Source organism: Myotis yumanensis, unplaced genomic scaffold, assembly GCF_028538775.1.
Source record: "Myotis yumanensis isolate MYYU_CA2020_CCGP unplaced genomic scaffold, mMyoYum1.0.hap1 SCAF_9, whole genome shotgun sequence".
Taxonomy (NCBI): domain Eukaryota; kingdom Metazoa; phylum Chordata; class Mammalia; order Chiroptera; family Vespertilionidae; genus Myotis; species Myotis yumanensis.
Window position 1 is genome coordinate 63807575 of NW_027223760.1, and position 67791 is coordinate 63875365.

The 67791-nt window shown below is 56.0% G+C and overlaps 5 protein-coding genes and 1 long non-coding RNA gene across 7 annotated transcripts; 1 reads left to right on the plus strand and 5 right to left on the minus strand.

Annotated features, from left to right (window-relative positions):
- Window positions 1-5126: 5126 nt before the first annotated feature.
- On the minus strand, window positions 5127-8098 carry HOXA7 (homeobox A7). The gene is made up of 2 exons (XM_070425170.1): window positions 7582-8098; window positions 5127-6608 (listed from the first exon to the last, which is right to left on the minus strand). The coding sequence occupies exons 1-2, from the start codon at window positions 7958-7960 to the stop codon at window positions 6289-6291; spliced, it is 699 nt and encodes a 232-aa protein (XP_070281271.1). The 5' UTR covers window positions 7961-8098; the 3' UTR covers window positions 5127-6288.
- A 5607-nt stretch (window positions 8099-13705) lies between these two features.
- Window positions 13706-17680, minus strand: HOXA9 (homeobox A9). Its single transcript, XM_070424480.1, has 2 exons — window positions 16185-17680; window positions 13706-15117 (listed from the first exon to the last, which is right to left on the minus strand). The coding sequence occupies exons 1-2, from the start codon at window positions 16759-16761 to the stop codon at window positions 14879-14881; spliced, it is 816 nt and encodes a 271-aa protein (XP_070280581.1). The 5' UTR covers window positions 16762-17680; the 3' UTR covers window positions 13706-14878.
- A 2811-nt stretch (window positions 17681-20491) lies between these two features.
- Window positions 20492-40396, plus strand: LOC139016440 (uncharacterized). 2 transcript variants are annotated; one of them, XR_011472674.1, is made up of 4 exons: window positions 20492-20992; window positions 22496-23322; window positions 39673-39990; window positions 40080-40396. It is a non-coding gene; the product is annotated as an uncharacterized lncRNA (long non-coding RNA). The 2 variants fall into 2 exon arrangements; XR_011472675.1 differs by lacking the exons at window positions 20492-20992; window positions 22496-23322 and adding an exon at window positions 36054-36223.
- Window positions 21853-25733, minus strand: HOXA10 (homeobox A10). Its single transcript, XM_070424478.1, has 2 exons — window positions 24644-25733; window positions 21853-23444 (listed from the first exon to the last, which is right to left on the minus strand). Exons 1-2 carry the CDS (start codon window positions 25593-25595, stop codon window positions 23170-23172), a joined length of 1227 nt encoding a protein of 408 aa, XP_070280579.1. The 5' UTR covers window positions 25596-25733; the 3' UTR covers window positions 21853-23169.
- On the minus strand, window positions 32415-36317 carry HOXA11 (homeobox A11). Its single transcript, XM_070424479.1, has 2 exons — window positions 35563-36317; window positions 32415-34194 (listed from the first exon to the last, which is right to left on the minus strand). The coding sequence occupies exons 1-2, from the start codon at window positions 36284-36286 to the stop codon at window positions 33962-33964; spliced, it is 957 nt and encodes a 318-aa protein (XP_070280580.1). The 5' UTR covers window positions 36287-36317; the 3' UTR covers window positions 32415-33961.
- Window positions 40397-49333: 8937 nt separating the features above from the next.
- Window positions 49334-51193, minus strand: HOXA13 (homeobox A13). The gene is made up of 2 exons (XM_070425171.1): window positions 50278-51193; window positions 49334-49578 (listed from the first exon to the last, which is right to left on the minus strand). Exons 1-2 carry the CDS (start codon window positions 51191-51193, stop codon window positions 49334-49336), a joined length of 1161 nt encoding a protein of 386 aa, XP_070281272.1.
- Window positions 51194-67791: the final 16598 nt, after the last annotated feature.

Below are 67791 nucleotides of genomic sequence, written 5' to 3' on the forward strand. Positions count from 1 at the left end.
GGTTACTACCCCAAAGGGACCTGCGGAGCAGCGGCCTGGAGACTGAGCTCTGCCGCTAGCCGCCCGCGGGACCCGCTCCCCTCGCGCAGAGCCCAGGGAATCGCCCTAAACCACCTGGACTGCTCCGAATTGAGACAGGCCCAGATGTGGAATCTCTGTCCTCATTCCAGAGGTTCGGGTGACCAGGGTCCCTGGCCCAGTCGCTCGTAGAGGGCAGCTCGCCTAGGCCCGAGGCTGCGGGATAATGGATGTGCTTGGTATCTGGGGCGCCCACGCTGTCCTGGGGTGTGTCCTCTTTCCTGGGCTGGTCTGGGGCCTGCCCGGGACAGTCGCTCCGGAACGGGGACAAGCTGTCTCGAGAGCTCAAGGAAATCGCCGGAATTGCTTTCACAGCAGCCCCAGGCCTGGCCTTCCCCAGACAGGACGAGAAAAGCCTGTCCGAGCTGCGCTCGCTTGCCTGAGAGGTGCCTTGGAGAAAGTTGACTTTTACAACGCATGGATCAGACTCATTTTGTGAAATGGGATTGTTTCCAATGGCATTTTTTACGACTGTATTTTTGGGGCTTGTAAAACCCCCTTGAATTAGCTTTAAAATCCTCAATTCTGTGGAGATTGAAGAAACACTATTTATATGATTTGGTTGAATTCCCAGAGGGTGATTATAAGCTCTGTAAAACTCTGGCAAATGCAGAGAATGGGGTTCATACTTGGGGGTGGTGATGCCCCTTAGGAATCTGGGAACGATTTTCTTAATCTCTTCCTTGCTTTTTAATTTCCCCCCCCCCCCTGCCCTTACTTCCCCCAAAGGGAAAAAATTGGGGGGAAAAATACTAGGCTCAGGTTAGTTAGGTGCACAGAGCCTAGCGTGCACCCCTGAAAGCGGCTGTTGCCCACCTCTGGGGGCTGTGCCCAGACGCCTTCTGGTTGTGCGTGCCCCAGTCCATCCAAGCTGGGAAAGTTTCTCCTTTGCATATATAAACAAGGGCCTGGCAGGACAGGATAGAAATTTACATTTCCCTTGCATTTCTTCATGGAAAGGATTAGACAGACGAAAATAAAAACTCAAGAGTCAAGAATTTTTAAGGGAATTCTTTTTTAAAGCTATTTTCCAAGAAAATCATGTTTGAATTATTGTTTCTTAAATAAGACCACCAGAGGACAGTGATTTCAAGCAAGATATTATATAAGATAAATATAAAAAAACACCATTTGGAGATGTTGATAAGTGATTACGTTTATAATTCTGCTTCATTCCTCCAGGTTCCACGCAATGTTGGGGGCTGGTGGCAGTTTACTACTCTTATTATTTGTTATGGTTTGACCTGGATTCTCAATCTAATAATGCTCCCAGCCAACAAGAGAATTTGATTTCTCAGCTAAGAGCCAAAAAACAAAACAAAACAACATTATATTTCTAGTTTCTATAGGCACTAAAATGAACAAATATATTAAATTAAAATCTCCACACGTTAGCCAAGGCTGGTACATATCATGTTGGCAGCTGCCCAAATCTATTTCTCCAACCAGTGACTATATATATATATATATATATATAGAGAGAGAGAGAGAGAGAGAGAGAGAGAGACTCAGGCAAGAATAGGAGCCCCGGACCGTGGAGGGAGCCTTTACTGGGATGGTGAGAATGGCCACCAGGGCTCTCTTCTCGGTCAAAGCCACACAGAAAGTCCACTTACCTTTCAGCTGCTCTTCAAGGGGGACGGGATGGCGAGCAGGGCCCCACAATCCGCCCTTTCCCTGGGCTGCCCACTGAGCTCCTTGACCTCGGCCAGCCGGGAGGACGGCCTGGCCTGCCGGTGTGGGGGGACCTTGAAGGCCACCTCCTCCACCCTGATCTCTAGCCCAGACTAGAGCCCACAGCACACAGGTGCGGCCTGTGCTTGTCAGGGGCTCTCGCCTGGACCCAAAGCCCGCCTTCCATGCCATAGCCAGTCCTCCTCGGGGTCAGCCTGGCCCGCAGGCCTCAGGCTACCAGTGGTCTCTGTGATTTCAGAATCCCAAAGCGCTGAGCTCCCCAAACCAGCGTGCGCCCCCAGGGCGCCTTAGGACGCGCAGTTTGGACAGAAGCAGCCATGACGTGCCAGGCGGCCTGTGCAACCAGTCTCCATGGTGCTGGGGGGAGGGGGACCCGAGTCTAGTCGGGCGTCCAGCTCCTGTCAGGTGGCCAAGACGGGGGAGGTTCCCGGCCAGTCAGGCCCTGGGAGACCGCCCCTTAAGTCCTCCCTCGCCCCCCTCTCCACGGCCTGCTTGGGAATCTCTGAGGGGCCCGAGCAGTCCTCGCGCCAGGCTGCACGACGCGGGGCTGCGGCTGCGTCGGTCCCGGCGACGGCCACAGCGTGGCAGCAGCGAGCCGCCCGGGCTCGGGCGCAATAAATAATGGGCCCGCGGCAGCCGCAGTCAGGCCGCCCGCGGCCCTGCGATGCAAATGCGCCGCTTTATCCTCCCCGAGTGCACCCTGAGTGCACCCGCAGTGCCCGCGGGCGCCCCGGGCCTCCACGGCCCCTTCTCCATTATCTAACGCACACCAAGGTAGTCTCTTCAGATGGGAAAACATCAACAGCCTAAACCAAACACAAAAAGAACTCGAGCCCAGAGCCTCAGGGCGGTTTCTGGTTGCTGTCCCAGGAAGCTCTCGGGGCAAATCCGACCACAAGGCACCCAGTCCCAACCGTGATCGGGTCTGTGCCACCGCGCGACGTACAGCGAACCCCGCGGCTCCCTCCGCGCCTCCACCCGGGAGGCTCCACAGTCCCCTCCCCGCTTCCCGAGGGTGGGCCGGTGGTCGCCGGCTCCGCGGCGCCGAGGTCGGTGGGTGGGGGTCCCCCTATCGCCCAGACTCGGTTTGCCTCCTTCTTTCAACCTTCGCTGCGGCCCCTGCCCCTCGCAATAACATCACTCCACCGAAACTTCCCGCCAAGCAGCACCCAGACATTAACCCCATCCTCTCCTCCAACACAGAGTCCCACCCGCGCACCTCTTCCCTCTCCCTGCGCTCCTGACACCTCTCTCCTCGGAAAACCGCGTGGAGGGAAGCAGTCGCTCAGCAGAGGACTCTGGCCGAATTAGTAAGTTGTTTGCTTATCCTCCACCCCCCTCATTCCACCTTTCTCTCCACAAACCAAATCCCAGGGAATAGAAGGCGCTGTGCTCATCTAAAACGCCAGTCCATACGGGCACTTGGCCCTCGTCTCGTCCCACCTTTCCAGGTCGGGAACTGTCCCCAGTTGTTGGGGATCAACCGAACCAATTGGGTCATGAATGAAAAAAGAAAAAAAAATCTAAACCCGAGAGGCGGGGGTGGGGGGAGGGAGCGCAGGGTGCAGGACCACCTCCTCTGGGGCTAGGCCAGGTCGCTGGGGCAGGGGAGGGAGCTGGGGCTTGTGCGTCCGTGCCAGGGCGCGGTGCCACTGGCGAAAGGCGGGCATCCGCTGCCACCGGGAGCCAGGAGAGGAGGGAGTGCGAGCGTGTGTGTGTGTGTGTGTGTGTGTGTGTGTGTACGGATGTGAACCGGTGAGGGTGGGTGACGGGTAGTATGCCCCTCTCCAAAGCCACCCTGGGTGCCCTCGCCCAGGCCGCCTGCGCTGGGTGCCATCTCACCACCTCTGCTCCTGTCTCCCCACATGTCTCACCTTCAGATGGCGGCTCCCAGAAGCTCCTGCCCCTCTGACAGCTGTCGCTGGGGCAGCCCGAGGAGACGAATCGTCCTCTTTCCTGGAGCCAGAGGACGCAGGAAATTAGCCAGGTTGCGAGTTGCAAAGAGGCCGCCGCGGCGCCGGGAGCAGGGCGCACCCCACCTCCAGCCGGAACGGCCGGGCCGGGCCCGCCCGGGGCCTCGCCTCGCTCGCCATCGCCGGACAAAGCGCAGCCGAGCCGGCTGGAAGGCAGAGCTCCGAAGCAGGCAGGACGGAGCGGAGCACAAGAATGCGGCTCTATTCTCGCAAGGGAAATTATAAAAAAGTTCATGTTCACGGTTCCCATCCACATGACCGACAACGGCCAATGGAAGGGCCGAACAACTCATAAAGTTGTATTGCAAAGTTGTAAATTTTCATAAACAACAACGGATTTATGACCCTTTCCCCATCTCTAAGAGGAGGCAGCTCTTACACCGGCGCCATCTTACCACCGAAGCCGCCCCGACTTGGGGCCGCAGGTTTTACAGACACAGTTGAGCCAGGTTTTATTCAAAGAGCAATAAGAAGGGGGGCCCAGCCCAGGCAGGAGCCTGGAGTCGAGGTCCTCGCCCACCCCCCAGCTCACGCTGTTCTCTGCGGTCCCCACCGCCCCTCGCCCCTTCCCCAGCCCCTCATCCTTCCCCGCACCCAGGCGCCCCCGCCCAGGCTAGCAGTGGGGTCTGCGGGCCCTGCCCCTGCCCCTTCTCAGCCGCACTGCTGGGCTCCGAGCAACCCTCGCTTAGCCTGAATGCCGGGTGGGGGACCGCGTCAGAGGCCCTGAATTTCACCTCCTAGCCAGGCGCCAGGTTCAGGGCTCATGGAAAATTCTCGGGATCAGTCGCAGGGTGATACCCCTTTGCAAGCCCACCCCGCAGCCTTAGAGGAAAGAGCGGATTTTGGATTTTGGATTCGCTCTTGGAATTTATGGAGGTTTTTAGGAAGGTTCATAGAATAGAATGTACCTATCGAAGATTCCGTTTTCAGGGTATCTGGAAGATGTTTGTGGGCACACACACAAACCAGACAAAAATCTTCACCCAGAGAAATCACATATACAACTGCGGACACACAGAAACGCATACACTCAGTTATGGACACGGAAATACACGCAATTATTTACACACAGAATCACGTTCACTCAATTACAGACACAGAAATACATATAATTGTGGTCATAAAAATACACACACACATACACAGAAATAGATATACAAAAAGAGCTACACACATACCTATGCAAACCCAGACAAAAAGGAACTCGACACACATACACACCAATTCACGGACGTCCAACACTTGGACCCTATTTGTCCTTCCACTTTTGCTTCCCTAAAGCCCCTTTGGACACGCACAGAATCAGGGCTTGCTCTCTGGCCATAATGACCCTCTTCCCCAGCCTCCCTCCCCAGATAAAGGAGTCCACATTTCTTTGTCATCAAGCATCTTTATTTTTCTGTTACATAAAACACGGTGAGCTGGGCAAGACGGAAAGCATACCTTCCTGTTCCTGGAACCCGAGGCTAGAGCTGAGAGGGACGAGGGGGACGCAGGACAACACGGAGATGAAGGGCACTGGGGAGGGCATTGGCTCTCCCCACCTGCTAGAGTTAGCTCAAGACAACACACCATGCTACATGGTCACCCCATTAACACATCCTTCCCAAGTCAAAACATTGCCTTACAAATGAGCTCCAAGACCATATAAATGACAAAAAAAATCTTATTCAAATATACAATATTTGCTACTGTAGGAAAAGTCAGGGTGTACATATTCAACACGGCTGGGCAGTGGGACACAGGGGCGGGGAGGCGGGGAGCATCTCTGCAGTCCTACTAAGCAGCAGCTAACTCAGAAATCTGCAGCTAGCTTGGGAATGCTCCCCTCCAGAAGTGGGGGGTGACGGGCCTGAACTTGGAATATCCAGGCCAGAAAAGAGGGATTCTAGGTTGTAGCACTTAGAATGCTTTGGAATAAATATATTATTTTTCAATTTAAATAGAAGCCAATGCCCTGGTCCCCGGACCCCAGCACCTTCTCAGCATAGTCTCAGGGACCCCAAAGGCTGCCAGCCACAAGCAGCAGGGGCCTGGCCTGGGAGGGGCCGGCACTAGGTAGCAGGCGAGCCAGCGAGCACAAAATAGGTAGTTTGGGACAAGTAGGTAGTATTGAGAGTCAGGTCCTTGGCCTATAGGGAGGTGCCGGGTGTCTGCCAGTGTTGGGACACTCTGGGCTTCCTGGGAGTGGAGGTCCGCTGGGCTGGGCCCATAGGTAGTTTGGGGTGCCTCTCTCTGAGGCCTGTGCTAGGTAGTATTTTAGCCATGCCAGCGCAGAGCCAGCCGGCCTAGGGATGAAGGGGGGTGTCTGCTGGGGGGCCTCCGAGGCAGAGGGTACCCCCAAGGGGACCCAGTCTAGGCGGCAGCTGTCCAAAAAAGTTGGGAATTGGAGTGGATAATGGGGTAGATGGGGTACAGGTTGGGGACTGGGTTTTTTTTTTTACATTTTCTTTTTATTTTTCAACTTTTGTAAATAAAATCGAAGAGTCTCTAAAGACGCTTTCCGGACTGTCTGGTGCAGCCCAGGGCCCTGCTCGGCCCCTCACTCCTCCTCCTCTTCATCCTCTTCTTCCTCCTCATCCTCGTCCTCTGCCTTGTCTGCTACGGTGGCGGTGGCTGTTGCTTCGGGCACGGGCCCCTCGGGGGCTGCAGCAGCCGCCGGACCTTCGTCCTTATGCTCTTTCTTCCACTTCATGCGGCGGTTCTGGAACCAGATCTTGATCTGGCGCTCGGTGAGGCAGAGCGCGTGGGCGATCTCAATGCGGCGGCGCCGGGTCAGGTAGCGGTTGAAGTGGAACTCCTTCTCCAGCTCCAGCGTCTGGTAGCGCGTGTAGGTCTGGCGGCCCCGCTTCCTATCAGGCCCTGCAAGCAGACGTGTGGACACACGGACACATGGACAGACAAGCGGATGGGACCATAGTCAGGACAGTGCCTTCATCAGGCCACTGACGCAGAGCTCGGCCCTTCCTTCTGCCGGACCCAGGGCGCGCTCCCCTCTGCCTGCGCCCCGCTCTGAGCTGGGGGAGGAGCGAGACGGAGAGGGGAAGACCCCAACCGCCGCACCAGACGCGCAGGCAGCTCCCTGAAGAGGGAAGGCGCAGAATCCCCAATTTACAACCGCGCTTTCCAGCCGGCTAGGCTTCCACAATGTCCTGCTTCCCCCTGACAAAGGGAAATTGTAAATATAGAGTGTGGGCAAGTGGGAGACGCCCCGCTTTGGCCATTCAAAGACCAATGGGGCCGCTTCCCTGACTGGCTAGGCCAGTAGGCGACCCTAGGCAGCCCACACTCCAGGGGCCCCCTTCGTCCCTAGCAGCCCGCGCCCCCATCCCGGGACCTTCCTAGGTCACTCCGACCCTCTGTCCCCGCTCCAGCCCTCCAGCCCAGCCTTTAGATGGCCCCTGGCACGGGGGCTTGCGAGGGGCCCTGAAGGGTTCGGCTCTCCCAGGTTTTGAGAAAGAAAAACCAGGCTGAAAGGAAAAGGAGGAGGGAGGGAGAGAAGGGCAAGGGAGGGAGAAAGAGAGAGAATCGCGAGCAAACAAACTGAACGTTAAAATTCCAAGGCAAATGGAGTTAAATAAATTTACGAGGATTGAACCCATTAATTGGGCCATAAAAAGTTTTATGAGCCTCATTTACATACAATGCTACGGGTTCTCCACGCTATGGCGCCTCGACTCTAATTAGAACCAGAAAGGCAGCGCCGCCAGAAGTCAGGGGGCCTCCCGCCCGCTCGCTCGCAGCCGCCAGGCTCCCAGCCCCGCTCGCTCCAGCCCCGCGCTCCCGGCTCCCAGCCGCCCGGCCGCCCGGCCGCTCGCCCAGCGGCTGCGCCTACCTGAAGACCGCATCCAGGGGTAGATGCGGAAATTGGCCTCGGCCGGACCGTGCAGCGCGCCCTCATCCACCTTGTCGCAGGCGCCTTTGGCGAGGTCACTGCAGAGCCCGGGGATGTTTTGGTCGTAGGAGGCGCAGGGCAGGTTGCCGTAGGCGTCGGCGCCCAGGCCGTAGCCGGACGCGAAGGGGCTCTGGTACAGGGGGCTGTTGACATTGTACAAGCCCGGCACGGTGGACGCGAAGGCGCCGGCGCCCGCCCCGTAGCCGCTTCTCTGCGAGTTGGGCGCAAAGGAGCAAGAAGTAGGCTCGGCATTTTGGAACAGAGAAGCCCCCGCCGTATATTTGCTAAAAAGCGCGTTCACATAATACGAAGAACTCATAATTTTGACCTGTGATTTGTTGTCCGGCAGCTTTCAGTGTCGGTTTTACGAGGTAGCGTGATATATGATAACATTACACCCCCAGATTTACACCAAACCCCATTTTCTTTTGGACGGAGCTCGCCGCAGCACGTGACCGCCCACATGACCGCCTCCGCCAATCTCCGCAGCCCTCACAGGTGGTCTTGCTCCGCGGGGCCCGCGGCCGCCTAGAATGGAAGGGGAAAGGGCTCCAACGAGTAGCCCACGCATGTGCCCGCGCGTGGCCGGCCGGGCGCGTCCTGCGGGGAAAGGACCCCCGGCTCCGCGGGGCCCTTCTGACCGCCGCCAACCTGGACGCCTGGCTTGCAGAGGCTGCGCGGGGCCGACAGGGCGCGACCGAACCCTGGACCAAGCCTGCGGGTCCTCTCTGCCCACTGACCCCGCCCAAGGAGGGTGTCTGCACCCCGCGCACCCCAAAGTGGCCCCGTGGGCAAGTCTCTGCGCTGGGTGAATCGGCTCTTTGCCCGCGTCTCCTCCCGCCCAGGTCCCGCGGGCAACGGGCTGACTTAGAAATCGGATTCAGACGGGGCCGGCGCAGCGTCGTTTCCAACGGCAGCGAGAAGGCCACTGCAGACTGGAACCATGTGGTTCGAATAAAGTCAAGGTCTCCGGGCTTCCTTTTCTTAATCAGGGCGCACTGTTTATCCGCCCTAAAGGAAGCGCGAAGTATTTACCTGTTAATGAGCCTCATTCGCCAACAGATTTACTAACGTGGGATTCCCTTCCCTCCTCCTGGACACTGCTGGCCCCTCGGGCTCTGTGCTTTCGCTTTGGGCACCTGCCTGGCCTCTGGCAGCCCCAGAAACGGATGGGCATTCTTTTGTCCCCCCACCCAGCAACCCTGGATTCTCCCTGGCGGCACCAAGTCTCCCCCAGCTTGGAGGAGCCCCAGGCCCTCCGGCTCTCCGGGTACCACTTGTATCCTGAGGTTTCTGGGAGCCTTCCCTGTGGCCACCTCTGCGCTTCTACGGCTCCTCATGGGCCTGAGTGGCTGGGAGCAATAGATGCTGTAGAGCCAGTTTGGGGAGGAGAGAGGGAGGCCCAGGCACCTGGGGACTGCAGCCCACGCTGGGTCTCCTTTTCTTTTGGAAACCCCCGCCTTCCCTAAGGCCACCCAGCTCTGGCTGCTTCACCTTTCCCAAGATCAGCTCACCAAGAGTGGAGAGCACAGTAGTCACACTCCCTCCCATCCAGGCCCCCTATGCGTGGAGCTTACCTTCCTCAGCCTCCAACCCCTGGGCAGGGTTGGAACAGCCAAAGTCCCTGCCGTTCACCGCTCCTTTGAGGGTGACGGGGTGAAGCCTTCCCCCTAAACGCCTCGTAAACTGCCCAGGCCGAGCTGGAAGCCTGGCCGGCAGGTCAGGACGCCTTTTACTGCTCAGCTCTATTGCACACCATAAACCCGACCTCACAATGGAATTGCCCCGGAAATTCTCCTCTAGATTATAGAGTTTGGTTCTTCTTGCACAAAGCGCTTCCCATCACTTTCTGAGGGTCCAGGCCGCCCCAGTTCACCACACCCTCTCAGGGGGTCCCGGGAGCACAAAAGGAAGTGGAGGGCTCAGACCCTGATGCGAAGGAGCCCCAGCTCTGGCCTAGTGGATGACCCGGTGCGGGTGGGGAGGTGGGGGCTGTAGGTGCAGGTGGGGTCAGGGTGGTGTTCCCTGGAGGTACAGGGACCATGGGGGGCGATATCCGGGGTACCCTCCATGGCAGAACAGGATGCTAGCTGTCTTGCTTGGGGAAAGGAGAGGATACGTCAGGAAGGGAAGAAAACACAAATATTCCAAATAGTATCCATTTCTGGCAGGAAATAAAACCTCAGAAAGTTCAAGGAAGATGAAACAAACACGAAGGGGACTAGGAGATCAAAGAGGAGGAATTAGACTGCTTTAGACCAATAAATTGTTCCTCGAGTGACACAGCAAGATGCAAGGAGAAAGACCCCGGCCACAGAAGGCTGTCTGTCTAGACTCGAGTGGCTAAAGCAGCAATGGCGTTTCAAGTAGAACCTGCCCAGAGGGGGCTGACCCAACAGAGAGCGGGGAGCGATTTCGGGGAGTGCAGGCAGGAACGCAGTCCTGGCCAAGAGCTCTGAAAGTCCCCACCACAGGCTCTTCTCTGCCTGCGTTTATCTCGGTCTCGGGCAAGTCCAAACGGTCCCGGCAGGACACGCTGCCTTTCTGCCTGGGCCAGGCAGGATCCGGATACTTTCCCGGCAAGGCCCCGGCCTCTCTGGACCCATGTCAGCCAACGGGGCCAAGTCCCGCGGGTGCTGGAACCTCCCTTTCGTTTCTAGCTTCTCCCTCCCCTCCAGCCTCCAGTGGCAGCCTTTTAAAACGAAAAGACCAGGCAGAGCCGGGCTTGCCAAAAGGCCTGTGTACCCGCGTGTTCCTGAGCCATTGGTTTCCTACATAGTTGGCTGAAAAGACACCATTGCCCTGGGTTATTCGTGATCATAGTCACAGAAATACTTCCTGACGCGGCCGAAACAGGCACATGAAGATGGGGTTCTCCCTGCCCCGCTGTCCTTAGATAAAGATGCGGGCTTCGGCCGCCTTGGGGCTGGTCCCTGTGTGCCGAACAATCTGTGTTTCCCCTGACTTCTTGCTATCGGATTGTCCTCAACATTTAAATCCAGCCAAGAATGTAAACGCAGCTCTCGGGCAGCGAGTGGAGCCTGCCAGAACTCTGCGGCTTCTCTAAAGAAACTGCGGCTGCGGTTTCTATCCGCGCCCTGCGAGCGACCCGGGCATCGGCTCTCCGTCCAGTAAGCAGCCCCCAGTCGTGGCAGGGGGACAGGTCCATCCCGGAGGAGTGCCCAGGAGCTGGGGCTGCCAGGGGATCTCGTCCAGGCGGCTTCCGGGGAAGCGGGTCCTGGGCAGGGCAGCCAAGCTGGGAGAGCCACTTCCCAGCCACCGGCAGGCCAAGGCCAAGAGAGGTCCCTTCCGCCTGGCAAAGCAGGAGGCCTCTGAGATACCCCGGCCTGCACCTACCTGGGCTCCGGGGCCTGGGGAGAGAAGCAGTGGCCACCGACCTGCTCCTTTGCCATTTATCTGTAGCGACATGAACCGACCTTTCCAGCTGCTGTGCGGTGCCCGGCCACGGACAGCGCTTGGGAAGTTATAAAACCCTCCTCGCCATCAGCTGCTGCGAGACACCGGGTTATATAATGAAATGTAATGAAGGCGTGTGTCTGTAATGCCAACGTGTGTGTATAGACAGAGAAAGGGAAGGAGAGAGAGCACGCGGGAGAGGGAGGAACACCCCGGAGAGATGTCAGCCAAAATCCAGTCCCCCGTTTTATAGCGTGCACAGCCGGCAATGCAGGCTGTAAACATTTTGTGGGCTTGGCAGAGACTCTTACAATCCAAATAAACGCGCCGGTGCCGTGTTCACAGGCTGGGGGTGCTTCTTCGGAGAGTCCTGTTTGCTTTTGCGTTTTCTCTGGGAAACCATGTTGCACCCGAGGCTGCTCCTAGCTCTCCGGGTGCCTCCTGGAAGGCTCCGGAGGGGCAGGTTCTCCCCGAGGGTGGGGGACGGGATGGGCCTGATGGGGTCCCCTCCCTCCTCCTGGCTCCTGAGCAGAGGATGCCAGAGCAGCCTCAGTATCTCCACTGTCCAGGAAATTCAGCGGCGAGAGAAAGCAGGAGCGGCTTTCGCGACGTGAGCGCCTATTCTGGAGCTAGGGTGTTATTTTAATTCTTTTAAACATCACCTTTATTTTAGAATAACCAAAGCAGTGCCTGGTCTGTCCCCAACGATGCCCATTTCTAGGCAACTCGGCCGCCCGACCTACACTAGACGGACCAAGAATGTCTGTACCCCCCATTTCCAGCCGCTTAATTTTATTGTCACGAATTCAAGGCAGCCAAGTCCCCGGGTTCTGGCTCACCCGTGGGTGCTGACTCCTCGGGACCTTTGCCAGGGCGCAGCCTCTAGGGGGTCTCCCGGGCCCCAGGACCTTTGGCCCGGTTGCGCCCTCTGCACACCCTCTGGGGGGGTCACCAGGTCCAGGGGGGCGGTAGGCCGTTAGTCCCGGTGTCTGTCCGCCGGTCAGCCGGGTTCTCCGAGCGCGCGCTGCACCCAGGCGTGTCCGGGGCTGGAGACCGTGACCCCAGGAGGGTCCGTGCGCCGGGAGCTGCAGTCCTGCCGGGCTGGGCCCCCGCGGTGGAGGGGGCCAGAGGGGGCCGGTCCGCGAGCCCCCGCCGCGCCGCTCGCTCGTTTCCCAGTGAGGCATCCTCCCTGGTGGGAGCAGGACGGGAAAATACACCGCCGCTGTGCACTCAGATCTGGGGCTCCGGTTCCAGAAAGGCTCGAGTCAAGTCGACATCTTAGGAACTTCCCAGGGTGGCGGCGGCGGGAGATGGCGGCGTGGGCGCCTCTTGCGTGGAGTCACACTGCCATCTGCTGGCCGTCCTGCAGCACTGCAGCCCTCGCCGCCGCGCCTGAACTTCGTCGGCACCGCCGCGGGCCGGGCGCCCCACTCCCGGAGCCCGCGAGGCCGGGTCCCGGGGGAAGGGGGGGTCGGGGGGTCTGCGTGGGTCCGGAATCTGCGCTGCCGAGAGGGCAGTGCCCATAAAAGAGAGCTGTTTCCGCAACCGCTTTATCGGCGGCAGACAGAGCAAACAAATGAAAGGGCTTTGGTGGAAAATCTTAATTGGGGCTGGACAGTTGTAAACTCATTAAGGGCCGAATTCCAGACGGTTCGCAGACCCGGCCTTTATGGCGCACCCTGCGTGCCCATTCTTTGAAGTCCCTTCTGTCTGCAACAACACAGGGCGTCCAACCTGGTGGCGGGGTGGGGGTGGGGTGGGGGTGTGAGGGGCGCCCCATCCCCTGGCGCGGCGCCCTGGTTCCCCTTTTACGTGTCCGAATCCAGATACCTTTGCAGAAGTCGCGGGGGATGTAGGGGGGCGGGGAGCAAGAAAAGAAAAGGGGGAGATGAGGCCGAACCCTCCGGTCACATCTAGAAGGCGCTCGGGCTCCGAGGCTGTGCCGTTCCCCCGCAGCCCTTTACACCCCATAAACAGTAACAGCCCTCATTTTCTTTTATGGCGCTCCGGCTCCTCGCTTGCCTGGGCCCTGCCTCTGCCAGGACTTGTGCTCGGGGAGGGGCGCCCGGATCAGGGCCCAGCACCCCCGGGCCTCCTGCCCGACAGGAGGTGGGGGTGCAGGGGCGCAGGCCTTCGTCTCCCGAGAGCTTTCGAGCTCCCAAACATCTGTTCCCGAAGCCACGTTGTTGGGGCGATCAGGCTCCCGTTTCCCTCCTCGGAGACTCTTTAGAAAGCAGGCCCTCAGCTCATGGTCCCGCTGCCCCCACGCCCCCCCACCCCCACCAGGGAAGGCCCAGCAGTCTCCGTTTGGGCAATTCTTGGGGCGCCAAGATGGAAGAGTGGTGCTGGCCAGCGATACCCCAGATGCCAGCCCAGTTCCTCAGAGACCTCCTGGCCTTCTGGCAAATGGACACAAAGTGGGGGACCCGGCCTCGCCGCCCCATGTTCCCCGGCTTTCCTCCTCCTTCCTCCTTTATTCCGCTGTTGGGGCTGCTGAGCAGCCCGTGGCTCTGCCGTAGGTTCCAGCTCCCCAAAGCCCCGCAGAACAAAATGGAGGTTCTGTCCTCTTCCACCCACAGGGCCCCACCCAGAGACTATCAAGGCCCCCCTGCCCCAGGAGAAGATGCAAAGAGCTGACCCGCAAAAATAAAATAAAATAATCAATATATTTTATTTGGCAAAAAGTTAAATATCTCAACACAACAATTTGGTCAGTAGGCCTCGAGGTAACTATTGCAAAATATACAGTGTATGTTCAGCCCCCAACGGAAACCCCAGATTTGTCAAGAATACAAATCTACCGTAGTCCACTGGCAGTTTCACAATGCATAATTTATTATCAATAAAATTAGCTCCATTACAGTATCACTTTCCCCATTAAAATTAAACATAAACCATAGGTAGTCACCTTCTGCACATACGTATAGCTCCGAATTTCCTCCCTGTTTGTCTGGTGCAAACACAGTACTCAAGCTGGTCTGATTGCTTTTTCTTTCATATGTGGATTATATACACCGGACCGGACAGGTCTATAGAGCATGTAGAAACTAAAATGCCTGGATTTCAAAAGTGGAGAAAACCATGAATCTATGCATCCCAGAGAACCCTTTCTTAAAAAAAAAAAAATTATTTCACTGAGAAATCCTTACAGCTAATTTACAATCAAAGGCTAACAGCCTAGTTATACAGAAGACGTATTCCACTACAGAGCTATACTCTATGCAATTGTCTCCCCCTCATAAACAACCTGAGTTCAAATTGAATTCTATCTATCTTTCACAATCACAACGGGTGCGTCACCCAGCACAGAAGTTTGAGTCACAAAAACATAATTACCACAATAAAACACAGTGTTCAAGTATCGGGCAGATCGCTCTGCCGAACAAAGAGAAAATTAAATTAACTACACAGACTAAAATCTATACAGCCCGCAGTCAACAGTTGTGCATTATAAAAAGGTAGTTTTTTTTTTTGTTTGTTTGTTTTAAGTCAGGAACAGGTAGATTTTATAAAATATATACAAGGTAGCGTACACACAGCCATCAGCGCTAATGCCCCCTTCTTCTTTTTATTTATTTATTTGTTTGTCTTAACAGAAAATGGAAAACTTACAATACCTCCTCCACGAAAGCGGCAGGCCAAGGAGCCAGCCTGAGAAAGGTTTGCGAGGGGGAGAGATGAGGCCTGGAGTTTGGGCGCTTTGTGCGAGGGGGGGGGGGGTGCTGGAGGCTTGGGTGGTATGGGGGTGGGAGAAGGGGACAGGCAGTCCTTTCTCTTGCCCTCTCGTTCCATCTGCTTTCCGAAATGAACTCAAGTAGCATCACTCGTCCTTTGCTCGGTCCTTGTTGATTTTCTTCATTTTCATCCTGCGGTTCTGGAACCAGATCTTGACCTGCCTTTCAGTCAAGTTGAGCAGTCGGGCCACCTCGTACCTGCGGTCCCTGGTGAGGTACATGTTGAACAGAAACTCTTTCTCCAGTTCCAGCGTCTGATGTTTAGTATAGGGGCAGCGCTTCTTCCGCGTGGAGCGAGCGTGGAGCCAGTTGGCAGCCGGGTTGCCTGTGGGGGTTGTGGGGGGGGGGGGGGAGAGAAATGGGATTTAGAAGGAGAAGCACACCCCCCACCACCACCACCTGGGCTGGGGGCTGGGGGATCTCCTGGGGCCTCCGGCCACCGGCCACCGTGCAGGATGCTGCTGAATTGGTTAGGGAAGGCGGCAGAGCCTGCGACACAATGGACCCCTGGCAGACAGAAGCGGGGACGGTCACTTACAATTGCGCGCAGTAAAATCTCCGCTCCCCTCCCCTCGGAGGCCCTCCTTTCTCCTCCTCGGTGCTCCTGTTCTTTCCTCTCCCCACCCACTTTCAGAACATTGTGTGATGAGTGAAATTGGAAAACAGATCTCCTTCTTGCCAGGCAGGGGGAAACCATGCTGCCCTGTATTCGCGTGGCAAGATTAATATTCTCTGCTCCCTCGCAATAACTGTGTCCTCCCTTCCTCACCTTTCCTTCTACTCTCCCCACTCCTTGTTTGACCCTGGAAGGCCTTGGGAGTGCGCAGGCCTATATTTGGCCCCTAGAAGCCCTAAGATCACTTCTCCAGTTTATTAGAATAATCTGGCCTGGGGGCCCTCATGGCCCGGTAGCTTGCAGCCTCATCTTGGGCAGGATTTACACCGCCACCAGCTGACGACAAGAAGTGGAGGGAATCGGCCGCCCGTCTTCCCCAGCGTCCGGGCGCAGGCAGGCAGCCACCGCTCGGGGATAATTTAGTCACAAAAGACTCTGCGACGCTGCTTTCGAAGAACGGCCCAAAGGATCTCGGTCCTGGTCCGGGGCAGCAGCGAGAGGGTGGCCGGTCTTGGCGCTGCCCGCAGACCCGCCCCGCCCCCTCTCTCGATAGCAGCCATCTCCTCCCCCCAGCCCAGCGGGCCGCTTGTCAAAGCGCTGTGCTGTGGACTTGGGGCCTCCGTCCGAGGCATCCCAAACAGCAACTTCTGGCTCCGGGCCTCTGCTCGGGAGGCTCCCAGGCGTGCAAAGGCGGGCTCCAGAGAAAGCTGGCGGGCTGGCAGATCCGGGTGGCCAGCGTGGAGGCGGCAGCCAGTTTGGAGGGAGGAGACACTTACTGGGATCGATGGGGGGCTTGTCTCCGCTGCTCTCATTCTCAGCATTGTTTTCGGAGAAGGCGCCTTCGCTGGGCTGTTTTTCTCTATCAACTGGAGGAGAACCACAAGCATAGTCAGTCAGGGACAAAGTGTGAGTGTCAAGCGTGGGACAGTCACCCCTTCTGGCCGACAGCGGTTCAGGTTTAATGCCGTAAGGCCGGCTGGAGGGCAAGCCCGCGAAGGAGAGCGCACCAGGCGTGGGCTCCAGCCAGGAGCGCATGTACCTGCCATCCGGCGCCGCCGCCGCCACGGGCGCCTGGGGGTGCACATAGGGGTGGTGGTGATGGTGGTGATAGACCGCGGGCACCGGATTGGCGCCCGCAGAGTGCACCGGGTTCCAGGAGGCGCCGAACACCGCCGCCTTGGACTGGAAGCTGCATGGGCTGAAGTCGGGGTGCTCGGCCAGTGCCGCCGCCTGCCGGGCGGGCTGACCCAGGGCCCCCGGAGCATAGCGTCCCGCGCCCAGCTCGTCCGAGGCGTCAGCGCCCAGCAGGAAGGAGTCCACATAGTAGTTGCCCAGGGCCCCCGTGGTGGCCATCGCCGCACCCCGCGCCCTGCCGGCCGGCCTGACCTGTGGAAATTATGAAACTGCAGATTTCATGTAACAACTTGGTGGCACCGGGGAGGGAAGTACAGTCACCTAATAAGTTGCCGGCGCCCGCGCCCCCATTGGCCACGCGCGTCACGTGGCCGCCCAGCAGAACAATAACGCGTAAATCACTCCGCACGCTATTAATGGCCCGGTGTTTTGCAGTCATAATTTTTATAGCAAAAGCCATATGTTTTTATGCAAAGAGATCGCAGCGCTCAACGATCGGGTTTGTTTTAATTGTGGCCAACGAAGATTAAAAGATCAAATCTGGCCTTGCGTCTGGACTCCCTCCCCTTCGCGCCGCCACCACCAGACACACACTTCTTCAGCGGACTATTTTATATCACAATTAATCACGCCATCAGCCCGGCGCGGGCCCTGCGTGCGAGTGCGGCCGGCAGAGCCCCCCGACATAAAATTAGACAATAATTGAAGCCATAAAAAAGCAGCCAAATCGCATTCTCGCTCTACTGTATTTAAATCTATATTTATATTTCATAAGGAGTTATTGTTTCAGAAGCCACACAGGCTGGTGGGAAGTTGGGAACGACCAACAGATTCGTTTACCTCGCCGTGGCTCCCAGTTGTAAAAATTTACGAGGACTTGGAAAGGTTAAATTAGACTGTTGTGTTTGGTTGGCGGGCTCCCTGTAAATAATCCCCCGCAGTCCCCGGAGATGCGAGTTTACCCGGGACGGCTTCAGAAAGTCAAATTCAACGCAGTAGCCGTCCCAAACGGAGCCGCCGCGGGCCCTGCCGGGCGCGCTGGCCAGGGACAGGCCGCCCGGAGGACACAGCCTATGGAGGGCCCCTGGGGTTGGCCTGACCGGATCGCAGGGTGTCCAGGCAGCTCCCAATGTACCGCTGAGTCTCCAGCGAGCGTCCGACCAGGGAGCAGCCAGCCAGCGCTGAGCCCAGTGTTTGGGGGCCTGCTGGGGCCGCGCGTTCCATGACCCCCCCTTCCCTTGGACACAGCTGGCGCCCCAGCCCCGTGCTCCGACCTCCGAGGCTCTAATGCTGAGTTCTGCTAGTCGCACTCCCCTAACCCGAGCTGCAAAAAACAAACAAACAAAAAAAAAAACCCTACGAGGCAGCATAGCAGGCGAATTCGGCCTAAGAGACCTGGCGGCTCAGTAGCCAGGAGGCCCGCTCGGGAGAGGCTGGCCTCCGGGCCCAGTATGGATCCTTCAGGCCCCCTCCTTCTGTCCTTCTTTCCTTCCTCCCTTCCTGGCCACTGGCCCTGGCGGGCCCGCCTGGCTAACCCACGCGGCCGGTCGGCTCCGCGGAGTTACAAGACCCAACGTGAGGCAGCCACAGCTCAAGGCCAGGGCCAGAAATTAACCGGGGAGGGGCATGGGGCATTGACTTTAATACATCCCTCAGCTTGACCAGATTGGGGAGGGTGCTTCTCACCCCCCAGAGCCTTTCAGGGGTAAATTAAACGGCCTCGGCCTCTTTGTTAATTGGAAGGAAGAAAAAAACCCACCAAATACAAACGGAAAGCAGCGACTCCTAAAAAACGGGGTAATTAAATTCACGTGTGAACACTGTGCCTGCAAGAGTGTGTTTCTCATTAGCCCACTTCCCTGGCGGCGAGGGCGGGCGGGTGGACTGGGCTGCTTCCATCTCTTGTTTTTTTGCCTTCAATCTCCCCAACAGTCCCAGTAACCCCTCCCCAAACCCTGATACACCCCTATCCCTCAATGGGGACCTTCAGATGTCAGGCTCTCCCCCCAGCTGAAAAGCCACAGGGAGACCAACCGGGTCCCTCTCCGGAAGAAGGAAGAGGGAAGTGACCAACACAATAAACTCCTACCACTGGCCAGGGGGTCCTGGCCACCTCAGTTCCCTCCCGCACTAATATTTGTCCTTCCTGTATAAAGTCCTCCGGGCTATTCCCATCCCCTCCACAGCCCAAGGTGTCCCAAATATCCCACAGTTTGGGGAACCGCTGAGATTTTCATTAAGAAAATTAACCCGGAGGAAACCTTCGCTCCTAATTGTAATTGTCTGCAAACGGGCTGCCTTTTCCACTTTTTTTGTACCCAGAGAAGACATGAATTATTTATAGTATTTTTTAAATAGAAAGGCCGTCCTTTAAATAGCCTTAGCCCCCCAAAATTGAACAGCTACTAAGTAATTAGCAGGGCTTGAGTGTTAACTGATCCTCACTGGTGCCTAAAATGGGGGGGAGGATCCCCAAACCAAAAATATCCCTCCTCAGCCCAGAGGTTTGAGGAGAGACCATTCAGGTTTTTGTGTCTGCTTTCATTTTGGAAGTAAAGGGTTGTGTGTGCATAAAGAAAGAATAAATGGGAGTGTTTACAAACTGTATTTTTTTGCCCAGAGTTCTAAAACCTTGGCCTCCAAAACAAATCCAATACTCGGGTCCTGAAAATGACAGAGGAGTTGAGGGTAACACGGTGTGGGCCTTTCAGATAACAGGACCCAGAACCGGGGCTTAGAAGTGAAAACAGTGCCTGGGCCCGAAGCTGAGCAGTACTGCTGGATGGAAGCAGTCTGAAGGCCCCATGTGCAGTGCGAGTGGGGGGCTGGAGAGGGATGGAGGCTATTTTTAGCTCCCAGTAAAAATGAGACTCCTCCGACTGGCTTCCAGCACAATTTGGAATACGGACTCAACTTTATATTCCAACGGTTCAGGAATTTAGAATTCCTTTCCCCTATTATTTGAAACACGGTTGCTAGAAGGGTCCCTTTCTCCAGCGGTCTTCTGCATAAGGATGCCATATCCAACATCCCCTGACTCTGAACCTGATAGAAGCTACTGGCAAGCAAGCAGCCAGTCTTTGCCCTGGCGAGGCCCCCTTATCGCGGTTAAAGCCGGAGCTGAGACCTGCAGGGCCTGAGAGCCCAGGAAGCTTCCGGAGAGTGCCCTCCAAGAGCCTGGCTGGGCCTCAGCCCAGGTCCCAGCCTCCGGCCTCCAGGGAAGCTGGCGAAGGCCTCCTTGCAAAAACCTCGGGAATGCTCCCCCATCGGATCGCCCAGGCTGCTGTTGCTGACCGATGGAGCAGGAACGCAAGGCCGCCGCCATCCGGTCGTGATCATAACCGAGGCCGTGTCTGCGCTCAGATCCACAGCCCGCGACAGACGCCCCAGCGAACCCTTCCTTGTCAGAACACGATCTCTACTTGAGTGCACAGAGAGGGAAAAAAAAATAAGACAGCCTCCACCCTGGCTCTTCCCAAGCCAGCCCTAGGTCCCTCCAGAAGGAAGAGCTGGGGAGTAGAGGAAATGGAGATAGGGAGGGAAATGGACAGAGAGATCAAAGAAAATAAACAAAATTGAAGAAAAGGGAAGGAAAGAAGGGACGAAGTAAAGAAAAGAGGGTAGAGAAGAAAGAGGAAAGAGGGAAGGAAAGAAAGAGGGAAGGAAAGAGTCCACAGCGACTCCTGGGAGCGGAAAGCGGCTACAAGAGAGAAGGGTAAGTGACAAGGCCAGGATGCCAGCTCCCGTCTGCCTTGTCCGTTCTAGTTGGTCCGGAGTGTTCACTGGCAAAGGGATCTTTTCTTATTTCCTTCCCTGGATTGGGGCTGATGCTGCCCTGGCTTTGCAGGAGAATGGCGGGGTCCCTGGCCAGGCACGGGCCAGGAGCCGGAGAAGCTCGGGATGGAAGTGTGCGCCCCTGACCTTGAATGGCCCCGGGCCCAGAATTCCTACCACGCCCCCGGCGTCCGCTAAGGCTCAGCTAACCTGACCGTACCTGCAGGGGCCAGGTGGAGATGGGGGTGAGGCCAGCAGCCTGCCAGAGCTCTGAGAAGGAAGCAGGGACCAGGTTCTTGCGCGGGGAAAGCCGAGGTTGCCACCACAGGCCTGGCACGACCGGAGCCTGGATGCCCCGCCCGGCCCGGCCTCCGCGCGCACAGGTACCTGGAGACGATTTCAACTGAAGTAATGAAGGCAGTGTCGTGCTGTCGAGAGAAAGGTGGATCCCAACAACAGGAAACTACCTAAATCACCGACCAGTTCTGGTGCTTGCCCGCCGCCGCCACCGACGCCGCCGCCGCCGCCGCTGCAGCCGCCGCCGCCGCCGCCGCCGCCAAGGGAGAACCCTGCCATCGCACCCGGCCCGGCCCCTCGCCAACCTGCGCCCGCCGCTGCCAGTGTCCGGGGCTGCCGCTAAGGCATTACGGAGGGAGAAGCCACCGGCCCCTGTAAGGTAAACCTTGGAGAGGGAGGGAAGTAAGTTAACAGCGAGAGAGGAAAATAGAAGGAGGGAAGAGAGCGAGAAGAGAGAGCGAGCAGTATGCGCGCTGATTCCCCAAATCTTGCAGCTCAGCAAGCGGGCGCCGAGCGGCGGCAGCCCTGGGAGACTCACAAGCGCCAGGGACAGCCCCGAGCCCGGCTCCCTGTCTGGTCTCGGCCTCCCGCGCTCGCTCCCCACCGCTCGCTCTCCCCCTCTCTCCCTCCCAGCCAGGCAGCCAGCCGGGGCGCGCGCTCCCGCGCCCCCTCCCCCCTGCCGTCGCCTCCCCCCACCTCCCGCGAGCAGGAAACGCGTGGCCCCGCGGAGGGCGACCAGGTGGGGGAGGCTGTGCTGGGGGAGGGGGGGGCGTCCAGGCAGCCCGGCCGCGGTCTACCTAATCGCTGCCTCGGACGCTAGTGAGGCGCTGTGGGCCCAGCCTGCTCCCGGGATTCCTAGACTGGGGGTCATCTAGGACCAGGGGACCCACAAAATAACCAGCCTGTGCGAGCCTCCCTGGGGCTCCCGAAAGAAATCCTGTTTGGCTTCCTCTGTCTATGAAGCTCCTCTCTCAACTGAAACCACCGGTCCAAGACAGCCACAATCCAGATATACTAGCAAGTCATAAAACTGAACAAAAGCCGACAAACCTTACGGCACCAGGGCTATAGGGCCCAGACAAATTACGACTGTCTAGGTAATATTTAAATAGATGCCTAAAGTAATTGCAGGGGGCGCGGGCTAGTCCTCCTGTTGTAAAAGTGGTGGACGGGATAAAGTGGAAGGTGAAGATAAGAAGGCAAAAAAAGAGGTAAAATTAAAAAGCTTCATTCCACAGCTTTATTCTTCTATAAGAACATAAACATCATCTTTTTTTTTCCACGCACAGCAGCATTACAATATTAATTTATTCTGATTTAAGATTAGAAGTAAATAGAGCTAGAACTAACATTTATAATAACGATAGAATGCATTTGCATAAAACAAGATTGGCAATTTTTCATAATAATAGACATTTATACAGATTTGCATTTATAGTTTTTTTTTCTTTTTCTGCACCTACAGGTTTGACCCTTTTATGCATGTAACTTCACAGTATAAAGGAAACCAAACAATGTCTCCCTTCTCTAGTCTATTCCGCTTGCCCCAGCCCTCCTCGGCTTCCATGAATTTTGGAAAGAAAAAAAAAGGAAGAAAAAAAAGGGAGGGGGGACAAACCTCCACAAGATAGGGAGAGTTGTGGTGTGCTTGTCGTGTGTTACCAGTGGTAACGATTACTTTATGACAAAAATCCACTAAATCCACATGTATAAACAGAACTACATCAGATTATTTATCTATAGCCAGAGGATATGGAAATTCAGAGGAAGGGGAAATAATTTAGTCCCACAATGCAAGACCTTACACAAACTGGAAGAGGAGTTTCCTTATCCTGGTCTTTTTTTTTTTTTTCCTTCTTCTTTTTCTGTCTTTCTTTTAAAGCTGGGATATCTTACAGAGGAAGGAAAATTTCATCTTCCTGACTCCCTCCATGTTCCAATCAGCCAAAGTCAAGCCCTTTTGTCAACCTGTATGCCCATGCCCATAAGCCCTTCTCTTTGCCAAGGAAGAAAGGAAGAAAGAGAAAAGAAACCCAGGGCCTGGATCCCCTGATTAAACACAGCCCAACACTTCAGGCCCGGGAGCCTGCTGGTGGCTCCTTGCACCATTGACCTCAGGCCAGACACCTCAGCGCCTGCAATGGGACCTGGCCTTCCGGCTGGGTTTGCCCGGCCCCCCGCAGGAAACCAGCTCCACCGGGAGCACAGGGGCCATTTTGAGCAGTGGAGTCATCCAGACGACAAACCATCCCAGTTCGCACTTGACACTTAGGACAATCTTTATCTACGTAGGATTTTAGAGCGATATGGCTTTTCCCCCAGAACACAACAACAAAAAACCAGCACCTAGCAAACAGACAAAGAAACAAAACGTCAGAACAAACCAGCCCTGCACTGATGTAACGGCCAGCGAAATGGCGAGTGTGGGAGGGAGGAACGGGCGCCCGCACAGGTGCGAGTTCCTGGGAAGAGGCCGAAGACAGAGGGAGGAGAATGGCTCTCTGGAAGCAGGGGGGGAAAACAAACAAAAACGACACGGCATTGCCTGGAGCTTCATCAGGAAAAATTAAAGTTGGCTGTCAGCTCCCGGATCCGGTTTTCTCGGTTCATTTTCTTCAGTTTCATCCTGCGGTTCTGAAACCAGATTTTAACTTGTCTGTCCGTGAGGTGGACGCTGCGGCTGATCTCGAGGCGCCGCTCTCGAGTAAGGTACATGTTGAACAGAAACTCCTTCTCCAGCTCCAGCGTCTGGTGCTTCGTGTAGGGGCAGCGCTTCTTCCGGCCGCTCTTTGCCGTGAGCCAGTTGGCTGCGTTTTCGCCTTTGGTATTGCCTGGCATTTTAAGGGAATAAAGAGGAGAAGGTTAAATCGAGGCAATGCGGGCTGACTACCAGGGTGAATTTGGGCCGCCTCTGCCACAAGAGGGATGCCCTAAGTCACACACAGAGAGGTATGCTCCCCGCTCCCCGTTAGCTTGCTTGCCCAGGAGGAGAAGTTCCTCCAAAAGGAACGTGCAAAATCCAGTGGGCCCCCAATCTACACCCACCCTCCCAATTCACATTTTCATCCACTTCTTTCCAAACACCTGTTTTAGCACAAAGCTGCCAGGTGCTTGCAGAACGAAGGGCCTGGGAGGACAGGCCTGTATGCCTTGAACTTAATGCCTTATTTTTTTCTCTGAGTTGTGCCCCAAGACATACAAGCATTTCCTGTAGCCCCCCAGCCTGGGGTCCGGGGTGCTTACTTGGTAGGGGGGTGGGCAGCATAGCTGTGTCTCACTGCAGCCCCCTCCTTGCCCAAGGCCTGGCGAGGAGAGGAAGACCGACATAGTTGGGACTTGGGGAAGGCACAAAAAAAACCCAACTGATTGGGGTCAAGGGCCTGCTGCCCTCCAGGAGCCAGGGACATGCAGTCTGGGCGACTCCGAGTTCCAGGGGAAGCGAAAAGGTCCCTCTCTGCCTCTCAGCTCAGGGCCCCGGCTCCAGGGCCGGATTTGCCTTTCTTCTACCCGCAACAAGGATTCCCGCCCCTGCAGCAACTTTGAAAAAAGCGTGGGGGATCGTAAACTCGAACTTCGCCGGTTAATGGGCTTATTTATTGGTGCTGGCGGCTGCTTATTTTGGATGCCTTACAAACATCCGTGCTATCTGCGGGCTAGTCTCTTTCCCTCCCTCCCCTCCCCCGCGTGGGCCGCGCCTCGCAGCCGGGGCCCAGACCGCGGGTGAGGGTGCTCCGGCCCACGGAGGACAGGCACGAGAGGGGGGCTGCTCGCTGGGATCCTCGCCCCCAGCCGGGGTGAGCTGAGGCCAGCGCAGAGGACGTCTTGGTGTGGGGCACTAAGCTGGACATGAATTTTTACGGCGTCCCCACGCCCAAATATTAAAAAGCAAGTTCACAAGGTCAGGCTGCCTGCAGCTCAGGCCAAGGCCGGTCGGCTGCTGCGCGGACTCCTGGCTTCCTGCTCCTGCCCTGCGCTGGGCAGGCCTGCCAGCCTGCCCGCCAGCCTGCGGCCCGTGACGCGCCCTGCTTACCCAGGGAGTCCTTCTCGGGCGAGGCTTTGCTGCTCTCGGAAGGGGCCGGGGACAGCTCCTCGGCGGCCGAGGACGACGCGTGCGCCTCCTCGTCGCCTTGCGAGCCCCCGCCACCGCCACTGCATGTCAGCGTGGGGGGCGGCGGCGAATCGAGGGCTCGCTCCTTCCGGGCTGCGTCCGCCGAGCCGGAGGCCAGCGCAGGTGGCGGGTCGAAGCCGCGCCCGGGGGGCTGCGAGGGGAACGGGCCGGCGCCCAGATGCTGCGCGCCGCCGCCGCCGTAGCCCTTGGCCGTGCCGTAGGCCTGGGAGAGGCGGAAGTAGCCGGGCACCGGCACCCCGCTGGAGCTGCCCAGGGCGCAGCCGTCGGGCGGCGGGCCCCGCGGGAAGGGGGCCAGCTCGGCGGCGGCGGCCGAGCCTTTGGGGCATTTGTCCGCCGCGTCGTAGAGGCAGTAGGAGCTCTCCTCCTTGATGTTCTGCGCGAAAGAGCACGAAGTGGCCTGCGGCGGGGGCTGGGGTTGTGGCGGCGGCGGCGGCGGTTGCTGGGGCTGCGGCGGCGGCGGCGGCCCCTCCGGCGGCTCCATCCGGCAAGACCGGGGCGCCTCCAGCCACAGGTCTATAGGCGCGGGCGGGTAGCCGTGCGAGCCGGGACCCAGGCCCCCGCCGCCGCCGCCGCCGCCGCCCGGCGACGCCGCCTCATTGCGCTTGCCTCCCAGAGCCGGGAAGAGCCCGCAGCTCTGCAGCCCGTAGGGCAGGTCGGCGGCCGGCGGCAGGTAGACCCCGCCGTGGGCGAAGTAGCCGCCGCCCCCCGTGCCGCCGCCGCCGCCGCCAGGCTCCACTCTGCCGGAGCTGATGAGCGAGTCGACCAAAAAAGAGTTCGCGGCGGGGCTCTCCGAGCATGACATTGTTGTGGGATAATTTGGCGAAGGGAGCAGATAGCCCTTTCTGGCTGACATTTCTTGTGCAAAACATGCTGAATACGATTAGCAATCCCCCCGCACCGCGGCGGGCGCCCGCAGCCAATCCTGAGCCAGCGTTGCCGCGCGACCACTCCCAGTTTGATTTCGTAGGCTTGGGGCCGCTCTCCGAGGGCGCCCTCCGAGCCCGCGATTGATATAAATATGTAATCTGTATTGACGGACCGCGAGACGCACACCCAATACCTCAGCCCCAAGGCCCGGAGCTGCGGGGCCGCCCCGAAGTGGCCGGGGTCGGGGGAGGAACCTGGCCCTGGGGCTCGCCCAGCCCCTGCCCTGACTTGAACCCTCTTTGGAACTGTGTTTGCAGGGTCCTGCGGCCCCGCGCTGTGAACCAGCGGGGTGTTTATAGTGCGCACCCTGGCCCGCCTTGGGTGCTCCCCTTCCTTATTCGGAATTTGCCACTAGCTCTCCGTCCACTCTAAACACCGAGGGGGCCTCTCAGGGCCTCAAGCTCTCCCCATTCAGGTCTGGAGCTGTCTCCCCAAAGTGGCAGACCTGGTCCTAGGCCACCAGGACCCTCAGAGTGAGTGCCTGAAGTCCAGAGCGACTGGAAGCTGGCAATTGCCACTTAATTTTAGCATCCCACACAGAATTTCCCCCAAAGTGTAATGCCCTGGCCCCCTGTACTCTCCTCTGCCAGTCTGTGGATCTAGTTGTGCTCTTGGCCTCTGGTGCCCATACCCGGCTTGCTCCTGGGTGGACCTTGGTGGGCTAGCATGAGTGGGGGTTGTGGAAGGAACTGGCAACCTGAAAGACTCCTCCACCCGCACTCTGAGTCCAGGTCCTGGCACCCCCAGCCCCATCACCCTGTCGGGCTCCACGCCCTTCCAGGGAAGTGAAAGGAACGTTGGTCTTCAGGCAGGGTCTCTGGCTTGCCCTGAGGGAGGACCAGGAGGGGAAATTCGGAGGAGGGATGGCCAGCAGACACCTCTGACACAGTATTCTCGAGTTCTCCCTTCAGCCTTGGCATTCGCATGCTCCTGGAGGCTACGTATGACAGAAACCAGTGTCACCACACTCCTGCTCCGGTCCCCTCCCTCCTTCCTCCTCCCCTCCAAACCCAGCCGGAGCAGCCCTCACTCCCGCAGTATACGCATTTTAAGGAGGCCCACGGTGAGGAAATCTGTTCCCTGCGAGGCAGGGCTGGGCTCCTGGCCCAGAGATGGCAGCCTTTGGGGGATAGGCCCTTTGCTGAGCAGACCCCCAGGTCTCCTTCTTCCTTGGCTGCCAGGACCTGCTCTAAGTCAACTGGAAACGGCGGGCCCTTGGCGCTAGCCCCCAAGTGTGGGCCTCATACTGGTCTCAGGAAACTCGACCTTTTCCGGCCGGATCCAGTGGAGCCCGGGAGGTCGCGGCCTTGCCCCTGGCCTGCGGGCTACAGCTCCCCAGGATGCCCCAGGCCTGCCTGCCCCACCAGCTCCAGCCCCTGCGGAGGCCTTGACTGGGGCTGCTGCACGCTGAGATCCCAGGCAGCCAACCGCGCAGGGCTCCGTGCCGCGGGGAGAGACCCTTGCATCCCAGTGATTTGTCAGGCATGTAGCCTTGTTCTTCCAAGTATAAACCAAGTCCAAGGAGGAAGTGAAGCCACAGAGGACCCAGGGAGAGCTCTCGGGAGAGCGGGCGATAGAGCCCGAGAGCTGGCTTCTGAGATGCAAGCAGTTGCGGTCTCTGTGGGCAGCAGCTACTCGGAGCGCAGAACCCCAGAGCCACGCCAACGCTTGCGCTGCGCTCCAACCACTTCCACCTCTGCTACCCAAGGTTACTGACTCTTCGGGCTGGGCATCTGGGACGGAGAAAAGGGAAAGGGGGGGAAGAAAGATTGAGAGGGACAGAAGGCGAGAAGAACGGAGGGAGAGGAAAGCGAGAAGGTGATAGAGCAAGCCAGTTCTTCCCAATCTGACAGGGTCTTGAGGCTGCGGGATCCATGCAGCAGAACCAAGTGCGGGAGATTAGGAACTACCCTTCACTCTCCACGTCGCTCTCAGGAACAAGACCAAGGCAAATTCTAACCTGGCGAAGCCCCTGAGGCCCACGAACTTGAGCACAGAAAGGTGTCAGAGCGCCGCAGCCTCCGGCCCTTCTCCGATGGGCCTGGTGCTTGCCCGGCTTTGCTTGCCAGGAGGGTGGAGCTGACAGGACTGCTGTGCTCAATAGTGCTGCGGAGAAATGCCGCAAAGCCGAGGCTACCTGAGCTTGGGCTTTGCCCCTCAGTGCTGTTCATGCCTCTCCGGAAAGCTCTGCCAAGTGGAAAGTAGGTCACAAGAACAAGAGAGGGTTTCTTGAGGAAAACACGAGCCCCATCAGGCCAGTGGGCCAGGACTTTGTGCCTTTTCAGACTAGAGGCAGAAAGCGATTACCCAGGCCACAGGTTGGGAAGGGCCAATGGCCATAGGATAGATTGCTTGAGAGGGACGGCTAAGAAAATAAAGTGAAAGACTATGATCTAAACCCGTCTTTCTTCACCTTTTTGGAAGTTAAGACCCCTTCGAAAAACTAAGGCCAAGTCCCGCCTCTTGACCTGTGGAAAATGGTAGTCTGTGCATTCCCACAATTTGACCCATCCTTTTCCAGGAGTTCGGAGACCCCTCAAAGCCAAGGCCCTCCAGGATGTTCCAGGACTCTCCCAGAATTCAGCGCCCCTGATGATCAGACTGGTCACACAAGCCCGGTGCCCTGTGTAAGCAGCTCTGGTCGGGTTTGATCAGGGACCGGTAGGGTGGCCAAATGGGCTTCTAGGCTGGATGGGATCCAAGCTACAGAAGTCAGCTTGATGATGCATCTGCTGCAAGAAGGGTCCTGGCTCCCAGACCATGGCATTGGCACTTGGGCCTTCCCAGATCTTTGGGGAGAACTGGATGTTTTTCTCCTGCATCGTTCTTCCACCCCACCCCTTGTAATAAACCAATTGGAATGTTTCCTTTGTGTTGTTTCTTGCTTTATTTTTTTTAAGTGTATAAACCTGTGTGAGAGCCCCTCTCTGACCTAGGACCACCGCCCAACCCCAAGCTGGGCCTGCAGCACCGAAAGCCAAAGGAGTGGCTGCGGGTAAGCTTGGGACGCACACTGGCCTGCTGGTTGGAACAAGAAGGTATCAACGTAGCAGAAGCTCAAGTTAAGCCCTCTCAGTCGGTCTGGAGCTCTCAGCATCCCTGACGGCCCCCAAGGCTCCACACTCCGCAGACTGTAACGCCGAGGTGTTAGCTTGCTCAATAGACTATTCCATTTATTGAGCGCCTCGGCTTCCCTCAGGTGCCCCCCTCCCCCTTCCAGAGATTAAGAAAAGCGATTCAATTGCAGCAAGGCTGGCTGTAGGACACACTCTCTCTGCTTGCCCGTTTGTCTCTCTTCCTTTCACCCTCCTTCCCAGCTGCTGAATTTCTCCCTCGCCTTCTGGACGCCTTTGACCTAAAACTCGGTGACTGCTTGCTTCAACCAGGCCTGCCAGAGCCCACGTTTTATTTAGGAGTAAACATCGCCTATTTCTACCTGCGTAGTAATACCCCTCCCCCATGGCTGTGGAGCCAAAGTAAAGGCCAGCCAGCCAGGCGAGTGGAATAAACCCTTTGGCGATGCAGTTCACCGGACAGCGGATTCCTCCTCCTGAGAAAGCCCTTGCAAACCACCACAAAAATCAAACTGTTATTACAAAAAATTCCTTAAAACGTACTAGTTCCTGAGATTGAGATAGGCAGTAAACAGTTTCTATTTGAAAGTTTTTGAGACTCAGACCGGCCATAGAGTTGGGCTTTGGCCCACAGAGGAAAAAATCAACGCTACGTTCACATATCCGCTTTAACAAAAATTCTGGACTGCTCTGATTCCTGCATTTACTGCAGAATTAGAAAAAAATTTTATAAGCTGTGACATTCTTTTCCACATCATCTTTAGGAATAGTAATATTTCCAGGGATATTTGATGCATTTGCTTTGAATCAATCAGGTGCAAAGCAACCCACTTTTTTTTTTTTTTTTTTCTAAATCCAACCATTGAACTGGTCCTGTTCTCCTGATAGGGGGAGTGTTGGGGCCTCTTCATGCACATCCTAAGCTGCAATATTCTTAGTTTTGTCCCTAATAAACTGCCTCTGTCTTTGAAACTCCTGGCAGCTCTGGGATTTTAGGATGGCTCAGGCTGCAGAGAGCGCCTTGTGGGCGCCCACTCCTTGGCTGCCTTATTCTGGCAGACTTTGGGGGCCTGTGCTCAACAAAGACGAGTGACTTTGAAGGTGAAAATTTACACATATGTACACACACACACACACACACACACACTGGAAGCACTTACTTTCTCTAAGATTCCCCCGCTCACCCATGCACTGCATGCTTGTGAAAAAAAAAAATAACCAGCTCAAGAAACCATGTGAAAACATATTGGAATAAAGATGTTAATACAGGAAAAGAGGGGATTTGAATCTGCCCTCCAAAATGTAAGTGAAATGATTATTTTGAAATTGTTTTATGACAACCCTGATGGAGGGATGGTTGACCCTAGCTTGTCCTCAGCGCCAGCTTTTTAAAATATATAGGCTTTTGCCAGTACAATGGTCGAATCCTTGCAAAATATTCAAAAGATCTCAATTTTACATCTAAGAAATTGCTGCAAAATCCCAGCCAGGTTTATAGCGGTACCGTCCAAATAAGTGGCATAGACTTATCTGGAAGCCTTGCAAATCAAATGCCACTTTTCTGAATTGGCCTTTTGGGGAACAAAGGTTTCCCCCTGGCTGCTAGGCAGACCTAGAGACCGCACCTAGGTGGAAACCAGCGACCACCGCCGTCTGCCCCAGGGAATAAGACCGCCCCAGCAACCACGGTTGCTGACCACCTCATTGTTTGAGTAGAAACTTTCTGTTTTCCCCAGTCCCGCCATCTCTTTCTCCCCAACACAAACCCCTATTCCAGCACCGCGCAGACTCTTTCTCTTAGATGCCCCCCATCCCTGGCTCATCCATTCTGAATACTTTTACAAAATGGAAGGATTGCCTTGGGTTTTTAGCGGCGCAAGGAGCTTAAATCGTCAACTTTCCCACTTAGGCCTCCCCTCTCCAACCTTAGGGAGCTAGGCGGAGGTAGGTGGGCTGACCACCTATAGCGTCACCCCGGAGCGCACAAACCCGGCCACTCTCCCCTGCCCTGCTCAAGCATCGGCCACCTCCCTACTCCCGCCCCAGCCCGTTTGAAATCGCTAAACTTGTGGCCTCTTACCTGGACACATTTCCGAAGAAATCCCTGCCAAGGGACAGCTGGCTTCTCCGCGCCAAGAACTCCTGCGAGGCCTAGAGAAGGCGCGTTGCTTTAAATGACAGCACCAACCACATCTTGCAGGAGAGCACCCCTTTTTTGAGATGAAAGGGAGCGGGACAAGTGAAATAATGTAACGTGCAGCTCTTAGTATCAGGAGCGAACAAAGGCCAAGAATCGCGCTGGGGTTCCCGGCTCCCCGGCGGCTTTGACATTGATCGGAAGTGCGCCATCTCGTGGCGGCTGAGCGCCTACGCCGGGCCCGAACTCCGACCCGAGCCGGGAGAGGGAAGCAGGCTCCAGGCAGAGACAGCGAGAGAGAATGTGCCCAGCCCGCTGCTAAAGAGATCTCACTTTTACATCTAAGAAATTGCTGCAAAACCCCAGCCGGGTTTATAGCGGCGCATTCCAAATATGCAAATTGGCCGGCCCCGGACGGGTTTACGACCACATTGTCACAGCCATCGGAGGATGGGCTTTTATAGGGCTCAGAAATCAAACCCTCGCCCGCTCGCCGCCCGCCCGCGAACAGTCCTTCTGGCTAGACTCTCTCTAGCAACTTGGGAGACTCCGGTTAATCTTTAACCATCCCAAAGGAAGTCTTTCCTTAAACCTTGGGCTTCCCTGCCCACCCCCTCCCTGCCCCTCTGGAGAGGCCTTGTTCACCTCTGTGTCTGTCTATCAACCTAGACATTCATCTCCGGGGTCTGTCCCACTCCCCTTTGAGCTCGAGGTTCCCAGTCGCGCCAGTTAGACAAACACACAAACAGATAAACAAAGCGGGGCCTGGGGCCTGGAGCCTGGGGCCCCTCTCCAAATTGGATCCTGTCTGCTGCTCTGGCCCTGCCTGGGTGGCTAGGGAGAGGGTGGGGTGGGGGTGGGGTGGCAACAAAAGGCTCTGGCCTCTCCGCCCTGCCCCTCAAGGTTATGGTGATGGTGATGTCCAATTTTAAGGCAGAAGTTCAAAGGCAGGAAACAAAGAAGAAGCGGCATCTTTCTTTCCCCAAAGGGAAAAGGCAATGTCAGCTGGGAGCTGGCGAGAAAGCACCCTTAGAGACTCTGAGAGTCTGCTCTGTCTTTGTACCCAGACCCTTCTCCCTCTTGCTGAAGGGTTCCCCAGGGCACCCTACAGTGGTTCCACTTCAGTCCTGCTGGTCCCGAGGTGAGGGAGCCCAGCCTGGGGTCAGATCCACTGACCACGTAAGGCCCAAGGTTTTCTCTCAGGGCTGGGGCAGTCAGAGGATGAAACCCCACATTCCAAGTCCTGACATACCCTATTCCTGGGACCCCATTTCCTCAAAGGACCTGGCCAGGCCCTTGGCTTCCTAAGCCTGGCTTCTAGTGGAATTAAATCCTAAGTCACTTCCCCACCCCCTCAGGGGCCTGGTAACTTGCCCCTTCCTTGGTGTGTGTGTTTGGGGCGGGGGGGGGGGGGGGGGGGGGGGGGCGGGGGGTGATGGGGTAGACATTTGGCAGTAAAAGGTGAGCAAGGAGAGAAATGTCACACCAGGACCCAATGCTCAAGTTTCCACAGTCTTTATTTCCCTTGTGCCCTGTCGCTTGTATACATGCTGCGACATCCGCGATGGGCGAGAACAGAGGACAGGCCAACACTTACAAGCAGAGCCACCAGACGCTTCTTAGCACAGGGAGGCAGGTTCAATGGGCGGGGGCCCGGCTTTCTCAGCTGAGGTCCCCGACACTGTGGGGCAGAACTACCTCAGGGAAAACCCCCATTGCTTTCAAAATATTGCAAGAAATTAAAAAGACCCTTCCCAACCCCCTTCCTGCCCCCTCTTACACCCCAGAGGAAATCAACTAATGGCAAAAAAAAAAGTATTCAAACAAAATAGGTTATGGTTTCTTTATTTACAAGTCTTTTGAACACCATCCCTGTATGAAGCGTACATTCAAATATTCTTAGCAGTGAGTGAGTTTAACCGTGGAACACTGTAAACAGATAGAGCCTTTAAATATTTTCATCATCTTTTTCTCTTTCTACATTGCATCTTTTAAAATTCGCTTTGGTTCCTGCAGGGAAATATATATATAATATAATATTTATCTTTTAAAATAATTCCAAATCACTCTTGAGCTCTTGGAAGGTCGCTGGAAGCTTCCAAGCTCAGTTCCGGGGCCTTGAAGGGTAGAGTGTGGCGCTGGAACCGGGTGTTTTGGGGGACTTGCGCCCCTCATAGCTGAGGACTGCTGGCCGGGCGGCTCCTCTGCTGAGCAAATCCAAGCTTCCATTAAGTGTGGCAGAAGCTTTGCCAAGATGCTGCACTCCACAGGCATTTCCTGCAGAGATGTAGGGGCCAGCGCCTGGGCACAGCCTCTCTGCTTTTTGATGTCTTCCACCTTGGGGAATAGAATACTCTGCAAGCAGGCTTTAGGCCTGCCTGAGCAGAGGCCAGGGCGAAGACCCTCTTAGCTAGGAAAAACTAGGTGGGCTGCAGGAGGCAACTGCTAAGAAGCTCAGGATTGAGACAGTGCGGTGAGTGGCTAGGAGGAGTGGAGGGCCACTAATGCCACCTGTAATCGTAGGGTTTTTTGTTTTCCCTCAAGGATCAGCAGCCCTCTCCCACCTCACAGCCACCTTAGTCCAGTCACCTTTCATGCCGGCTCTGGAGAGCAGCCCCATTTTGGACGCCCTCCCCTTTTCTCCTGCTCCTGTCCCCAAGCTGAACTGGTTTTGGAGATGGACTAGCTTCTAGATGCCTGGGGGGTGGACAGGCTCCAAGTGGAGGGTCCTGGGTGGGGGTCGATCTCCAAGGGGCCTGGCAGGGGGCCCAGTCCCTGGTGGAGACCACACCCAGCCTGAAGCTCCGCAGTCTCCAAGAATGAACCACCAGGGGTCCCAAACCATTCATCCTAGTTGATGCACAATTCTCTGAATCCAATCATTGTTAGGAATCTTAACCACAGATGCCCAAGAGAGTCCCGGGCTGCCTCCTTGGAGGCTATCTCCCTGTAATGGCCCCTCTCTTGCACACCTCCTCTCTTCCAAAGTCACTGTGGTGTGCCTTGACCTGGTCAAGGGCAAAATCTGCATATAATCTCACGCGTATGAAGCCCCCCACCCGATTCCAGCTGGCTGGAACCTTAGAGGAGTGGGTTGGCCGAGTAATACTGTAACCGGTCTCTGTTAATTTTTTTTTCCTTCATTCTTCTATTCTGAAACCAGATTTTGACTTGACGGTCGGTGAGGTTGAGCATGCGAGAGAGCTGCAGGCGCTTCTCTTTGTTGATGTACACGCTGAAGAAGAACTCCCGCTCCAGCTCCCGGATCTGGTACTTGGTGTAGGGGCAGCGCTTTTTTCGGGTGCGCTGGCCACCTGTGGAGGGAGGAGGAAGAGGCAGGGAGTGAGTCAGGTGTGGGGGCTGCAACCCATCCCAGAGCCCCCAGAGGAGGAAAGGGGCTGGCCCCAGGGACTGGAAGCCCTGCCCAAGCCCCTTCAGGGTCTCCCCAGACCCCTACCTTCAGGCTTCTCCTGTGGTCTGGGGACTGGATGCAGGCGGAGGCTCAGCCCCAGATAAAAGCCAGCTCCCTAGATAGGCCCCCAGGGAGGCTGCTGAGGCTGCCTCCAGAGCAGAACGAGGGCTCCTCACAGCAACAGGCAAGTTTGAGCCGGGAGGCCGCTTTCAAAGCAGCCGAGTGGGGGTTGCGGGCGCCTCCAGCCTGGCCAGACTAAACAAACAGCCACCCAAGGACATTTCACCTTCCAGCACCTGGTGGCCGGTCGGGAGGAGGCTGTAAAGGCAACCCGGGCCCTAGGCTTCCCGCTCATTAACATCTGGGGCGGCTGCCGGTTCTTTGTCAGCCCCAGTCCCGGCCCTCAGCTCCTCGCTCCTGGGCCAGCCTCCTGGCCTCCAGGTCAGGAGAAGGCGGTGGGAGCCCCTACCCTGGGCCTTCTCAGCCCAAGGCCACACAGCCATCTGGTCCCCCCAGGGCAGGCCTGCTTGCTTACATGGGGTGGAGGGAAGAGGGGTTCCCCAAGCGTCGGAAGGGCAGGCTCCACAGGCTCCCCCTTGGGGGAAACCTCCATGGGACCTAAAGAAAAACCCGCTTTTGACAGACCAAACAGCGATTGTGAGTAACAAGCGGCTGGACAGGAGGCGGCACGTAATTGCCACCGCGCAGGAGGAAAATGGCTTCCTTTGGACAAAAAGGCCAACTTTGGGTTAATTTGTTTCTGTTAATATATTGCTCGAGTTAAGCGGGCTATTTTATCAGTGCAACACGCTTCCCGCGCCATCGTTAAACAGCGACGCCTTTGAATCCCGGCCCGGACTGGCGAGCCGGCGCAACACATGGTTTTTATAAAAATCTCCGGATTACCTCGCTATCAAAGGCTCCCGGAGCCCTCGCAGGGGGAATTTACAGGCGCCCACCTCCGGCTCCGCAGCCCCTGCTGGCCCCGCGCGGGGTCGAGCTGCCGGGCTTGGGCGCGGAGCAGGGGAAAAAGGGAAAAAAGGGAGGGTGTTTTCTCGCAGGCATGCCTGGGCCGGTGGGTATTTCACGGCCAATTTCAGCACTCGCCACGTGATCCCGCCTTTTATAACGAAGTTTTGTTGGGGGAAACCTAAAGGCCCTTCATAAACCTTATATGCTTATAAAACAGCATATAAAAATTTAACAGCGGCGCTGCGCTAGGTTTCCAGCTCCCCTCTCCTAAGGCGCAGGGCCCTGCCTTTATACGTACTGGAGCCGCCGGCCCTGTCCTCAGTGTGGCCGGAAGACGACTCGGGGCTGCTGCTGCTCTCGGGGCGCCGCCGCCGCTCCTTCTCCTCCGCCGCCGCCGCCGCCTCCCGGCAGCCGCCGGCGCCGCCGTCCGAACTTGAAGTTGCCGGCGTGCCCGTGGCCGCCGCCGCCGCCGCCGCCGCCGCCGCCGCCGCGGAGGTCGCCGCGGCCGCCGGGGCCCCCTTGTCGGCGCTCTTGTCCCCGGGGTAGTCGGCGGAGGCGAGGTTCTCCGTGGTGCCGTAGGCCGTCTCGAAAAACTGGTCGAAAGCCTGCGGCAGGACGCCGTTCCTGCCCACGGTGCTATAGAAATTGGACGAGACGGCGGGGGTGGGGTGGTGGTAGACGTTGGCCGAGCTCTTGGCCAGCACGTCGCCAGGCACGCCGGCCGCGCTGGGCGCCTGCAGGCAGTCTCTGTGCGCGAGCTCCTCGGCGGCGTAGCAGTGCGCCAGGTTGCCGCGGGGGTGCCACTTAGTGGCGGGCTCAATGGCGTACTCGCGGAAGGTCACCTCGCGCACGGGTTGGACCTGGGGCAGGTTGGAGGAGTAGGAGTATGTCATTGGGCGCGAAGACGGGGTCTGGGGCAGGAAAGAAGGGAGGCTGGAGAAATCTGGACCGGAGACGTAGTAAGTACAACTTGGCAAATACATGTTAGAGGAGCAGGGACCACGCTCATCAAAATCCATCATTGGGCTACCTTGGGCTCTCCGCGGTAGCCGAGCTTAACATGATTCTCCGCTGCAGCTGCCTCTTTGAAGCGGATCCGTGAAGTAGAAATTTGGAGACGTAAGCTGACGTGGAAATCTATCCCCATCCTTAGCAGGGAGGTGCTGGTCATGTGACCCGATGTTGAAATTGACAAGCTGCGAGCTAGTCCCGGGCCTTTTTTTTTTCCCTCTCTCTCTCTTTCCTTTTTTCCCCCCTCTGCCCTCCCTCCCCGGTTTCCTTTCTTTGTAGCTACCTCAGGGGAAGCAACAGATCGTCACTCGGTGTTCTCACCGAAAGCACGTAATCGCCGGTGTAACTCATGTTGGCTGGGGGGCCTCCCGGCGCGCGCGGCGAGGCTGGGGTGCGCCCCAGTGCGCTCAGCGGCACGGCCCCGGCCCTCCAGCGCGCCGAGGGCGGTGAGAGCGCCGCTCCTGCCACCCGCCACTCCCCGGGTGAGGGGTGCCCCGCGCTGGGAGCGGCAGGGTGGGAGTTCGGCGCTGCGCGTCCCGTGCGTGGTCGTGGAATCAGTCCGCGGGGAGGATCGCGTTCGCGCCGTCTTCTTCGCGGTCCCCCTCCCACAGGTTTGCTCTGGGCGCCGCGGCTGCCTCCGACCCCGGCTGGACCCCCTTCGGGGCCAGGGCCCGCAGCCCGGGATGTGCCTGCCTCGTGGCTCGCCCGATTTGCACGGTGCCTTGATTACACGCTCGCATTCATGGTCACTTCCGAACCGCGTTAGTGCCTTCCGTCCCTAAACCGCCAACGACCAGGGCGGCTTCCCTCGCGGTTTGTCAGGGATCCGCAGGTCCCGGAGGGCCTTCGTCTTACCCGGGATCCACCTCCCCTGCACCCTCCCTGCTGGCCTCCTCACCCCACCCCCTGTCCTTGGAGAAGCCCCCTCCTCCTCGCTGCGGGCCGGGGTTCGGAGTCGCTCGGCAGAGCCCGAGGCGCGGGGGCTGCGCAGCCGCGCGCCGGTCTGCCCGCCCGCCTGGCCTTGTAAAGCTGAGGACTGGGGAGCCAGGCGGCAGAGGCGAGCCCGAGCTGCGTCAGAGGCGGTGACAGCCAGCCGAGGGGTCTCCTCCTAGGCAGGCTGCACCCTGGGGGGCCCTCCAGGCTGCGAGTGAACTCCAGAGCTCTGGGGGCAGTGGGGCCAGTGAAGAGGGAGCGAGGGCCAGGGAGCGGCTGAGAAAGGACTACCATGCCGCCTCTCCTTCCGTGCAAAGCCTGAAAGCCAGGGGTGTGCGGGGCAGAGACTCGGAAGGTTCTGCGCTTTCCTGCTACGCACCCCACAGAAGAAACACAATGCAAAGAAAAGATGCGCTCCCCAAACTCCCAGCACCTTGGGTGACAGGCCGCCTTGAAAAGGGTAGGCTTAAGGTAAAGATAGGAGACCGAGGCCACAGGGGCTAGTGGGAGTCTAGTTTTCTTGGGAAGAGGAACGAAAAAAAATTGATGGTGGAAAATGGCCACTATTCTGCAGGGTTGAATGAATAATGCTCGGGAGGATGGAAAGAAGTAGTAGATTAGCCAGGCATGGCCAGGAGCTGGGAGGGGCCCGCCCGGAGGCCTCCCCACACCTATCTTCTCGGAAGAAGCTGGATGTCGCTGAAGCAAAGTCGAAAATTAAAAAGAATAACCTTTTCCCTTTCCCCATCCAGGAAGTAGCTGAAGGTATTTATATATCTTGGGGAGATTTAGAGTATAAACTCTAAGATCTTTGGTATTTAAGTGTCAACATCGATTTATTTATTTATTGCTGAGCTGACTGTAACTGACTCAATAACAAATCTAATCATGTATTGCCCTGGAAAAGGAATATTCTCATTATGTATTTTCTGCAAATGATGGCTCAACATTGCATTTGAATGTCCACTGTAAATATCAATAATATCGAGTAATTACTCTGTAGTGGAGTAAACTAATTTATTAGCATGAATGTTTATGCGGCTCCTACTCCCCTCTTTACAAGGGTAGCTTATCACAAATCATACTTCGCAGACACATTGGTTTAATGAACTCTTTATTCCAGGGTTTGCTGCAAGAACTTTCACGCTCCTTGAATCTCTGAGAACTGAACTCAAAATTATTTGTTCGTTTTGAGCTTGACATATCTGTCCACTGTGGCTTGTGTGGAGGGCAGTGACAGTGTGAGGGAGAAGGTCCGGTGGGAAGGAAGGTTATTGGGGAGAGGCAGCTTGAGACCTCTTAAAGCTGCAAGTCACAATTATGGAATTGCTCTACAGCAGAAGAAAAAAAGAAGGAAAGAAAAAAAAACCACCAAAAACTTAGATTTCCAGCAGCGACCCACAAGGCAAAATATTTATTTCTCTACAGTATCTCTTTCTTGGAGACGTCATATAAAAGGGAGAAGGAGAGGTTTTCCAATAGCAGTATTTGAGCCATTCTCTGGCTTGATGTTGGCTCTCCCAAACTCTCTCCCAACAGCCCACCCAGTCCCCGCCACCCCCACCCTGGAACAAAAGGAATGCATGAGGGGTTTCAGTGACTGTGCCATAACAAAGGCGCCACCATTGCGGGGCTTGCCCCGCCCCTGGGTGAAGGCAAACAAATTCTTGCACTTGTATTAGGGCTTTTAAGACTATAATTGAACCTGGGGGCGTCTAGGGGAACCGAAAACAGTTCTAGACAGACCTGGGGTTTTATAGCAGTTTTGGCAGTCAACTTCAGCTTGTGCCTGAGCAGACCGGCTGCGGTGGCCCGCCAGCGGGGACGCCAGGCTGCCTCCCCCAGCTGCCTGCAGCCCCTCTTCTAATTAGCTCGGTTTCCCTTGGTGCCAGGGAGAAGGGGTCCCCACAGGAAGGTGGGTATGGGGCTGTGCTCTGTTCCGCATAACCAATGCCTCCGGTGTCCTTGAGAGCCAAGCCGAGAGGGTGCCGCAGGTCTGGATCCCATGGGTGTCTGCAGGAAACAAAAGCGAATTGCCCAGGAAAGGCTGGAGCAGAGAAGTGCTCCGGGAGTGGCTGGCGGGGCAATTGCAAGGGCTGGACAGAAGCGGGGTGTCGGGTGGGGCTTGTCGCCTGGAAGGGGGCATGTAGGGGCGCTGCCTGGAAGATGATGAGGGCAAAGGCTTTTGATGCCAGGAGAAGGGAAAATGCCGGGAGTGGTGAATGCTTTAGCTCCCCAGCAGGGACAGGACGGGGTTCTCAGATCCCCAGTGCTGCGCACTGTTCCCAGCTCCTGCCCCTCTTGCCCAGGAACGTAATGACTGTGTGAATGTTTGGTGGTGGGTGGGTTGGGGGAGAGGGTGGGCGCAGCTCTGAGGATCAGGCCAAATCTTGGGGAAGCGCGGGAGGCAGAGCTGCGGGGTTTGGACTTTGCTCTAAGCCTAATTGACTCTTCCGCTTTGTAGCAGGCCCCACAGCAGAGCTGAGCCCACCCGACTCCGGGGAAGACCTAGTGGGGGTTAAAGCCGCCCTGGAAGTCCAAGTCCGAGTTGCATTTCTTGAAGAGGCTGAGCCAGGCAAAGCTGTAACATTGGCCCTGGAGACTGGTTTCCCATGAGCTGTTCTTTTTCAAGAGCTCCACAGCGCGGAGCCATCTCCAGAAAACAATCCTCGGCGTGTATTTCCTTTTATCGTCAACCCGGAGCCCCACGGCAGCTAATGCAAGAGGCCAAAAATGTTTTGGAGGAAGAAAAACAAAGGCAGGAAGTGGCGGCGGACTGACGGTGCGTGTGTGTCTGCGGAGAAGGGAGGGAGCCGTTTCAGTCTCTTGTTTTTCCAAACTTCTCTTCTTGTTGTTTTTCCAAACTTCAAGGTCTAGGCAGCCCTCGCAGGGCCGGCCCGTCGCTCCCCGCGCAACATTTTGGAGATGGCCACCCGGAGAGGAGAAGGCTGGCGCCCGCGCCAACCTCGTCAGGCGGAAATGGCTAACGAGGAGATTTGCGCAGCAGAGCAGACCAAGCCTTTCCAAGGCTCCTTTGATTTGGCCCTAATGTCGGAGGGGGTAGTTGGGGGTTCTGCAGCGCCTCCGGATCCTCCTGGGGCGGGCTGAGTGCTCCCAGGCGGTGATGGGGTTATTCTTGCGCCCGCGCTCCACGCGCCTTGCTAGGCGGGATGTCGGAATAAAGTGTGTCCAGGTGCCTCTGCCCAGCACTGTCGCCTCTGCTTCTTCTTGCAGCCGATGGGTCTGGGCGGCAGCTGGCGGGCGGTTGTTGGCGGTGCCTGGGATTGGGTAGCCCAGGCGCGGTCAGTGCCCACTGGGACAATGTGAGGCCTTTTCGCTGGGATTGTTGTGCTGGGGGTATTTCCAGCAATCATTCTAGGGACGGAGCCCAAAAGACTGTCACCTGATAGGTGGCTTAACACCCGCTCACTCCTAGGGAGGACAGAGCTGGGGGTAGGGAACACCTCCAGACTCCGGGGTTCCCAACCCCAATCGGCCCTGCTGCTAGGCTGCCTTCTTCTTTCTTGGGACCAGCAGTGACTCATTGTCCCCCAAATCTGAGAATCCAAGGTCCCTAGTGCCTGCACTTGCAACCCTTTGACGGCTCTGTGCTTAGTCCATAGTGTGAAGGCCAATACCAGGATGCGCTCACCCCATTCCCACCATGGCCAGTCCAGTCTCTTTGCACCTACTGCTCGCCTGTCTCCCGCCCTGCCTCTTTCCAGCCCAGTTTCGCCTTCTTCAGTTTCCTGCCTCTTCTGATGCCTCTCATAGGCTGAGCAAGAACTGAGGTGCCACTGGAGGGCACCCAATACTCAAGCACAGAGAAGGGGACTGCTAGGTTCCAGATTCTTCCTCATTTCAGTCCTCCTCCATAGAGATCTATCCGAACTGGATTTCTCACCTTCTTCTGAACACTCCATTCCAAGGCCCTACCTCGTCCTTTTACTCTCCCTCCCTTTCTTACCAGCTCTTCTGCCTTCTCTTCTTAGGATCCAGCTACTGCTTTTCTAGACCCAGCAATCCTGGATGACAGCCAGCCTGGGAGGAGTCAGGCCCTCTTGACAGACAGAAACTCTCTCCCCAAGATCTACAATCATTTATCTGTGGATCACTTATGGGCAGCACCAATTTTTTTCTTCTTCTTCTTGCTGGTCTGAGCCTCTACCTTCCTCTATCCTTAAATGTCACACCTGTTTCTAGAAAGCTATACGGAAGACTATTTCAACCCCGTGACCATACTGCACTCAGGTGCAAGAGCCAGCTGGAGGACCCAGGGTGAAATGGCCATAGTATTCTTTGGGGAAGGGGGGGGCAGTTCGAGGAGGCCAAGCCTCCACCAAGAACTCTCTCCTTCCCAGTGGGAGGAATCCTGGCTGGAGGTATGTTTGTCCTCCTTGGTGAGCTTGGGAAATGGGTCAGTCAATTGGCAGATCAGAGCCAATCTATCATTTCCAGGTGCTGTCCAAGGCGGCGCTGAGGCTGAGATGAAATATCAGGAGACTCCTTGCTGTCATTGCTAGGTGGGGGCAGGGGTTAATTTATCCCTCAGGCTTGGCAAGGCACCCCACCTGTCCACAAGCTCCTCTACCCTTCCCAAAAGAACAGAGACAGGTAATGCCTTGAACTTGACCTTTTGGTTGGTTCTGACCTACAGATTCTATCATCAGAGGTGCCTAAATATCTGAAGAAGTCCACATCCTTCTCCTGGCCTCTAAGGGGTGGGGCATAGGACTCAACTGAAAGCCTTAGTCACCCAAACAATCTGGTTATTATTTAGTTTAGTGGACCCAAACTGATGGGAGGAAGAGGGCTACTTTCTTTGAGAAAAACTATTATTTTCACGGTTGTGTACTCATTAGAGATATCCCCCCTACCAAGTGGGAACAAATGGGATGGGATGGATGGGATTTTGAAGGGCAAAGCCCATGTTCTCAGCGTGTGCCTTCCATTCTTCCTGGAGCTTCGGTTCAAACGGGTTCCCCCAGCCGCTTGTGTCTGCAATAAAGGGGACAAATGAGGACGGCCCAACCAGAAGGTCAGCTCTGGCCCTGGGGTCTTGGTCCCCACAGTTGTAGCCCCCAGGAGACAGCTCCTCAAGCTCCTCTGTTTCTACTCAGCCACAATGCATGGTTCATATTCCAGACTTGAGAAGGGTGAGCCCCAGTCCCGTCCAACCCTGCCCTAAGAGTTTCTGCCACATGGCCCGCAAGGCAGTTCTGCGATGGTACCCATCCACAGGCAATCTCTCCAGTGGCTAGTGTCCCCTCAAGGCCCTGCTCCACCATGCAGCCCTAGGGATAATACCCAGCTTTCCTGCTTTCTGTGGGGGGGAAAAAGACAAAAATCTTTGATTCACCTGGAGCAACAAGCTCAGCGGCAGTCCAAACTTACACTGTTTGTGGACCGCTGAGCCTGATGTGGTGACCTGCTTCCAGCAGGCCCTGACAGAGGGAAGGGGCTTGCACCTCAAGAACACAGTGAAGGGGTTCTTGGGGCCCGGGATCAGGGGCTTTTACCTTTGGCAAAATGCACCTCACTTCTTGGCCCAGATTTTAGGCAGAAGAGGAAGGGCATCAAAGGTCTCACGAAAGGCCTGCCATGCATTGAGGTTGGCGGCCTGGACTCAGGGACCTCAAGAAAGGCTCCCAGCAGGGTCCTTGCTCCCTCATCCTATTCTGGGCCCAGTTGACCTGATGGCCTTACCCGTCCCTTGTTTCTTGATTTTACGGGAGTTAAGGACTCAGAACCCTCCGGATCCAGCCATGTTCAGTCTCTCCACCTTGCAATTGCAGGCGCTGCTGCCTCTCACCAGGGCTAGGCCTCCTGGACCCTGCTCTTCCAGGACTCCATGTGGCACAGCCCGGGTCACCCCACCGCTGGCGGCGGGGACTTTTAGGGCTGGGGTGGGGGGATGGAGAGAAAGAACTTCTGCCCCCCCCACCCCCCTGTCCTGGAGCCCGGTCTATCCGAACCTGCTTGCCGCCGCTGGCCAAGTGTGCATCCCGCGCCTTCCTGGGGCCGCCGCCGCTGCCACCGGCCCTGACCGTGGAGGCGGCGATGGCGCGGAGGACTTGACCTTTGCTGCTGACAGGGAGGTCGCTCTTTGAGCTGAAGGGAGGGGGATTCGGCTGTTTCCAGCTTCTCCCGCCCAATAGCAGCCTGGACAATCCTCCCCGGCAGCACCGCTCACCCCTATTCCCCCCTCCATTTCGTGCAGGGTCCGCCGACCCTCAGCCTGAACAAAGCCCCCAGCAGAGGTCCTGTCCCCAACTCCCCGAAGCCAAAGGCTCCGAGTTAAAGCCCAGCAGGCAAGGCCCTCCCCAGCGCCCTCTTCTCTCGCTTGACCCCGACCGCCCTCAGCCAGCGCCAGGGACTACTGTGGGTGCCAACCGGCCCCCAGGTCGTGCCAACTTTGCGCGCGCGGGGTCCTGGCCTCGGGCTGTGGGCGGCGCCGGGCCGAGCGCGCGCGTCGGTGAGGCGCGGGGCGCGGGGCGCGGCAAGGCCGGGGGCTGCTCGGGGCCCAGGCGGAGACCCGCGGCGGCCGGGGCGCCAGGATTTGGCCGCTCGCGTCCACGACGTGGGCCTGCGCGCCCAGCTCGCTCCCGCTCCCTCGGATCTCACCCCACCCCTCGGCTCCTCGGAAAACGGAAGTGTTTGGTAGAGAAAAACACGGTTTCTTCTCAGCCCGTCTCAGAACCCCTTTGAGAGAAAATGCTCCTGTCAAGTTTTATTTCCCATGGCAAACCACCTTCCACGCTGCCAGGAATGAAGGCCGGGAGAGATTAAATACCCGATTCTTCTCCGGGGAGGGAAGGGCGGGGCGGAGAAGGGTGCCCCCGCACAAAACAGTCGTTTCACTCGGCTCCTCCTCATCAAATCAGCCCGGGGAGGCCCGCGAAGGGCCGCTGGGCGGCGGTGACGTCAGCTGCAGCTGCGGGGCGACTCCCCAGCGCGGGTGCCCTGCGCCCCCGGGGCCGCCGGCGCGCGCCTGAGGGTCCAGGGCCTGGGCCTCGGCCTGCGTCCCTGGGCGCACCCGCGAGGCCGGCTTTGCAGGGGTTGAGCCTCCATTTTGAGTAGAGGGTTCAGGGACCAGCGTGGAGGGTTTGCGGCCTCGACCTTGTCCCCGAGGGGCGCGCTCTGAGCCCGCGGCGGCGCTTGCCCGCGGGTCTGCGTCCCGCACCCGGGAAGCCCCGCGCCGCCGCACAGCCGCGCGCCAGGCTTGGCCGCCTCAGAGGCGCCCTGGTCACAGTTGTGCCTGGTGGACCCCGCTCTTCGGCGGCGACGGGGCCGTGCAGAAATGAAATCGGCTGTGGCCAGGCCTTGCCTGCGTTGACCGAGACATTTTTCTGGGCCGGCGTCTGTTTTCTTCCCTTGAAAATCCAATTAAAAATAGCAAACAGCGCCCCGGCCTTCGTGGGCGGTGGGCAGATGCGCGAGGACGGAGGCAGCCCGACCAGAAAAGTGGGTATTTTCATAAAGAACGAAGTCGCCTGTTATTCACCGGCGGCCCCGCTGATGAAAACGTATGATGGGGTGCCTGTCCCACGCCCGAGGCAGAAAGCGCAGCAGGCCTCTCGGATGGCGCTACCTTTTCGCACATAGAAAATGGCATGGGAGCAACTCGCTGCGCCTTTCTCTGATTCTTCGGGTCTCGGGCTGCTGACACGCATTCGATCAGCTTTAAAGGAACGCGCGTAGATCAGCGAGCCCCCGCCGTCTCCTCCACAGAGGCCCGCACCTCCGAAGGGGCGCCCCTGAGCCCACCGAGGCTGCAGCTGAGCAGCCCCGGGGAGCCTCCGTCTCCGTTCTGAGCCTCCAGCCTCGCATCCCAAGAATCCGCAGAGAGGACGGGAGAGGCCGCATCTTCCCCAAACACACTCAGCAGGGTGTAAGCGGTGCAGATTACACGGTGAAATCACTGTCCCTGCCCGCGCACCGCACTATCACCCTCAGCGGGATTGCACTGCCCCGTAATTTTTAAGAAAACATTTCAACTAGGTTAAAAATTTCTTAAAAATTCTTTCTTAAAATTTTTTTCTCTCAAAAAACAACTCACACAATTTAAATGCATGGCTTCAGCTCTGCGTCAGGCATTAATAGTAGTGAAATGAAAAGTGACATTTTACAATCATCCACTTAAAACACCTTAATAAATTTGACAGCATTAAGAGCAGATGGGAAAAGTAGGAGTTTTTTACCCCCTGAATTCCATATGTACAATTTTTTTAATGGCAACATGACAGGCCATTACAGGATTTAAAATCTTTGCTGGCTTCATAAATGAAAACGGTGTCCTGGCGTTTGCATATTTACAATGTCTTATGCGGAGAGTTTCCCTTTAAACAAGTATACTCAAGTCAGCTTCAACAGCACTATCCCAGGGGCTGGCCTTATTTTCCCTATATGGTGGCATCCCCCTGAATGGCTTTTTTTTTTTTTTCTCTCCCTAAAGGTTTAGACTAATTGATTTGGGGGCATTAGGGAGCCATCATAATCCAGGCTTACTTCAGGTTGTCTGGTAGATCCAGGGGAATTTTAAACAAGAGGGGAGTTAGGTAAGATCAACATTATCAACAACCATTTTAGAATGAAGAGAGGGTAATAAAAAAAACAACTCTGAAATATCTTCTGTCATTAGTTTCAAAAGCTGCAGAGAGAGAGAGAGAGAGAGAGAGAGAGAGAGAGAGGGGAAAAAAATGACTACTTTACCCAGAGTTCCTGCAGTGGCGATGGCTGGGAAAGGGGCGGTATCCCGCTGCAGAGCTACTGTTGGCCTCCTTCCTAGGCCTGAGGCTCCTAGTATTTCTTACATCTAAAGAAAAATATCCCCGTCAACAGGAGAGTCCCCTTTGGAGCTATTCGTAAACACACAGTTTGATCCAGTTTTGAGGAGGATTTCCCGCCACTTTAAACGTTTGGGGCGAAAGTTGTGACTTCGGAATGATGGCAGCTCATTCAGAAATGGAGTTCCGTGGCACAAAACTTGGGGAGGTGGATCCGAAGCATCGTTTTCATTTGTTTCCACAAGTAGAGTCCCCAGGGCAGCAAAATTTGGTTGCACTTCACAAGGCCTTTTTGTATGTGTGTTTTAAGACCATGCTCTTTTTGAGGACAACTTTAGAGATTCTCTAATTCTCCATCTATAAACAAGCTGTACGTCTTCCGGTTGGAGAGGTTTCCATCAGGTTTGAAACCAACCAATATTATTTTCCATAAAATGATGAATATAGTTCTTCTGGTCACAATGGCTTTCCTCTAACATAAAAATAAAATTAACCTCAACTCAAAATTCTGCATCAGAAGGCTCCTGGTTCCACTAACATTGCAGTACATATGTGCATAGCATGGGTTCCACAAAAACACGTTACCCTCTGTGTATAGTAAATATATAAACATACATATGTATTATTTATTACTCTAACCACAGCCCCGATGTGTTGTTGGGGGTCAGAAGTAGTAAATATAGTACTTATTATTATTATAGTTTTGATGGTGGCTGTTCCTATTAAATGTATATATTTCTTCCACAAATCAAATGGCAGCTCCGCAAACATCAATATAAGATTGCCCACCTCCCAGGAGCAGCACTCAGCTCTGAGCTATCCAGGATGACTCTCCTTCTGCATCTGTATTATGGTCATTTTGTAGACATGAAATCTTTAAGCTCTCCATACTGACCTCTTAAGAGGTGGGTTTCTTTGAATCTCTGAAATGTAACTCTAGAACTCTAGAGTTAGTGAGGCATCTGAACCTTTTTATTTGCTGTATAGTCTCCCCTATAGCTGTAATTAGGATGGTAGACCACCTTGGAGGGTGAGGCCCGGGAAATAATGGTTATTTAAGAACACCTCTTAGATTGTAACAAAAATGTACAGCTTTAAAGGAGATCTGCAGAAGTCTGACACAGAGCAAGTCACTATGAAGACAACTTGAACTTAGCCATTAAAGGAAAGGAGCAAACTTCATCATGTAAAGTACATTTTGCACCTCAACTCTAGAAATTACCTTAAATTACAACATCTCAGGTCATCAGTAATTAATGACACTATATCTGTACAGATTCTACAAATATATATATATACAAGCACACACAAGCACTGGTCAGCATATATGTATACACATATATGATCTATATTCACATATGTACAGACACATGTATAACTTACATATATTCAAATTTGCTCCATCTGGAGCCAAAGAAATGAGCACTAAATCTCTAAGGAGTCAAGAAGGTAAGACCTTTTGATTCCCTTGAAGCTGAAGAATTACAAGGAAGCTTGTCAACGCGAGGTGGCGCCCTTGATCTACTAATCCAGCCGAGGCCAATTCATGAGCTGTCAAAAGTCAAGGTCACAAATTGTCTTTTTTCGTCAAGGTCAAGGTTTAAGGCCTTTCCTAGTCCTGTCATTTCAACAAATATCAAAACCTGCCCTCTCAGACGCATGCAGACCCAACAGCAGATTTTAAAATACGACAGCTTGGTATCGCTGATACTAAACAACTGGTTTTCATTTTCTGCAGGGAGCCTGAGAATTTATACTATCTCTTCCTCCTTTCTTTTTTCTCCTTTTCAGAATCCATGGCATTTTAACCTTTTTTGAAGCACTTTTCTAAAATTTTAGGATTTTAGTTATGAGGGATTTCTCCCTTTGCTTAAAAAATTTGTAAGGAGGGGGGAGCTAAATAGAAAAGAATGGTCCTTGGTTTGTGTAGGACAAACCTGCTCCTTTTCTTTCTGTGCAGCGCACGTTTACCATGGGAAAATAATGAGTATTTCCTTCAGATTTTAATGGCAGTGACTACTTTATTAACATAATTAACACCACTATAGCACTATCTACAGGTCTAAGGTTTTTTTTTAATTATTATTTTTAGTTGAAATATTTGGAAAGCAGGTGCACAAATACATTTTCACAGTGTGCTGAATGCCTTTATTTACAAGATAGCATTTTATAGTGAATATGAACAAATGACTGTGCTGACTGAAATAACTGCTTGATTAAAAGTGTGCTGTGAAGATGAATTCCTAAACTTTCTAATGCGGTCTCATAACACAATAAACAAGGAAAAATATGAATCCCTTAACAAATCACAATATAGAATGTAAACATCTAAATGTTTCAGGGTAATGGATTTTCATTCCAAGTTTTCCAAAAAAGAAAAATCATTTCTTCCGCAATATCTTTAATAAATATTGGGAAACAGCAATTTAAATGAAAAAGAAAATTAATTATATTTAAAACAAAGTCCACCATGTTAGGGTGGCACCTCTTAGATCTCGAGATCTGACATAAAGTGAATTCTGTGAATTGTCTGATGTTTTGAATATTTTTAAAAAATGAGATCAAATCCTTTGGAAAGTAAATTATATCAGGGCAGAAAACATACTCCAAATGCTACAAAATATGCTTGTTATAAGCAAATAAAAATTATTATCAGAAGGACATTCCAAACTTGGGGTTCCCTTACAGCCTCAAAGACTCAAAGCTGGTTGTATGACTACCAAGACAAACGATCCTTGGAGGAGCTTTCTCTCCCTATCTCCCTTCATAGAAAATAGTCCACAATCATTACTTCAGTACCTTCTTCTCTTTCCCCCTCTAAATCTATACATGACGTGTTCTGCAGAATATACAACAATGGTAGGGTTTCAACTGAGATTTACCTGAGCCGTCACTTAACATGCAAAGGGGATGGCGATGGTGAAGGACAAGCAGATGTTTACAACAGCCTCTTGCTTTTGTAACCAGTTTTTGGATTATTACCGTATAACATAACGTCCTAAAATATAACGGTCACATAAATACTTACAGGATTTCAGTAAATGCGTAACTTATCTGAAAATGCATATTTGGGGGTTGACATTTGACACCAGAGTTTGTCATTTAATGGTCTGGTGGGGTTGGCGGAAGAACTGGCAGTCTTTACCATTGCTTAAAGTTTTAAAATAGTTGATTCCACCAAGGAGAAAGAGATTCCCCCCTCAGGAAAGCGAAATGCCAGTGTTCTCTTTCTCTTTCCCATTCTTCAATTATTATTAAGCATTATAATCATGATCTGGGTAAAGCAATGAGTTCCGAAGCGTTCTCTTCAAGTTGCCTTCCTTCTCCGCTTTTAATCCATTAACTAGTGGTCTTCAGTTTGTTGATGACTTTTTTCTCTTTGACCCTCCTGTTCTGGAACCAGATTGTAACCTGCCGCTCAGAGAGATTCGTGGTGGCCGATATACGCCTCCGTTTGTCCTTGGTAATGAATTTGTTTGTAGCGTATTCCCGTTCGAGTTCTTTTAATTGCACCTTGGTGTAAGGGACGCGCTTCTTCCTCCCCCGCCTGTAGGAGCTGGCGTCTGAGGGATGAGAGACCACGTCTGAAAGACAGGGAGAAGGCAAGTTACACAGGGAACACAGGGGACAGCTTGATCTGAGCTCTCCGCGTTGGAGCACGGGGCTACGCTTTGCCACGCACTGCAAAATCCAGCCTTTTGCCCAAACCTGGAGGGTCAGTGGGGAGAGTGATTAGTTCTGCACTGAAATGGAATTACCCAGGACTCCAATGACCGTCCCAGCCAGGCCAGCAGCGCACCAGGGTTCCCTTGATAGCCTGGCCTACAGGCCCACACCTTAGCACTGGGCTACGGGGACAGCAGTTCGACGCCTAGCTCCTCTCTGTATTCCCCAACCCCTAACACTTGATGCTTCTACAATGAAGCCCTTTCTGAGAGAATGGAATATGGGCAATTTAGTAAACCGTTCCCAGGTCAATTTCCCAGCTTTAAGTCGCTGTCAAGGGCTGGGGAGGGCGGGGCACAAAGGGAGAAGGAAACCAGCCTGGGTCCCAATAAGTTATTCCACCCTTCCGTCACCCAGGGAGAGCCAGGAGCCAGCCGGGCTCTAGGGCGGTACGCGCAGCGCCAGTCAGCGGGGTCGGGCTCCCCAGGGTGCAGCGCCGCCGCAAGGGCAGGTCAGGGAGAGACAGCAACGGGGTCCCAGGGTGGCCCGGGAGCAAGCGGAGGAGAAGCTGCAGCCCAGCCGGAGGACCAGAGCTGAGAAGGGGGGGCGCCATTTACCGGGCAGAGTGGACTTCCAGAGGTGGGGAGGCTGCGCCTGCTCTTTGGGGCAGTACATTTGGCCGTTCCAGCCGTTGGGCAGCGCCCAGGGCTGGTAGCTTTCCATGGGAAGACCCAGGGGTTCGTGGCGAGACTCGCCGGGCCCCCCGAGGCCAGGCACCACCGGCATATCCAGGTAGCCAGGCACGGGCTGGTGGTGGTGGTAAGGCCCGGGCGCGTAACCCTGGTGGTAGAAGGCGAACTCCTTAGCGCGGGAGCTGAACTCCTCGGCCGCCGGGCCGGCGGTATCCATGTACTTGTCCGCGAAGGCGGCGGCGGCCGAGGCGGGCTGCGCGCACGACTTGATGGCGTTGGGGTGCGGGCCCATGCGGGCGCACGGGTAGTAGCCGCTGCCGAAATAGCCGTAGGGCAGCGCCGCGGGCCCCGACGAGCTCTGCGCCGCCGCTGAGCAGGGACTGCACTGCTTGGCCGCCTCGGCTCCCGCCGGGCCCGCCGGGCCGGGCCCTCCCGAGGACGAGGCTGCCGCGGCCGCTGCAGCAGCGGCGGCGGCGGCGGCGGCTGCGGCGGCGGCCGACGGGGGCGCCTCCCCGGGCGCGCTGCTGTAGGCGGCCGCGGCGCCGGGTGCCAAGGGCGCCGGGTGCGCCATCAGGTTGCGGCACTGGTTGGCCGCGGCGGCGGCAGCCGCCGCCGCCGCCGCCGCCACCGAGAAGTTGCCCCCCGCGGCCGCGGCTGCCGGGTGGGGGAAGCCCCCGCCCCCGGCCCCGGCTGCTGCCGCCGCCGCCGCTGCCGCCGCCGCCGCCGCCGCCCCTTCCATGTTCTTGTTGAGCTCGTCGGCCACGAGGCCGCCGCCGTTGTCGTAGAGAAACATGACGGTGGGCTCGATCCAGCGGGGGTGGAGGAGCACGGAGGCTGTCATAGCCCGAGCCGCATGGAGAAGACCCCAGTGGCGCTGTTTTAAAAAGCCCCCAAGAAGTGAAGAGCGCGCCGCGCGGGGCCGGGGCCCGAGCGAGGGGGGCGGATCGCGCCCCGCGGGGTCGCGCCAGGCGGCCGCCCATTGGCCCGCCCCCCTCCGCTCCGCCCACGGCGTATGCAAAGCGGGCGGCTCCGGCCCTGGCCCTGCGCGGCGCACCCGCGGTCCCCGCCGCCGCCCGCGAGGTCCCCAGCGCCAGAGGCCGGGCACCGTTCACCCAGGGGAGAGGCCGGCGCCGCGGGCGGGCGGTGCAGTAGAGAGGGAAGGGCGGCCTCCCCGCCGCTCCCCTTCCTTTCCCTGATCCCAGGGGCTCGGAGCCGTGTAAGATTGGGAAGGGACAGGGGCGCGCTGCTGGGTTGCGACCTGAGGCGGTGGGGACAGGTCCGGTAAACCTGCGGGGTCTGGGGACGGGAGCGTAGCGAGGCACAGTGCAGGCAGGGCGTTTCTTGGGGCCGCGGGCGCTGTTTTCTTTTCAGGCATCTACGCGTCTTTCATGGACACGAGCGCTTTCCGCCTCCAGAGCTTGGCGATTTGGCTCTTTCCAGGGAAACAGTGGCTGGGCGGTTGCGGATGCGCCTGGCTCCTGAGTCCCAGGACACTGCACTAGGAAGCTTGGACGGCATTTAGGAGCTCCTTCCCCTTCCTTGTCCACAGTGTCGGCGGGCAGTTTCACACACTCACACTCAGAATGACCCATCGCACCCACACCGACACACACTCAAGTGCACCCTGACCACACATTCACACGCATGTGTACAGACTGTTCCTCACTCGGCACCAGTAGCCACTCTTCCTTCTCCAGAGACTGTGAGGTGGAGAGAGACATGTGTGTGCCCCGTTCTCCAGGGCTCCCACGCCTCCAGCCAAGCTGGCCAGTCCTGGAAGGAGTTTAAGAGAAGCAGGCTGGTGGGGTGCTGGCTGGGACTCAAAAGAGCCCCCCTTCTGAGGCCCGAATGAACTTCATAAAGCCTGGGCAGGAGCTGACTCGCCAGGTACCTGGGCACTCCTTATCGCACTCTCTGCTGGCACAGGAAAAGGGGGCTCTTGGGGGCCACGTCACGCCTTCCCCGTAAGCAGGATGGAGAACACTGTCTCCACCATGCAGACTGCCCAGGCCTCCTCCATCCAAGAACCAGCCTGAGAAGCCTCCCCCTCTGTGCCTGGGGAACCAGACCCTTTTCTGAGGGCCGGGTGGTGGGAAGTTGGTGCTTGAAGAGCCAAGCAGCCGCCATAATTTGGCGAGGAATTCTGGGGGTCTTGTCGCGGTGGAAGCACATGCTTCTGTTTCCGATGGTGGAGGCAGTGATCTGGTCAGAAGCCCAGAAGGGGAACATGCCTTCAAAGTGAAAGTGGGCGCATTCCACGGGAACGTAGGGGTGTCGGAGCGCTCCAATCCCTTCCACCCCAGGTGGGCTGGTGAGCTGCCAGGTATGGACCTGCTGTCTGGTCCCAGCTTGGAGACTCGGCCCGAAACTGGGGGCACCTTGAATATCCCCAGCCCCTGCATCCCCACTCCCATCCCGCCTTTCTGCTCTCCAAGGCTCCTGGTCTTCCTGCAAGGTCCAGACCAAGACGGCTGGGCTCCGGCTTTTATCCATTCTGATCTCCAGGTTTGCCCGGACCAATGTAAGTGTTGCCCAATAAAACCTTCTGTGACCCCCCCCTCCCACCCCCTTCACCATACACACCACCAGTGTGTCCTTTCCCTGCTGCCCTAGCTCCGGGTAAATATTGATTTGCCCCCAGTTTACCTCCTCCCTGACTGTCCAGTTGCAGACTAAAACACCGGCCTCTGTAGGGACCTGATTTTTGTGTGACTTTCCGGGGCCTGTTTCCCCCCTTCCTTCCTCCAAGCGGCATAGTAAAACTCGAGGTGACAAAGAGGCAGGGTAGGGTTCAAGGCCCCAGTTCCTGACGACTTGAGGGCTATTTTACATACGGGTCAGACAGGGCTGGAGGCCAAGGTCAAGTTGAACGTTGCAGTCTAGCCAATCTGAGAACTGCCATGCAAGCCTGGAGACCCAGGCAGCTGTGAAAGGCCCACCGCCCATCTCCCCTCACTCCTGACTCCTTTCTCCTTGGGAATTCTTGTTTCTGGCTCTGTTTGGTCAGGGAGCAGTTTTTGCTGCCTTTGTGGAGTTTTTCGGGCGGTGTTTACAGACTCTTCTTCTCTGCCTCCGCCCTGCTCTTGGCTCAAGCTTCAAGCCTCTTCTGTTTTCTAGCCAGACCTGGAATAACGAAAACACAGCTCGGGGAGCCCCCACCGAGCCGGCGCCTGTGCCAGCTCACCTCTGGCCATGGCGCAGCTGCCGGTGCATGCAGCGGCCAAGGCCAAGGCCAGCTCCACATTCCTCCATCCCTCTCCCCACTTCACCAGAGACCGAGCCCTGCGTGCAGAGGAAGGGCCCCAGCTCCACAGACTGCCAAAGTCGACTGGGTCTCTCCTCACCAAAAATGGTGAGACAAGATGCTGAGGAGCCCCGAGCGAGCAGGTTTGTCTGGGAGGGACGGCGCTGGGGAAAAGCTTTGGGTTGCATCTCAAATTAGGCTTTTGTCCCTACGTGGCGGCCCCCGCCAGGGAAGGGCTTCCAGTCTGAATTATTTATTGAGCGTCGTGGTGGGTCTTTAGTGATCAACTTATCCGGATAGTTTCTTAGTTCTCTATCAACTTTCAAACACTCTCCAGACATGGTTACTTGGAGGGAGGCAACCTGTGTTCCCTTTCCCTTCATGTCCTGGATCTCGATATAGAAAATGATTGTTCTGTCAGGCAAGTCAATGGCGTCCTGGCATGCCGTCACTGTTTTTAAAAGTCTGCAGGCTCCGCGAGATATAGAGTTGTAGCCACTAACCAGTGGGGATGGTTTATAGAATTTGAATGAGCTCCGTGAATAATTTTGGGTCTCAGTTTCTAGGATTTCTACTCCCTTTGAAGCAAGAAAATCTCTTTCTCTCCCCTTCTTGTCCTTTGTCAAGGGGCGTGAGAGATTTGTAAATGGTTCCCAACACCATTTCTTAGCCTCCTAGCCCTGCAGGCAGCCACTACACTGACTTGCTGTGGAAAAAGAAAGTTTGCAGGGCAATGAAGAACTCCAGTGTGCCCTGGGAAGCAAGCACAGAACCCCAGCGCACTTCTTCTTTTTCCCAACAGCAAGATCAAGATTCTTGCCTGCTCAGCTAGTTGGTCCTGACTCTCTGTTTTTTTGTTTTTTTTTTTGCTTTTGTTTTTTTGGTGTCTACCAGACTCAGTCAGGAATTCCTATGGGGTTGCAGAGAGGTGCTATCCACTTGAATCCTGGCAATAACCATTTTATCCCTTTGTGAGCTCGGTTAAGGAAGCCAGGGCACCCAATGGGATCTGAGGGAGGAAGTGGCCCCTTGAGCAAGAGGGTGGCAGGGGTGGAGGTGTGCCCTGATGTCCCCCAAGGGGGCCCTGACGGGGCAGGGGCAGAAGGGGCCAGATGGGAGGATGGTGGCCGGCCAGGGGCATGGCCTTTGTTCCAGGAGCCAGACCCTTTCTTTTGCCAGACCCTTGGCAGGCATGGCTTCTAGCCTCTTAGGGCCAGCCAGGGTGCCTATGGGCCTCGCTATCCTGGAGTCTCCTTCTGAAGAAAGAGATCTTGGCTATATTTTTAGGGGGGAGGGGGGACGGTGGGGGACTCCTTACCAGCCTGGGCCATGGCGAGCTGGGCTCCCGGGGTTAGAAGAGAAAAGGACAAAGGGAAACGGGGTTTTAATCGAGTTTGATTTTCACTAGCAAATGAAATTTACCTGCTCTCACTCTAACTGGGAGGAGGCTGTCAGCACTGCTCCCTGGCGCTCTTTCTCTGCATCCATCCAGCATTAGGATAAACATTCCTCGGTTTGTTTTAAAGACACTTTGTATTTCAAGATATTCATGTGTTTCTAATGTATCCAAGCAGCTTTACGAGCGGCATTTGCAGAACATCTTAACCCTCTCTCTCCCGCGCAGGAGGGGTGGGGTTGCAGAGATAATGGCAAAGGAAGAAAGATATGGAGGAGGGAATGGCAGAGAAGCCGAGGCTAGCTTAGCAGGAAAGAGAAAGAGATTTGGGGGGAAACAACTGAACAGGAAAGAACCCGGAATCTGCAAGTCCACTAGGCCACCTGGGGAAGAGACAAGTGTAGGGCCCTTCTGGTCACAGTGGGCTTTGTGGGTTTCCCCACCCTTATTCCACCGGGGTGGAAGCTGCACTCTCTTTTTTTCTTTTCTTTCCTTTCCTTTCCTTTTCTTTTCTTTTCTTTTCTTTTCTTTTCTTTTCTTTTCTTTTCTTTTCTCCTTCCTTCCTTCCTTCCTTCCTTCCTTCCTTCCTTCCTTCCTTCCTTCCTTCCTTCCTTCCTTCCTTCCTTTTAAGGAGGAAGGGTAAGTTCTGAAGAAACCTGAGCTGAAGCTGGGCAGTAGGCAGGGCAATGGCCTACCTTGAGTCACTTGCTCAAGATTTGGTTCTAGCTTTTTGTGCATTTGGAAGCATTAATGAGGCAGCAAAAGGCCCAAGGCTGTGGGGACAGTTTTTAACTCTGGGAAGTCATGTGGCTCCGTGGTGACCCGATGCTCACAGTGACAATGGAAGTGCAAGCTCCAGGAAGACCCACACAAACAGCACTTGGCCATTCAGATCCCCTCACCCCGTGGATGTGAGGACAGCAAGTTTGGGGAGGAGCAGCTCTTCAGAGTGGGGGGAAGGGGGGCCAGGCCTGCCAGGCCTTCCAGGCCAGCGGTGCACAGCGCCTGGGAAAGGAGGTGGCAGGAGCCCAGGGAAGACCTCCGTTGCAGTGTTGTTCCCAGAAAGTCCCTGAGCAAGGAGAGGGACGCCCCCACCCCGGACCCAGCTCCTCTGAGGAGCAGCCGCCTCTGCACAAGGCCAGCCAGCGCACCCAGACCCCCCAGGGCTGGCGCAAACTTGGATGAGGGGCGCCTTCCCGCCTCTGAGACTGGCCGCCGTCGGGCTCAGGGAGGCCTGGGTGACTCCGCCAGCGGCGGCAGTGATGGTGAGGGAGCGCTGCCGGGCCCCGACGGGGCCCGCCACTGCTCTGCCCTGGACTGGACCTGGACGCTCAGCCTCGGGTCAAAAGACCAGAGCAAGCGCCCGAGGCAGGGGGGACGGGGGAGCGCTCGCCCGAAGGAGGAGTCGCCTTCTCCAAGATCTCCGCTGGCCGCTGGACTCGGACCCACGCCGCCCAGGGAGTGAGCTCCCCGTCACTCGGCCGGGCCCTGGGAGGGCGCGGGGCGGCCGAGGAATCCGAGGAATCTGGCGGCTGCGACGTGGAAAGGCCGAGGGGCTCTGTCCGAGCTTATCTGTCCCCGCGCCCGCCTCCGCCCCCGTCCTAGCTGGACGCTCCCGCCCGCAACAAAACAGGAAACCGGCGCTGGGCTTCGGCTTCATTGTGTCAACAAATAGAAGACACTGGAGAGTCTGGAGGAGCCGGGGGCTTTACCCTAAGCCGGCCCCGCCGGGTCCCGGCTTTTCCTCGCGAAGAAACCGGTGCAGCAGCCAGGCGCCTGGGCCCGCGTGAGTCCCTCTCTCCTGAACCCTAATGCCCCCCCCCCCCGCCCCCGCGCCTCACGTCCCCGAGCCGGGTGGCGAGTTCCTAACGCCGAGAGCAATGGAGGAGGCAGACTCACCAGCGCAGCCCTGGGGAAGGGGAGTCAGAACAGAACACAGAGGTGTGAGCAGACCGGCCCCAGCGCGTTCCACGCTGTAATCACGACGTGTGTGCCTCGATATGTACACGCAGATTCACGCACCCAGTGCCCACACACAGTGGGAACGACACCCCACGTCGCGTGGGTGAAGCCCAGGCATCCGTCCGGAGGAGACATAGTTCACCCTGTCCGACCAGCTGGGTATCATACTTGGGGCGGCTGGCGTCTTCCTGCCCGTTCTGAGATTTCCTCCCATTCACCGTCCCCTCCCCAAGCGGCTGCATAAATACACCTGTGCCCGGTGGCAGGCGAGCCCCGACTGGCATGTACCTAGCCCGGGTGTCCTCCCCGGAAACTCGGGCTGGCCCTGGGGCCCGGCGCGGAGCCGATCGGGGTGCGGACGCCGCTCAGGGCGCAGTCGCAGCTCCTTTGTCCCGTGGCTCCGGCCCCGCTCAGCCCAAGGCTCAGGGAAACGAAGCAACTCAATAAAAACTTTGGATATTAGTTTTTATGGGAATTTGCACTCTGGTCCGAGGAGCTGAGTACGGAAGCTCCGTTAATCAGCCCCACAACCTCGCGTTTGGATGCTCAGTTTATGGGTGGGGACAGGGAGATGGCCGGAAAGAAAGCTTGGGGATGGCCGGCTGGTCCCTGAGAAATGAAAAGGGAGCAAGGTCGTTTTCCGTTCTTGAAAAACAAGGTTAAATGAGTCCCTCCAGGGGCTAACCCAACTGGACTGTGTTTTTATTTGAGCCTCCTGGCAGGGAGAATTTTTCCACCTTTGCCTAATACAACATTTTAAAAAAATCTTTTTATTATGGAATTTTCCAAATGCATGCAAAAGTCGAATGAACCCCTATATACCCAACTCCCACTATTATCATTTTGTCTTTCAAGTTTCATCACTCACGTCCACTTTTTTTTCCCGTATTTTATAAAGAATTCTAGTTGGGAGTCGAATCATTCCATTCTCAACTAAGGTTTTGAGGATAAATTTCAAGGTTGAGCAAAATTGCTCAATAAAAAGGAATCCTTCCCATGCCTGAGGGTAAGAGGTCAGTGTGTTTGAACTTGAATTGTTCTGATCACAATCTAGAGAGAATTTAAGGGTCCACCCTAAAGGAATCTGGACAAAAAAGGGGGCTTGGGGTATGAGGCATCTTGCTGGAAATTGTATGTCTCTTCTTTTTCAAACACACATACAGGGAGACGCATGCTACCCTTTCGTGTGTCATCCTTTGATAGAAGATTTCTACTGCTGCATCAGGATTTGGGGAAGAGATGGAAACCATGGCTTAGTCCTTTCTAGGTCCTCGGTTGACATATATTCCCTTCTTATCGGACAAGTGGCAGTGTTGTATTTCAGCACACCTCTTCCCCTGGTGGAAACCAAAACGAGATTTCTAGTGATTAAGCCAGGAAGGGAGTGTTTGTCAGAATTCATAGCCCATCATAGCCACCACAGTTTTCAAAAAGAAATGCAATTCAGTGTACTTTCTTTACAATCTCCTCAGCGGTAATAGATTTTTAAATAAATAAATAAAATCATTGTGGTTTTAATTTGTTTTAATTCAGTGGTCTGATTGACAAGGAGCATAATCCTCCCCAGCAAATTCTGAAGTGTGGTTTAGCGAAAAGCCTGGGCAACTTTAGGAAGCAAAAAGGCGAAAGTGAAAAACAGCAAACCCTTGAATCTGACCGGTCCCACCCACTCCATAAGTTCGAGCCCCAGTCGCCTGAGAGGATATTTGTCAGCCTTTCTGAGGCCAAATGTTGGGTTATTTTGCATTTGGATGGTTTATGGTTCCTTAATCCCCCCCCCCCTTTTTTTTGAGGCATTGTTAAATACCTGGGATGCTCTTATGGTAATATGTGCTAATGCAGCCGCTCATCACATTAGAAAAGAGCTATTTGGCTAAACTCCTAAGGAGTGTGTAAATTAAACAAGAGAGGTCTGTGAACCGAAGTTATATCACTCTTGAACAATTCCCCCTGCACCCATCAGGAGCTCCTGGAGATGCTGCCCGAGTCCCTGCCCTGCGGCCGAGGGGCATCGGCAAGATTGATCCCTATCAGGGCTTTGGGCACAGCCGCTCCTTCGAACAACCGTCATCTCCTGACTCCAGGATGGAGTTCACCACAGGGTTCCGGTCAGGGTCAGGCTCGGGACTGCAGAAGTGAGCCGATGCCATCACAGAGAAGCTGGGAGACACAGAGGAAGGGAGGGGTGGGAAGGCAACAAATAAGAAGCAGAGAAAGCATGATTCCCAACAAAAAGTCAAGCCAAGGCAGCCCACGGCAGGCCTGTTTTTAAAGCTCTGCAGAAACTCATTCTCTGCAGAAGCCTGTTCGCTCAAGAAGCCTGGCTGGGGCCCCGCTGGCGAGGAGCGGGCGCTTAGGCTGCAAGCCTCCCTGTGGCTCCTTTAACTGCACAACAATAATCTGTGATTTGAGAAACCGTTTGGAGTCCAGGATTAAGTGTGGGCTTGAACTTCTGCCCACGGAGAACCCACGCAAGGAATTCTGGCTGCTATCAGCTGTCCCGGCACAGGTCTTGAGCCCGACTTGGGACAACCAATCGAGCCTGCTAGCAATTACGTGCTCTCAGCCACTTTTAAAAAGGCCATATTTCTTTACATTTCTAGGACCTAATGTGGGGTTATGTCGGGTCATGGGACCCTTGGCTGGTGCAAAGTAATTTGATGTCATTGAGAGCAAGCAGACTCGTTTGTCACCCCGAGGAATAGCTGTCCCCACAGGCCTGAGATGGGAGCAGAGCAGAGCTGGTTGGGGCTGTGGGATTCAGTCGCGGGTCCAATGCTGGCTTAGCTAGGTGGGCAGGGAGGGGACTTCCTGGGTGATGTGTGTTGTCGTAGGAAAGCGAGGGGGCCAGCTGTGCTCCGAGCATGCACATCAGCCCGTTGAGCTCCTGTGGGACCCCGACTACTCCAGGCCCTTGGATCTCAGGTTCATCTCCTACAGAATCCGAAGCTCAGCGTTCCATTCCCCGATGTTCAAGCTGGCTAACACAGCTGCCCTGCTTCTTCCCATCCCCACGCACCACTGCTCCAGCGGTCCACACTGGATTCATAACAACTAAGGGAGCCTGCCTACCTGTGGGACAAGAGTCACCCAGCTGAGAGATGCCAAAGAGAAGTGGGCAGAAGGGGCCAGAACCTTATGTCCCTTTGGGGATGGACTTTGGTGTGTGATAGGTCTGGCTAAACATCTTGGGTTTCAGGCATTTGCCCAGAATGGCCACATCCACTATTTCCAGTTACTTTCAGTGTTTTTTTTTGGGGGGGGGGGGGAGGGTGTAGAAGAGTGGTCAGAGGATAACAGAAAGCCAAAAAACAAGCGTTCATGAGCTCTCCTTTGAAAATCAGGGAGGGGCCAAGCTTAGAGTATGAGTAGGTGTGGAGAAAGCATCGCGATGGGCAAAAGGAGGAGGGGAGGAGGACATTTGTGACAGCCTGGGCTGAGGCTGAGGCTGAGGCTGGTTCCTCCTACAGAGGGAACTCTCAGTAGTCATCGCCGTCCCCTGCAGCCCTCACCCAGAGGGCCCTCCACCAGGAGAGCTGTAGGCCCACAGCTGGGGGTTGGGGGGGGGGGGTTCCTGGGATTCCCACAGTGAATGTGACCCATGTGTATCCCTTGGCTTCCCAGTGCTGCTCTTCCTCCCAGGATGATGCAATAGATGGAACAAGATGGGAAACAGACCCAGCCCAAGTGGTCACCCAGGAGGCCCAGAGGAGGGAGACCCGCCAGGAGAGATGCTGCGACTGGCAGTTCCGAGGCAGACGGGGAAGCCGGCAGGGAGCCCGCCTATCTTTTCAGCTGCCTTCAGGTTAGAAAGAGGCGCTGGCGCTGCGGAGAGAGCTGAGGTAAGAGACAGCATTCCACACGTGGGGCTCATTCCCCAGGGTCCTGAGAGGAGCCGGGGCTCATAGAAGTTAGGTAGTCTGGGCAAGAGCAAGCCCCCGATGGCCCCACGACGGGGATGGGGCGAAAATCCCGCCTGCAGCCCTGGGAAGCCGGCTCCGCAGTGCACCTGGCCCACACCAGCCGGCAGGTGGCGAGGGGTCTTCAGCCTCACTTGATTTCTGCGGTGATCTCTTGGTCCCCAGAGCGACTCAGGACCCTCAGGAGAACCCTCAGGTGGTCGCTCCAGGTCTCTGCCCGCTCTGGGCCCCTGGGCCCTCAGCTGGCCTACCAGTTCCTCAACCTGAGAGAGCTGGACCTGTCCTCTCCCAGGTGGAAGTCGCTCTCGGCCCTGAGATCTTCAAGCCCGTCCGTGCTTCGAAGGGGCGGCCAGGGAAAGCGGGTCTTTGGTCTTCGCCTTCCCACGCCCACCCCATCCGGAGGCAGTCAGGCCGCAGCCCGCAGAGGCAGAGGATGCTGCAGTTCCATCCTCTTCCCACTAGATGTCTTCCCAGAATTGCAGGGGGCTCTCAGCTCCCGGTGCCCGAGACTCGGTTTCCCCCGCTGCGTTGGGAAATGTGGCGTTCTGTTGGGAAAGCAGTTTTCTTTTTTTCTGCCCCCTCCTCGCCCCGCACTCTAAACCCTGGCTCTGGAAATCCACCGGAATCAAACTCTGGCTCCCTGCGGGCCTGCGTCGGGACCACTCTCGCCATTGGAATCTTTTTATGACCTTTGATGTGTTTAAATAACATAGCAAGGCTGAGTCCACACCTCGGATTAAACTTTAATCGGCAGCAGTCAAGGTCGCCCAGGTGGTAAACGCGTTTCCTCCGACGTCTCCTGGCGGACACTGCGGGGCCGAAGTCTGGGGCTGTGGCTCCCACTGTGCCCTCCCGCCCTTGCCCAGGCCGCCCCTGCCCAGGCCGGGTGGGGGCCAGGACCGGGCCATCCCATCCAGCTCCAAAGAGGACTGAGGAAATAGAGTCGGAGGCAGACACCCAGGGTGGGCTAATGACCTGAGCACAGTTTTTATAGCTACTAGACAGAACAGTTAAAAATTCCAAGAGGCACTTCCAATTTCCCCTGACTCCCGAGAGAGAATGGTTGTAGATCCAAAGTCATGGTCAGAGCCTTGATCATTTCCCCCGGGTTGCCCAGGGAAGGGTGGGGGAATTGCTGGTAATGACGGTGCAGCCAGGTTAGCCCGTGTGAGGTAGGCCAGGATCTAAAACCCAGGCTGGAGGGACCCTGCCCTGTGCCAGGACATACAAGGTTAGCCTGAATCTCAGCTTGTCTGACTCACCAGGGCTGAACATAATTTTCTGAACCAATATAGTCATCATGGAGAATCGTCTTGGGCAATTATTTACAATCCAAGGCCAGGGCAGCATGTATAGTGAGGGCTGCAGTGTGCTCTTAAAAAGGGGATGTGCACATAGGGCTGGAAGGCTCGACGAGTCATCAGTAAAATGGCTTCCTCTGGGGAGAACTGAGGGTCAGAGGGTCCCGTAGAGAATTCACTTCTTGCTATAATTTCTTTTGTCTTGTTTATAATATGTACCAATTGCATGTATTAGCCATTGAAGCAACGCTTTTCAGAAAATAGGGGGCCCATTTATCTCAGGGCCCAACACCCCTTTGGCAAATTCCCTCCACACATCAAATCAGACGTGGATTCCGGGGAGTCACTGAAATAAGACACCCAAAACTTATGGGCCATGCAGTCAGATTCCCATCTCCTGCAGGGCAGGGGGGATCAAGCCTGCAACCCAGGCATGTGCCCTTGATGAGAATCGAACCTGGGACCCTTCAGTCTGCAGGCGGACCCACTGAACAAAACCAGCTAGGGCAAAACCTGATCTTCAATTTTCCCCGCAATCCCTGGGCACCTGAGGGTTTATAGACAAGGTCCCTGAGTCCCACAGCCCTAGCCATGGTGTGAATAGTAAATCTTCTTTAGGTGTGTATGTGTATATCTGGTGTGCCAATTCTTGTCCCCGAGTTTCAAGCAAGGAGTTCCACATACTCGACTGGGGTACTGACTCACTTGGGTTAGAGATAATATGACCACTGACTAAAGTTAGTGCTTCTTCGTGGGGCCTTGTGGGGGCTGGTAATGCTCTCTCAGCGTCTGGGTAGTAGTTACACTACTGCACACACATATAAAAATCCAGCGAGCTGGGTGCTTACGATTTTTATGCTTTGCTATATGTAAGTTATATGGCAATAAAAAATTTTTAAAGTGCTTCCTCATAACGACCTGCAAAGTAGGTCCCGAGGTTGTTATAATCGTCTCCGTTTTCCCGACGAGGCAGCTAGGACTCAAGGGCAGCTAGACCTTCCCGGCTCTGGGGGCGAAAAGGATCCCCCCCTGCGTTCTCCCCTGAGAATAGCTGCTTCCACGGGGAGCTCTTTCTTCTCCAGCAGTTTTCTCAGGGAGCGGGAAGCAGCTCAATCTGCAGATGCTCTTCTCAGGGTGGCTGTGAGGCGCTTTCTGCAAACCCTTTAGCCTTTGAGTGGGGACACCATGGGGAGGCCGCTGTGCCCAGAGGCTGTGGAGCCCAGAGGGCCCCACTTCCGTCCCTCTAAGGAGGAAAAAGGCCTCTGGGGCTGGGAACTATTTCCTTCTTCTTATCCCAGGCCCCCTGTCCACGCGCACCCTGCAGCTGAGCCTGGCGGCCTAGAGACCCCCTACACCCCCCCAGGCAGCCGCACCCTCCCTCCGTGCTGCCCCCACCCCCGTTTCTCAAAAGCACAGGGTGAGGGGTGGGGGCGCCCTGAAATAAAGGTGGCTGCCGTTAGATGGCCGAGGACATAGAGAGCGGTTGTTATTTATTCCAGGCACAGTCGCAAACGGCTTCCAAAAATATCAGCCGAGATATTTTATTGTCCGGCCTGTCTGCAGCCTGTAATTATGCGTTCAAGATGTTTAATGTGTGCAAATGCATTAGCCGCTTTCGCTCGTGAAAGCCTCGCGGGGCGCGGGGCGGCGGGTCTGGAGCTGATTACGCGGTACAGTCGCAAACACGACGCCCTCTCACTGTACCCGCCGCCGCCTTCACGGGCGGCTCGGGGCGTTTACGCGGACAAGCTGGGTTTTCCTTCTCTCCCGCGTGGTTCGAAAGCGGCTGCTGGGCGGCTGCTGGGCCAAGTTCAGGGTCCCGCGGGGAGAAGGCGGCGGCAGGGGAGCGGAGCGCAGCCCACGCGGGGCCGGGCAGGGAGGCGGCTGGGCAGGTGGCCGGAGCCCTGGCGGCCGGGGCAGCCCCCGGGGTGGGCAGGGTCGAGCCCTCCCCCGGCTCCGGGCTGTGAGCTCTCGCGTCCCGCCTCCCCATCAGGCCGCCTCCGCGCCCCGCAGACGCCGAGCTGCGCCGGGTGGAGATGCGACCTCTGGGCCGAGGCCCTGGGCCCGGGAACAGTTCTCAGGCCGAGTCCTGGCCGGGGTGGGCGCGGGGCCGGCTCTCACAGGGCTGACCCTCCCCCCCCCCCCCATCCCGTGGACGTGCTGTTTTGGGGCCAAGAGTTCAGCTAGGGGGGACCTCCGCCTCCCCCCAGGGGCAGGCCCAGCGCCTCCCACGCCGAGCCGGCCTCTCGGGCAGCGGGTAAGGCCTGGCATTGGCACCTCCCACGCCGCCACATGGACACCTCGCCCCATATTCGGGCAGCGGCTCCACCCGCCCGTGAGAGTGGCCAGAGCAGGGACAGCAGTCCTGGCCGGTGCCCGGCCCGGGGGGGGGGGGGCGCGGGGCGGGGGACAAAGGCGCACGTCTGCCAGCCACCAGCTGCCCCCACCCCCCCATCTCACTTCCATTCACTCGGGCTCTCAGGCCAAGAACAACAAGGCCGCGTCGGTGCGGGCGGCGCTCAGCCCGGTGCCGCCGCCGGGCCGCTGGGTGGGCGATCGCCTTCCCGGTGGCGGGTCGGGGCTGCCCGAGGCTTCTCTGCTGGAGGCCCCGGGACTCCGCGCAGGAACCGCCCGGCAGGTTCCCGTTAGTGCGAATTCCGCCGCCAGCCTGTGTCCTCTCATGTCTCCTTAGGAAACGACCAGATTTTGAAACTCATTTTAGGCCGCAGATTTAAAACCAAACAAAAACATTGGGCGCTCACTGCGTGTTGCGGGGCACGGAAGAAAACCTGTGTGGGCGACGGAGGCCTGGCAGGCTGCTGCGGGCCCAGGGCCTGGGGAACAGGCTGGTGCGGAAGGACCCGGGAGGGTGAGATGATCCCAGGCAGGGAAACACTCGCAGAGCAGACGGGGGAACCGCCAGAGGGATCTGTTCCTGCTCCGGATGAATCATGCGGGGAGAATCCCTGCCGGCTGGAGCTCCTTGCGCTCAGACGCCCGCCCGGGGTCCTCGGATCCAGCCATGGTGGGGAAGTTTCTAACATGTGACCTCCCAACCTCCCCCTTAAGGGTGCAGGCTCTGCTACAGGAGATGAAAGGGAGACAAAAAGCCTCGTGGGGGTCCTTGGGGGCTGCAACCCAAATAAACTCCAAGCTTTGGTGCCTGGCATAATGCAGTTGCCAAGGCTCCCAGACCTGGAGTTTTGCAGCAGCTAGAAATGTGAGGACAGCAGGACCCGTGGCGGGAGGTGCAGACTAAAGCTTTGAGATTCTCTCCCATTGTTCTTCCTCTCTCCCTTGTGTCTCCCTTTCTCTTTCACATCTTTTCCCACTGGGGCGGGGGGGGGGGGGGGGGGGGGGGGGGGGGTCAGGCCTCTGATTACCAGTGGCTTTGCTCTCCGGCCCTAGTTGGATGGGATGGAGAGACTGGGAAGTTTGAGGCAGAGTTTCACTAGTGGTTCAGATTTCAGAGACCCCCAGAAGTGACCACAACACCTCCACCCCCCCGCCCCCCACAAGAAACCTTAACCACATTCAGTGCCTCACAGGTTTGTGGCCTATGGGGCTTTACAAAGGTTATCTTCTAACACAGAGGTTCCTGGTTGCCTGTGAGGCTAAGCAGAATTTTGTAAGCAGGAGGGGGCAAGGGGTGGGGTGTGGGGAGCCAGTGTTTCAGTAGATTTCCTGGCCCAGTGTAAAATCAGTGCTGATAGCAGAAGGCCATGTGCTTCCTATTGCTCTTTTGAATGTAATTTGTCATAGAATCAAGGGTTTCTAGGTGCCCACACAGCAATTCAATATTCGATCCTCCCTCTGGGAAGTGACTGTGATCAGGCCCTCCTTGCTCTCCTCTATTTTTCAGCCCCTCAAAGGAGCCCACAGAAACACAGGGGGGCCCAGGGGGAGACTCGTGCCTTTGGAAATGACTCTGCCTGGGACCCAGAATCCAGAAATGGTGAGCGGTTTCTCTGTCTGGGTCCTGGGGCTGGGGAAGGGCTGCTGGCTGGACTGCCAGGGGGCTCCCTTGAAGCTGCGCCCAGTCAGGGACTGGGGTGGGCTCTCAGGAAAGTGGGTGAACAGGGCCACCTGGAAACCGAGCTTCCTCAGCTGACCAGATTCCCCAGAGGAGGAATTCTCTGCCTGGGAGTGATTGTTGCCAATTCCAGTTCCCAGATTTGGTTGTTCTGGCCCAGGAAAATTGGGGCCTTGTTTAAATCTTTTCGTAGAAGTTATAGACTCATTCTTCAGCTTTCTGTTTTCTATTAGCCAAACAGAGACTTCACGTAAGATAATCTTGGTTTCTCCCTCCGACCTCTGGAACATGTAATTTGGGGGAGATACTGTATTTAAAATGCCAGTCCCCGTAATGAGCCCAGCTTAGCAGTGTGAGCTCCCACCCTCCCCTTAATGAACAGTGCTGTCGAGAAATAATTTCACTTTGATCTAGTTTGTGACCTGATTTTTTGGCTTAAAGAAGACTGGGCGGCTAATTGGATTCTTCAGTTGCCTTTAATCTCCACCTCAACACTTGGAACCTGACCAAGCTGAATTAAAACAAGTCTGATAAACAAGATGTAGCTGGCTCCCAGGTTAACAGCAATGAGAAAACGCCCCCACCACTGTGGAGTTTAATGATCACAGCGAGGTTGGCACCTCACAAAAAAACATGAGGCTGTAGGCCCCAGAACCTGGAGCACGGAAGTCTTCAGAATCCTTTCCCCTTCCCTCCCGACACCCTGGATGTGGTTTAATTAGAAAGAGAAGGCGAGGCCTAGAGGGAGGTGGGGAAGAAAAACTTACAGTTGGTGAAAGAGGCAGGGTTGGGGGGTTCATCTCAAAGGGAGGCAGGACGTTGAGGAGACTTTGTCCCTGGGAGAGGAAGCAGGCCCGGCCTTTGAGGGCTGGACAGTAAAGACTGCAATTCGAATTTCCAACTGTGCTCCAAGAGTGAGCTGGTGCAGAAGGGAAATAGGATATGAGGGGCAGGGTTATGCAGCCTGAGGGGCTGGGAATCCTGAGTTTTATTTAATCTTTTCACATGCCAGGATTTTGTGTTCTGGAGGCAAAGCAGAGGGAGGAAGGAGCTGGCTGGGACCTCCCCATTCTTAGTGGGGGGCCTGAGAAGGGTTCCTCCTGGGCTCCCCTCCTGATGCTCCAGTTTGCTGTCTGCTTAGTAGCTGGAGAAGTTCGAAGGGACTATTAGTACTTGCGCCCAGGCAGTGGGAGTTTGGATTAGGTCAGGATCTCTCAACCTAAACACTATTGATGTTTTGGGCCGGCTAAGTCTTTGCTGCCGAGTGTGTCCTGTACACTGTAGGGTGCTAAGCAGGATTTCTGGACTCTATCTACTAGATACCAGTAGCTACTTCCCCAGTTGTGACTAACAAAAATACCTTGACATTGCCAACTATCCCCTGGGGGCCAGGAATTGCCTCTGAGAGGCAGGCATTTCTGGGGGAAAGGTGGAGTACTTTGCTTAAAACAAGTGATCTCTGTAGGGTCTCAGAGCCTGGGGAGCAGGATGGAGGGTGGCCGCTTCTTGTGGCCTTTCTGGACAGCTGGACCGTGAACACCCTCTCAGGGCTGTCTTGAATTTCCACTGAAACACCTTCATGA

Bases quoted from the DNA above. Each gene is read 5' to 3' on its own strand.
- HOXA7 (XM_070425170.1), bottom strand. From the start codon at position 7,960: ATGAGTTCTTCGTATTATGTGAACGCGCTTTTTAGCAAATATACGGCG. The intron at 6,609-7,581 runs GTAGGCGCAGCC...GTCTGCTTGCAG, and splicing joins CCCCTGGATGCGGTCTTCAG to GGCCTGATAGGAAGCGGGGC.
- HOXA9 (XM_070424480.1), bottom strand. From the start codon at position 16,761: ATGGCCACCACGGGGGCCCTGGGCAACTACTATGTGGACTCCTTCCTG. The intron at 15,118-16,184 runs GTAAGTGTCTCC...CAACCCCCACAG, and splicing joins CAAGCCCCCCATCGATCCCA to GCAACCCGGCTGCCAACTGG.
- HOXA10 (XM_070424478.1), bottom strand. From the start codon at position 25,595: ATGTCAGCCAGAAAGGGCTATCTGCTCCCTTCGCCAAATTATCCCACA. The intron at 23,445-24,643 runs GTAAGCAGGGCG...TTAAAATGCCAG, and splicing joins GCCCGAGAAGGACTCCCTGG to GCAATACCAAAGGCGAAAAC.
- HOXA11 (XM_070424479.1), bottom strand. From the start codon at position 36,286: ATGATGGATTTTGATGAGCGTGGTCCCTGCTCCTCTAACATGTATTTG. The intron at 34,195-35,562 runs GTACGTATAAAG...CTCCCTCCACAG, and splicing joins GGACAGGGCCGGCGGCTCCA to GTGGCCAGCGCACCCGAAAA.
- HOXA13 (XM_070425171.1), bottom strand. From the start codon at position 51,193: ATGACAGCCTCCGTGCTCCTCCACCCCCGCTGGATCGAGCCCACCGTC. The intron at 49,579-50,277 runs GTAAATGGCGCC...CCTGTCTTTCAG, and splicing joins CTGGAAGTCCACTCTGCCCG to ACGTGGTCTCTCATCCCTCA.